General features: G+C 42.0%; 3 protein-coding genes across 3 annotated transcripts in view; 2 read left to right on the top strand and 1 right to left on the bottom strand.

The window, feature by feature from the left end:
• Positions 1-307: 307 nt before the first annotated feature.
• On the bottom strand, positions 308-19,339 carry PUS7L (pseudouridine synthase 7 like). Its single transcript, XM_060244941.1, has 8 exons — positions 18,426-19,339; positions 15,315-15,474; positions 9,655-9,850; positions 9,435-9,533; positions 6,254-6,335; positions 2,554-2,831; positions 2,369-2,422; positions 308-657 (listed from the first exon to the last, which is right to left on the bottom strand). Exons 1-8 carry the CDS (start codon positions 19,321-19,323, stop codon positions 331-333), a joined length of 2,094 nt encoding a protein of 697 aa, XP_060100924.1. The 5' UTR covers positions 19,324-19,339; the 3' UTR covers positions 308-330.
• Positions 19,340-26,685: 7,346 nt separating this feature from the next.
• Positions 26,686-47,109, top strand: IRAK4 (interleukin 1 receptor associated kinase 4). The gene is made up of 12 exons (XM_060244942.1): positions 26,686-26,887; positions 31,179-31,348; positions 32,429-32,574; positions 35,665-35,862; positions 37,447-37,607; positions 38,580-38,644; positions 40,421-40,535; positions 41,256-41,365; positions 42,163-42,346; positions 44,876-44,938; positions 46,297-46,455; positions 46,547-47,109. Exons 2-12 carry the CDS (start codon positions 31,188-31,190, stop codon positions 46,580-46,582), a joined length of 1,398 nt encoding a protein of 465 aa, XP_060100925.1. The 5' UTR covers positions 26,686-26,887; positions 31,179-31,187; the 3' UTR covers positions 46,583-47,109.
• Positions 47,110-56,760: 9,651 nt separating this feature from the next.
• Positions 56,761-71,721, top strand: part of TMEM117 (transmembrane protein 117) — a 418,706-nt gene continuing 403,745 nt past the window's right edge. Inside the window, exons 1-2 of the mRNA XM_060244943.1 lie at positions 56,761-57,030; positions 63,009-63,303. Of these exons, the coding sequence (XP_060100926.1) occupies positions 63,027-63,303 (277 nt within the window). The 5' untranslated portion in view covers positions 56,761-57,030; positions 63,009-63,026. The remainder of the gene's footprint in view (positions 57,031-63,008; positions 63,304-71,721) is intronic.

Consider the following 71,721-nt stretch of genomic DNA (forward strand, 5'->3'; position numbering starts at 1 on the left):
TATATATATATATATATATATTAGCTGTTTTAACTATATTTTTACCCCAAAATGATCATTCAAAGAAACTCCTTTTTCTCCTTCAGGTTTTTACAGGAAGAAGGAATGTAATCATTTGGTTCTCTTCATCCACTGCAAAATTCAGATGACTTCCAGTCTTCCAAACAGATGATACAAAACATAATTATTCTAACTCCAGAGGTGGCTTTCTAAGATATATTATGGGTCCAAATTCCAAAGCATTCCCTAGCAAGTGTCTCCCACAGGGACTGTGCCAGCTTTAATAAGTGCATCATATTCCTGCAAGTGGTGCTAAACATTTATTTGTTGTCAAATATCACATTTCATGATTTCCCCCAAGCAAACAGTGGCATAACATGATGGATCAAGCCAAAATGACATAGAAAGAAAAGTGACTGAATCCTCTAGGGGACTGTCTCCAATAACCTTTTCATTTTCATTGTCTTTCAAAAAACGATATAACAGGTTGTGAGGATATTTCAAGATGTGTCTGTAGCAACCAGGCACATTCAACTGTAATGCAGGAAGTCTAAACTTGCATGCCTGAAGTCCATCTCTGGCCAACCTTTTATGGTACCACTCTCCAACGCTGTTAGCAGGATACTGGATGCTGTAACCAGCCATTGGGAGAATGACCTTTGGGAAGACAAAGGCAACATATGTTGATTTTTTCCCCATGATAAGACATGATCCCAATTCAAAAGGTACTCCAGAACAGGGGTCCCCAACCCCCAGGCCGTGGCTCACTGCCGGGCTGTAGACTGTTAACAACTGGGCCACCGCTCCCTGTTCTCCGTCCCCCCCGCCACCGCCCCACATGCTCATTGCGCCGCCACTTTGCTCCCTCCCCCGCGCACAACGAGGCACCACGGCTGGCCCCCTCCCCTCCCTCCCCCAGCACCACATTCCGCTTCTTGAGGAGGCTTGGGGTGGGGAAGAAGCCTCCTTCAGCACACTATTGAAACAACTTACAATCAGCCCGAGCCCTGCTGAAGCTGCCCAAGCCTCGTCACAGTGCCCTACCGCTTTGGCAGAGCCCAGGCTGATTCTAAGTTATTTCAATAACGTGCTGAAGGAGGCTTCTCCCCCCACTCTCTTCCAGAAGTGAGGGAGGGGGTGAAACTCCTCCTCCAGCCTCCTCTTCAAACAGCCCAGTTCTTGCCGAAGCAGGTAGGGATGACTCCTCTGAGCCTCTTCGCTCCTCTGCTCGCGTGGGCAGGGGAGGAGGGGTGAAACACAGTGCGGCACTGGGAAGGGGGCGGGCTAGGGTTTCCAATCCCTAGGTGGAGGCGGGGGATCCCCCGGATTGGAGGCCTTCCCCCTCTTCAGGGTCATCAGAAAGCAGGAGGGGGGGGAAGGAAAATATCTGCTGGGAACTCTATTATTCCCTAGGGAGACTTATTCTCATAGGGAACAATGGAGAATTGATCTGAGGGTATCCGGGGCTCTGGAGGGGCTGTATTTTGAGGTAGTAGTGGCACCAAAATTCCAGCATAGCATCCAGTGCCTCTCCCCAAAACACCCCCCAAGTTTCAAAATGATTATACTACGGGGTCCAATTCTATGAGCCATAAAAGAAGGTACCCCTCTCCATTATTTCCTATGGACGGAAAGCAGTTAAAAAGGTGTGCGGTTCCTTTAAATGTGATGGCCAGAACTCCCTTTGGAGTTCAATTATGCTTGTCACACCCTTGCTCCTGGCTCCACCCCCAAAGCTCCTGGCTCCACCCCCAAAGTCCCCAGATATTTATTGAATTGGACTTGGCAACCCTAGGGTGGGCTGCGGTGGCAGCAGTGGCAGCATAACCGGTCCCTGGTGCCAAAAAGGTTGGGGACCACTGCTCTAGAAGATCAACATGAAACTGCCTGAGTACACAGGGAGAGTCAGCATGCTGGGGAGCTAAAATGGGACAGGAAAACTAGCCAAATGAACTCAAAAGGTTGTGCAAACCTTCAAAAGCATTAAGAATGTGCACATGGTGGACAGTGAGATAACCTCTGCTGGTCCTGCCCTGTCATTCACATATTCAGTTGAACTTCTGTAGAAAGTCTACAAGTGCACATGGGCATATACCCACTTGCATATAATGCAAGTGGGTATATGCCCATTTACAACTGTAAATCTGCACAGGTTCCTTCATGTGACTGAGAAAACACTTCTGAACATTTCTACAACTTGTGTATTTCCATGAAAAGAGATCTATTGATCAGGCCCTTATGTCTTTTTTACTATGAATGTTTTCCAGCAATACAACCATAAAACAAAATTATACTACTTAACCCAAAGCCTATGCTACCAACCCAGCATTCTTTTATTAACACAAAGTACATTTTTAACCAAACTTACTTGATTTATTGTATATTTATTGGCCATTTCTTCTGCAGATGTTACTACATGGACCTGGTATTTTTTAAAAAAAGAGATATCTAGATCAATATAGAAATGGGATTAAAAGGTCACTGTTAACTTTAAAATGCAATTGGAGTACATTTCTGTTCTGGCTGTTAGTGTTTTCTGAGCTCACATATTACCTTGGCAATCAGTGAAGAGTTTGCAGTGCTTTCTTCAGCAAAGATCAGATCACCATTTACAACTTTTGTTCCATATGTTTTAATCCGGTAGGAAGCAGCTTCATTCCAAATTTTACTGCAGTATGCTTGAACATAGAATATACGCATGGAATGAGGAATGCTGAGCCAACCTTGGCAGCACCCCTCTTGATTTATGCCATAGCGATTTAATGCACGAAGTAACATCTTCTCTCTTACTTTAAAGTCAGGCAACATTGCAAGGGTGCCCTTTGCATCCTCTGAAAGAGAAAAAAACTGAGTAAGAACAAAGGTACATGTTCTTGGATCCTGCTATTTCTTCTTTGCAAAAGAAGACGACTGCAGATTTATACCCCGCCCTTCTCTCTCAATCAGAGACTCAAAGCGGCGTACAAGCTCCCATATCAGGGGTGGCCAAGGGTAGCTCTCCAGATGTTTTTTGCCAACAATTCCCATCAGCCCCAGCCATTGGCCATGCTGGCTGGGGCTGATGGGAGTTGTAGGCAAAAAAACATCTGTAGAGCTACCGTTGGCCACCCCTGTCCTATATCTTCTCCCCCCACAACAGTCACCCTGTGAGGTGGGTGGGGCTGAGAGGGCTCTCACAGCAGCTGCCCTTTCAAGGACAACCTCTGCCAGAGCTATGGCTAACCCAAGGCCATTCCAGCAGCTGCAAGTGGAGGAGTGGGGAATCAAACCTGGTTCTCCCAGATAAGAGTTCGCACACTTAACCACTACACCAAAGAGGCTGGGAGGGCATCACCACCTAGGTCAGCACATGGGCATTTAATTCTTTCCTTGCCCACTGCTTTTTTTAGCTCACCTGTATAAAAAACAAACACTTTTGTTCCCAAGATTTTTCCTCTTAATTCCTCCAACTTCAAACTTGCTGGCAAATACAGCATTTTTTGAAAATACATTTTTGTCCCAAGTAACTAGAGCAAAAGCATCTCACTTTCTGAATGTAGAAGAGGCAGAAGAAATATTAGATGTGTCCATTAATTCCATACAAAGAAGACAAGATGTCATACCATAATGAGAAATCAGTTTCCTTTAAATATGTCTTTTTCTCAACGAAGTGCAGTGCTTTTATAAGACATTGAAATGGTGTTCTCAGAAATTCCTTTTCAAGATGCAATTTTTATCTCCAAAATCTATTAGATGTGCATTAAACTGAGTGGGTTGGATGCAGACTAAATCTGCAAGTTGCACCCATTTGTCCTTCCCAATGCAGATACCACTCATGTCATTCCTCAAGGTCCTCTAACCCCCAGGAGCAGCATTTTGTGTAGATCACAGATTGCAGTGGGAAGGAAGCAGGTAGAAAACTTTCATTCAGCCATTAGAAAATTTAGCCTGGAACCAAACCATTAGCCACACAGATATTCCCCAGGATGAGAAAGGTAATATTTAAGGGACAGAAAACACTCTTTCTATGAATACTGGCTGTGACAGAGAACCAAGTTCATTCCTTTTCATATCTGCCAATCCCCATTGTGCCCTAGTATTATGGAGAAAAAGGCACCAATGGCCAATCAGGGCTTTTGGATACCTGAAGGAATAAGGGAGGGGGAGGGACAGTAGAAATAAAGGCTATTTAATGGTTTTTTGATCAGATAGGGTTCAGAGGTTTCTTAGGCAAGTTAGGGATCTAGCTCTATTTCAAGTGTTTTCAAGAGGAAGGCAACTGTTTACTGAAATAGTCTGCAGTGGTCCAAACTGGCCTAAGATTCCCCTATGTAGTGTTCCTGGTATTATTGAAAACTATGTGCAAACTAAGGTCTGTTCTTTAAAAGTTGTAGTGTAATTCTAAAAGGTTAGAAAACCCATGGAAAACTTTTTTCATTCTTTTACAGTCATAACAGTAACCAGTGTTCTCTCTCCATTCTAAAACATTATGTATAATCTGCAATTTTTTTTCCATATCTCACTTTCATGTAAAGTTACATTCGTACAAAGTTGATCACAAATATCCATAGTGTACTTTCCCTTTCCAGTAAAATAAACCTGTTTATTGTAGTTTTAAAACCCTCTGTTTCCTTCTTGGGAAACTGAGTATTGATAAGGTTAACAGGGGGGGTTTATCAAGGAAGGACAGTGGGTGAGATCACAAGAGAAATTTGGCCTGACCTAGCCATGCCTCCCCTCCGGATTTAATGTGCATAATCACATGGGCACATCTGCCTCCAAGTCCCACCCATACTTACCTCATTTTAGGACAGGTTGGGACCAGATTAAATAGCTACTGGGAACTTCCCAGTAGCAAATTTCTAAAATGCAGGCAAGTCATATTTCCTGGCTATCTGAACTGCTGGGGCATGCAATGCAAGTGTCTTGGATGCACAGGAATAATATGAATGCTCCTCTCTTGCGTGTGCAGCCCATGCCTCTCCTGGCAGGAGGCAGGAGCTGTGTGACTGCTGAAGCTCGCCTAAAAGAGAACGGGCTTTATCAAAGCCAAGGTATTGGCTTGCCAAATTCCCAGTGTGATTCCACCCAGAGTGTGTGCCTCAGAAGCTTCGTCACAGTTTATCTTGGAGTGGCTAGGGGTAAGTAGTACCAAACACTGGTAGGCCAGTATATAAATATTTCTTTGGCTTGTTTCTCAGCTCTGCTTGTGGTGTGACAGGATAGCACAGGAACAGGAGGCAATCCTCAGTTAATCCTAAAATCAATACACGCTACCACTGAGAGAACTGTGCGCTTTGTAGGTTGGGCTGCTTCCCTCCAAAAATATATTAATGCTGGTTCGTACGAAAAAGCAACTCAGAACTCACTACAGTCGCTGAATTTAAGAGATGCTGGAAATGATCTAATGCTATAGTGCAGATGAGCTTGTTGCTCAGTTAGGTGATTGTTCCCTAGACTACCCAGGATGTTAGGGCACAAAAAGCAATTAAGTTATGTCAGTATGAGGAAGCGATTAATTACATTAGTAAAGCAGTTCATGCTCTACTGAGCTGCGGTTGTAAACAGCAAAGACAGGACCTCACATGGGAAAGAATACAGGTGAATATAAGAAACTGCTAAAGGGAACTGCATGACATTACGGCTTGTCAAAGGGAATAGTCAATGTGCAATTCTAATATTTGAATTTACAATAAATAACATCCAGCATCAACATAGCATTTAACAAGTTATTGGTAACCACAGCTGGCTAGCTTAACTATGGTTAAAATCCCAAGGGTTCAATTATCCCATGGTTTAGCTTGCCAAGTTAAGCTCTGTCACATAAGGCATGCATAGGAGACACCGAAGAAAAATGTGATCAGCAGTATAAAAAGCAAATACTGCAAATGTCCTCATGTTTTCATGTTCACAACAGCTCATTGCTCAGAGTGACACACGGCTAGTGTACCCAAAAAGTTTGGTCTCCTGTGCAACCAAATTCCTTTCTCCTTCAATACTACATTAAAAGGTAAAGGTAGTCTCCTGTGCAAGCACCAGTTTCTGACTCTGGGGTGACGTCACATCACAACATTTTCATGGCAGACTTTTTAGGGGTGGTTTGCCATTGCCTTACCTAGTCATCTATGCTTCCCCCCCAGCAAGCTGGGTACTCATTTTACCGACTTCAGACAGATGGAAGGCTGAGTCAACCTTGAGCCGGCTACCTGAACCCAGCTTCTGCTGGGATCAAACTCAGGTTGTGAGCAATACTACATTATGTGGACATATTTACCAGTCTGAAGAAAGTATTTCTTTGCCTTATTTACAGGATCGTCTGTGTCTTCCGGTGTGAAAAACAATCTTACAGCTTTGACCTGCGATTAAAGCAAATACAAATACCAAGTTACTCTATATATTCTTAAAGTGGCTGCCAATCTGGTAAAGGAAACTGTTAATGCTTGAAAGTGTCCCCTGCACATATTCACAAACATCCAGTTGTTATTATTACAAGCCTTAATACTGAGCCATAGTCCACACTCAGTGCAGCCTCATATGGAATCATTAGCTGTCTCACTGTCTCTGGGTGTAAAGAAAAATTTTGCAAGTATGTTGTTCTGAATTCATGGAATCTTTGTCTTAAAGTGAACCAAAGCATTCCTCTAGATTCTAGAAGCTGCTTCGTTCTTGTAAACCTTGAGTTTGCACTGACACTAGGAAGCAATCTCTGAATCCTCAGAACAAAAGTTTTAGTGTAGTAGTCTTCAGGACTGGGAGTATGTTGATTTGCTGAAGAAGGAATAAGAAAATGGTTCTCCTCCCTCCTTCTTTGATTATTTACCAAGGAATGAAGGAAGGGAGTGGATTCTGAACCAAACACTTTAGACTGAGAGCTCCTCCTGTATGTCATCCCCTACTTCTACACTCCCCTTGCTCAAGTTCCACTGTTACTTCTTCCTCTTTGTACCAAACAGTTTGTCTAATTCTGTGCTTCCTATTTTCTTCTTGTCTTACTCCTTCTCTCTCTTACCGGCAATAGAAGAGAGAACTACCATATTGTGAAAGCATGTCATTTGCATCAGGAGTGGCTGTGGCTCAGTGGTGGAGTCTCTGCTTTCCATGCAGAGCATCCTAGGTTCGATCCCTGGCATCTCCAGTTAAAGGATCTGGCAGTAGGTGATAAGAACATAAGAGAAGACATGTTGGATCAGGCCAATGGCCCATCCAGTCCAACACTCTGTGTCACACAGTGGCCAATATATGTGTGTGCGCATACACACACACACACATATATATATACTGTGGCTAATAGCCACTGATGAACCTCTGCTCCATATTTTTATCCAATCCCCTCTTAAAGCTGGCTATGCTTGTAGCTGCCACTACCGCCTGTGGCAGTGAATTCCACATGTTAATCATTCTTTGGGTGAAGAAGTACTTCCTTTTATCCGTTTTAACCTGACTGATCAGCAATTTCACTGAATGCCCACGAGTTCTTGTATTTTGAGAAAGGGAGAAAAGTACCGGTACTTCTTTCTCTACTTTCTCCATCCCATGCATAATATTGTAAACCTCTACGGTGTCACCCCGCAGTCAACGTTTCTCCAAGCTAAAGAGCCCCAAGCGTTTTATCCTTTCTTCATAGGGAAAGTGTTCCAAACCTTAAATCATTCTAGTTGCCCTTTTCTGCACTTTTTCCAATGCTATGATATCTTTTTTGAGGTGCGGTGATCAGAATTGCACACAGTATTCCAAATGAGACCGCATAATCGATTTATACAGGGGCATTATGATACTGACTGATTTGTTTTCAATTCCCTTCCTAATAATTCCCAGCATGGCGTTGGCCTTTTTTATTGCAATCGCACACTGTCTTGTCATTTTCAGTGAGTTATCTACCACAACTCCAAGATCTGTCTCTTGGTCAGTCTCTGCCAGTTCACAACCCATCAACTTGTATTTGTAGCTGGGATTCTTGGCCCCAATGTGCATTACTTTGCACTTGGCCACACTGAACCTCATCTGCCACATTGACGCCCACTCACCCAGCCTCAACAGATCCCTTTGGAATGCCTCACAATCCTCTCTGGTTCTCACCACCCTGAACAATTTAGTGTCAACTGCAAACTTGGACACTTCACTGCTTACTCCCAACTCCAAATCATTTATGAACAAGTTAAAGACCATGGGACCCAGTACTGAGCCCTGTGGCACCCCACTGCTTACCGTCCTCCACTGCGAAGACTGCCCATTTATACTCACTCTCTGCTTCCTATTAATTAGCCAGTTTTTGATCCACAAGAGGACCTGTCCTTTACTCCATGATTCTCGAGCTTACTAAGGAGCCCTTGATGAGGAACTTTATCAAAAGCTTTCTGGAAGTCAAGGTAAACAACATCTATTGGGTCCCCTTTGTCCACATGTATGTTCACCCCCTCAAAGAACTGTAACAGGTTAGTGAGGCAAGATCTTCCCTTACAGAACCCATGCTGAGTCTTCCTCAATAACTTGTGTTCATCAATGTGCCTACTCATTCTGTCCTCGATAATGGTTTCTAGCAACTTTCCCGGTATTAAAATCAGACTGACTGGCCTGTAATTTCCCGGATCTCCTCTGGAACCCTTTTTAAAGATGGGAGTGACATTTGCTACCTTCCAGTCCTCAGGAACGGAGGCAGATTTCAATGAAAGATTACATATTTTTGTCAGGAGATCCACAAGTTCAACTTTGAGTTCTTTGAGAACTCTTGGATGTATGCCATCCGGACCTGGTGACTTATGAGTTTTTAATTCGTCAATCAATTGTAGCACCTCCTCTCTTGTCACCTCAATCTGACTCAGGTCTTTCAACACCCCTTCCAAAATTAGTGGTTCTGGAGCAGGCAAACACTTCTCATCTTCCACAGTGAAGATGGAGGCAAAAAATGCATTCAGCTTCTCAGCCATTTCCCTATCCTCCTTCAGTAATCCTTTTACCCCTTGGTCATCCAAGGGCCCCACTGCCTCCCTGGCTGGTTTCCTGATTCTAATATATTTGAAGAATTTTTTATTGTTGGTCTTTATGTTTTTTGCAATATGCTCCTCATAGTCCCTTGATGATGTGAAAGACCTCTGCCTGAGACCTCTGCCTGAGACCGTGGCGAGCCACTGCCAGTCTAAGTAGATGATACTAGCTTTGACAGACCAATAGTCTGATTCAGTATAAGGCAGATTCATGTGTTCATTTATCATTAAAGCTTCTGAGGAAAAAGTTTTGAGGGGCAAAAAATTAAAAGCATTTGGATTTAAAATAATTTTGTCAGTTTCTTTGCTTAAGCTTCAGTGAATTGCCTATTTCTGAGACAACTGCTTTTCAAGTGGAACTATTGATAGGATTTTTGCTATAATAAATTGGGGCCAAACTGGAAAGGTATACAGTTGACTATTAAGCTACAGAGAAGAATAATTAGATATTATTTTATATAGGTTGAAAAATACCAGCTCTTCATTCAGCAAAGCCAATCCAATTTGATCAGTCTGAACATTCTGTCCTTGCCCAAATCTCTGAGGTCCATAGTAATTGATAAAACCATTTTTCTACAAATTAGAAAGAAAAGTTAAATGAAGTTTTGGAATACTCTGCATTTGTACACAATACACTGAAATGACTGGAAAGATAATCACCAGAGGTGGCATTTATTACACTTTTTTTTTTTACCTTGACATTCTCAATGGCTTCCACTATTCTCTCTTTCAGGCTTGCAGAACAGTCATTGCTGTGCTGTTTTAAATTTCTCACAATTATATTGAAGTGATTTCCTTGCAGCTGGCCAAGCTTAAGTGGCTGGCTTGCAGAGCGTACGTTAGCCACATAGATTCCTTTTTTCTCAATTGACCTTCCAAGTTCTTTTAGTCTGCACAAAAAGCCAACAACTGGAAATGTCATGTCCTGTTCTAGTGAGATAAATAGTTAAATATGGTATTTACATAATATTTTAATATATTTTCCCAAAACTATAAGATCTTTTCAGTCAGTATAACAAAAGGGATATAAACAGGAAATCTGCAATAGCTCCTTGCTTTAAAAAATAAGAATGAGGCTTGATGCAACATGGATCATGGGGAAAGCACTTACCTAAACATTCAACTTTAAATATTATACCCCACCATTTAAAACGAAGTTACCACATGCTTCTCCCCATCCCCCATGTAGTATTAGCTTTCCAGGGGTGGCTTAGTCCAGGCAGCTGACCACTGATATGGTAATGCTAGATGTGTTTGGAGTGGCAAACAGAAAAAGTTCATTTAAACATACTTAGGTCACAGTAGAGTATTTACAAGGGTAAGTCTTTTTCCTATGACATGCCACATATAAATCAAGCCGTGTTCCTCCCTCCTTCCCTGCTTTCCTCCTCCCTGTCACAGTATCAGTTTACTTCCCTCAGTGCAACAGGGAGTGATCCTTGGACTCAAGAAAGCATCTTTTCCATCTGTTTTGCAACAAACCAAATTTAGAGTCCAATGGCATCTTTAAGACCAACAAAATTTTATTCAGGGTGTGAGCTTTGATGCGCGTGCACTCTTCCGCAGATAGAATGAAATAGAAACATAAACAACAATCTTACATATAGAAGGTGGGCAGTATATTAGCATACAGAATAATGGAGATTTTTTGAAAAATGATGTTTTTATTTTAATTTTCCATCATTCTCAACATATTAAAGCAGTAAATCACAAATATCAAACAGCAATTAATCTCACATTTAAAACCCATCCCCAAATTGAAATTTGACCATAAACCTACCTAGGATCAGTATATATCTAATAATTATCCTGATAGCTAATTTAATAATTTGCTACAGTCCTTATGTTCTTATATTTAAATTACACCATAAAACTATAAATCACACTTAATTATGCTTGTATATATACATATATACAGCTAAGCAATGAAAAAGAGCCCCGTGGCGCAGAGTGGTAAAGCTGCAGTACTGCAGTTGGGGCCCTCTGCTCACGACCTGAGTTCGATCTCAGCGGAAGCTGGTTCACGTAGCCGACTCCAGGTTGACTCAGCCTTCCATCCTTCCGAGGTCGGTAAAATGAGTGTAGATGACTGGGGAAGGCAATGGCAAACCACCCCGTAAAAAGTCTGCTGTGAAAACGTTGTGAAAGCAACGTCACCCCAGAGTCGAAAACGACTGGTGCTTGCACAGGGGACTACCTTTATCTTTTTTAAGCAATGAAAATGACAAAGGGATCAATATTTCACAAATGTGATGTATTTAAACATCCATGGCTTTCTTCAACCAATCTCATCTCAAATTCAAATAACCAAATTACCAAAATCTGATATATTTCTAGTTATATGAAGATGTTTTTAATAAATGTTTAGTTATACGGCTATAATCTGTTAGGGTGCTCCACCCGTCTCCTCTCAAACATGACAACAGACTAAATTTATTGCTCTTTACAATTAAGAAACCTAATGACAGCCTTTCACCATCAAGGATACATCAACCTCCAACTGTGACATATTTATGTCCTTGTGATGTTGTCCCCCCACCCCCCAGTTGAACCCTAACAGATGGTAGCCATATAGTTAAGCTTATTATTCTTTTAATCTGTTAAAAACATCATCATTATTCTGTATGCCAATTTGCTGCCCACCTTCTAAATGCAAGATAGTTGTTTCTGTTTCTATTTCCATTTCATTCTGTCTGCGGAAGTGTGCATGCACATGAAAGCTCACACCCTGAATAAAACTTTATTGGTCTTAAAGGAGCCGCTGGACTCTGTTCTATTGTTTCAGACCAACACAGCTACCTACCTGGATCTGTTTTGCAATATGATATTTTTATGGGGGTAGAAGATACTGCTTATTCTATAGTTGTACATGTCGCATGCACTAAACTTATTTAAAATACAGCTGTGATAGTGTTTTCCCAGTATCACACAGACCCAAAAACAGAAACCAGGAAAGGAAAGAAGGGATACTTTAAAGGAATGTGACCAACGAAAAAATCCCACACAGACAGAAGGATGAGAAGAAAGCAAGCAAGAAGATGGATGCCATACAGAGAAATGGGAAAGAATGGAAGATGAAAAGCAAATGCAGTATAAGCAATCTGAATTAAAGCCATACAAATTCCTGACTGAGGAATTTGAATGCACACTCCAGGGTGAAGCTTGGCAGATTTCACTTGCTATATTCTGTCCTGAACCAAACCCCAAAATGGTGAGTCATCCGAAGTGAAGCATGTCTAAACCCCATTGATTTCATATCTATAGCTTTCCCAACAGAGTAAAGAGAGAGATGGATGACATACAAGGGTTGCAAAAACCTGCATGATATAACAGCAAAGTTGCCAGGAGAAATGTTCAATAGAACAGTATTGAAGAAAAAATAACTTACTAAGAAGAAGCACTAATTGGTCATGCACAGTAAAAGAGGCTGCATCCATAAAGAAAATAATTTACCAATGGCCTTGGCAGATTTAATCTGCATTAAAACTTAAATGATATAAGCATTTTTATCATGTAAGTCTAATTCTGCAGCCATTCTACTTAGCTTTCCTTAGCTGGCTTATGAGTAAGAACTGCAAAGTCAAATGAACACTTCAAGAACAGATATTTGAACCATTTACTGTGGCACAGAGTAGTAAAGCTGCAGTACTGCAGTCCAAGCTCTCTGCTCACAACTTGAGTTCGATCCTAGCGGAAGCTGAGTTCAGGTAGCCGGCTCAAGGTTGACTCAGCCTTCCATCCTTCCGAGGTCTGTAAAATGAGTACCCAGCTTGCTGGGGGGAAAGTGTAGATGACTGGGGAAGGCAATGGCAAACAACCCCTATAAAGCTGCCGTGAAAATGCCGTGAAAATGTTGTGATGCGACGTCACCCCAGAATTGGAAACGACTGGTGCTTGCACAGGGGACTACTTTTACCTTACTCTAATACACATCCAAGAAAAGAAACAGTACTGGGAATTTGTTTTTGTAAGGCTGACAAGGGCAGAGATATTATGGCTCAAAGAGTTGTGCTACAACTTTTCTGTATAATGAACAACAGATTTTCAGGGATCAGAGCTGGAGAATGCAAATGAAGAGTTGTGCTCGACTGACATCTCTAAAGGCAGCAACATAATACTACCTTGGTAAACTCCTACCTATAGGATAAATAGGAAAAGCAAACACATCTCCCAAGAAACAGTTAATCCGTAATTTGAAGAGATGGGAGACAATTTTCAACAAAAAATAAAAGTTAAGGTTTATGACTTCTGGTTTTGGTAAAATGGTCCCCTGGTGGGCTAGAGATGCCAAACTTGCAGCAAGTCTCCAGCTGACTGTCCTCTACCTGTCCACCATGTTTGGTGAAGGTTGGAGTTAGGCGGGCTGTGTTATGGCCCCCCAAGATGGGTGCCCCCAAGAAAGTGCAGGTTCAGGAGCCTGTCAAATAGACCCCCTGCAAGCTAGAGCCACCAAACTCACAGTGGATCTCCCAGGGATGCCCCTCTAAGTGCTTTCCAAGTTGTGTGCAAATTAGCTATGGGGAAGAGGGAGATTCTAGGGTGCAATGTGTAAAAGGGGAAGGGATATGCAGGGGTTTTTTTGTAGCAGGAACTCCTTTGCATATTACGCCACACACCCCTTATGTAGCCAATCCTCCAAGAGCTTACAGGGCTCTTAGTATGGGGCCTACTGTAAGCTCCAGGAGGATTGGCTACATGAGAGGTGTGGTCTAATATGCAAAGGAGTTCTTGCTTCAAAAAAGCCCTGGAATATGTTTTTTTTTAAAAAATCCACCAGCTAGAGCAGGGGTATCAAACTCATTTATCATGAGGGCCGGATCTGACATAAATGAGACCCTGTTGGGCCTAGCCATGTCAGGCCATGCTGTGTGTCTACTTATTTAAGATTAGGTAGCAGAAATATAAACTTTATAAAGGACACAGAAAAATGCAATTAAAGATTTTTTTTACAAAAAACTTAAAATAAAACATGCTTAAAATATTAGCACTGAAAGGTACTTTCTTTGTATCTTTCCCATAGGATCCAGGGAGCTGGGCAAAGGAAGCTCTGGCTCTTTCCTTCCTTCCCCAGGAGATGAGGTTGGGGAGGAGCAGCCAATAGAAGAGAGAGGCTTGGCTCAGGAGCTCTGCTGTGTGATGGGGAGCCTGGCAAAGCAAGCTTTCCTTCCCTCTTTCCTCCCCAAGGGAGGAGCCTCAGTTAATGGAGAAAATAGAGACTTTGCTCTGTAGCTGTTGTACAATTGAGCAAACCTTGCAAAGCAAACTGTTATGCAAACGGACGCAAGAGAGAGGGAGAAGGAAGCAGATGATGGCCAGTTGCTCAGGGGCATGATAGGAGCCCTCCAAGGGCCTGATTTGGCCCCTGGGCCACATGTTTGACACCCCCTGAGCCAGAGACATCAAACTGGCAGCAGACCTCCCCAGGATGCCCCTCTACTCACCCAGCAAGTTGTGTGCAGATTGGTTTTGGGGAAGGGGGAGATCCCAGGGTCCATGTGGAAAAGGGGGTATATTGTGTCAAATCCCCCCCCCCCCCAGCTAGAGCCATCAAACTAGCAGCGGACCTCCCCAAGATGCCCCTCTACTTACCCTCCAGGTTGTGCACAGATTGGCTTTGGGGAAGGTGAGATCCTAGGGTCCATGTGCAAAAGGGAAGGATTGTGTTTAATGGCCCCCTGCATTTAAACCTTAAATGATTTCAGTTCACTAGTTCAGTCTCTCCATGACTGCAGAAGGGCTGAAGAAGAACATCGCCTCTGGTTGCCTTGACAATTAATGACTCACTGGGTTGTCTGGCCCACAGACTGCCCTACTGGACTGCCAAAAATCAAAACATGGTCCGTAGGCAGTCCATTAAGAGAGGAAATGCATGACGGACTAGGCAAACAGACCATGAACCTACCCCGGTCCGTGCAAAAATTAGGCCCATGGTCTGGTCCATGCCCTTTTCTACTTGTCAATCCCTGTTATGGGTATGAACATAAACCTATGATCACCACTGTATGCTTTGGTGAAGAGAGAAAACAGTTTTAACAGAGCATTCTACTTCCATTCTAGGTCTTGTTTCTGTTTTTTTTATAAGCCCAGTATTAATTTATAGAAGTTTTACAAACAGAACAAATTAAAAAGGCTGGATGAAATTGTTATCTGCATCCTTTGTAATTGCGCCCCCCCCTTGCAGTACCGATCAATATAACATAAATCTCATACATAGGATGAAGCCATATCTCTGAGAAAGGTAGGATGTAAGACTGGAATTACAATATAACCTTTTGCTGATATTTTCTGCAAAAAGTTAGTGGTGCCAGTTTTAATAAATGGTGTTAACCTGCATTGTGACCTAGCCTTTAATACCTTTTAGGAGTTACCTTCTTCACCACCATAGCCTGGTACGTAATGGCCTTCTTGTCTTTAATGCCTGTGTAACTGAAGTCTGAAGGCAGCACGCCAAGTTCAGAAGATAAACAGCCAATTGCTTCAAGTGTTTCCATGTTCTCTTTTCGGAGAGTAAAAGCTGCAAATGATATTATGATAAACCCACTGCATCTTCTATGAATGCATCGATCTGAATTCATCAATGGCACTCCAAAGGTATGCACAGATGCACATAATACACATAATATGAGAAGGCTGGCTTTAATGGAGAGATAGACTGAGGAAATTTACTGATTAAACCAGCTTGTTTGACTTAGAAACAGCTAGTTTAGGTTGAAATACTCTGGTTTAAAGTGTTGGTCAATTTTGGTCACAGCTGCTTGGTGGTAGCCATAGCTGTTTCATGAGCTGATAATAAAATTCACCACATAAAAGTATTATTCATTTGTCTAAATATATTTGTAACCTGCCACTCTACAACAAAATTACAACATTACCACACTGTACCCTGCCACTCTACAAAATAAAAGTGGGTTATAACATTAAAATGCCTGTGTAACTGAAGTCTGAAGGCAGCACGCCAAGTTCAGAAGATAAACAGCCAATTGCTTCAAGTGTTTCCATGTTCTCTTTTCGGAGAGTAAAAGCTGCAAATGATATTATGATAAACCCACTGCATCTTCTATGAATGCATCGATCTGAATTCATCAATGGCACTCCAAAATAAATATATTTGTAACCTGCCACTCTACAACAAAATTACAACATTACCACACTGTACCCTGCCACTCTACAAAATAAAAGTGGGTTATAACATTAAAATTTCAATAACCAACTAAAATCCCTGAAATACCCACCCCCTAAAATCAACCCAATACAGGTATAATCCCAGCTTCATCCTAAACCAGGGGTGGGGAATGTCAGGCCTGAGGGCCGTTTATGGCCCTCAAGATCACCTGGTCTGGCCCTTGGGGATTGCTGGGCCAAGCCCCACCCCCCATGGGCATGGTGAAGGACTGCTGCTGGGATATGTGGGTGCCTTTAAAGGCCTGCTAGGAGAAGCTGAAGGGTGGGAGGGCTGGCAGGGGTGGGGTGTGGGAGCCAGCTACCACCAGTTCAATTCACACATGATTATCCCAGATGGTGTGGCCTAATATGCTAATGAATGTGTGACCTAATATGCTAATATTAGGGGATGTGGTCTAATATGCCTGGACCTAGGCTTTTGCCTAGGGCAGCAGGCCGGGGTGTGTGTGTGTATGTGTGCTGAATTAGGCTCTCCCCACGTGACTTCAGATAGAAAAACAATTATTTTCATTAATTTTGTTGGCCTGAATCGTTCTCCCTCGGTGGAGTACTGTTTTTTAAGTTGATAATTTTGTATGGCCCACGAATGATGTTATAAATATCCAAATGGCCCTTGGCAGAAAAAAGGTTCCCCACCCCTGTCTAAGCACTGAAATGCGTCTTTCTGAAAAAAGCTCCCATTAAATGGACTTAGAGGGGTGCAACTTAGTTAATATTCCACTGTTAGGGGATGGGGAAAATGGTATTTGGGTGGAATCAAGACGATCCCTGCTTTCGAGACCAACACTGCAAATAGATGAAGAGCATATTCTGGGGCTTGTGCCTTTCCTTTTCATACCCATAAACCCACCTTCAGTTTGTATGTTGGATTAATTACTTGAAGGCAGGTGGAACTCTACCTTTTTCCACTGTAGTAATTAAAACAAGGCATCCTCCATTACCATTATCCTATCTTCCATAACGCAAGGCTGGATTCTTGCTTGATTTCATCCAGTTCTTCTCATTAGTACAGCTCCTGTCTTGTATGGTTTTGTTAATGCAGGTACCATAATCTCCTAGCATAACCTTTTGGGATCACTCCTCCCTTTTTCACCAATGGAAAAGCTGTCTGGATTCAACCTTCAGTTTGGAAACCTGTCAATTATGCCAGGAACTCTGAGAGACCATAGGGCTCAGTGAATCACTTTCCCCTGGGACGCCCTGATTTACTGAGCTTTAATAGCACTACATTTCCTAACCTTTCAAAAGATTAAAAATGAAGAAATCAGTAAAAAGCATTACATAAAATTCCACAAAAAAAGTATACAGCACAATATATACTTGAACACCATGGTAATCTCTGGCCCTGTCCCAATCACTGTTTCCTTAACTGAAACCTTGAATTTAGCTTTTTTCAGAAAGACCCATTTCAATTTCAACATTACTTTCTCTTGGCTAACTTTTTAGAGAACTTTCAGTTACCAGAACTGGGATGAAACAATGTAACTGACATTAACCAGTCTGTGGTTTTCTTTGTGAAGATGATTTTATATTACACAAAGACAAGATGTAAAAAAGGCGATCCTGTTCCCCTCCGTTCCCCACTGCAGCTATCCATTCCACATAGCTATTAGTCCATGTAGATCCCCTATCCTCAGGAGTAAACTTTTGCAGAAAGGCCTCTGTATGGGAGAGGAAGGAATATCATGGACCATCAATGCTTTCCAATGTTTATTTGCAGTATCCAATTCAATTTTTCTCAGCTTTGAACAGAGTATTAATTAATCAGTAGCCCCTAAGAATCTACGCTTAGATGAGAATGGGTGCCTGGCACTTAAAATCCAGTTCAAATTGAAGTAATAATGTAAGTTTAAGCATATCAACTATATTAAGATTTTTGCTGTTGGGAGTTCACTTACAATATCTCCCTTAGTGTACTTTTGCAGTCTTTCACCATAAAATTTCTGGCTATGGACTTGTACTAGCACTACTTCAGAATTATTGACTAGGGACTGGATTTAGTGACTCCTATCTTAAAAACATAAGAACATAAGAGAAGCCATGTTGGATCAGGCCAATGGCCCATCCAGTCCAACACTCTGTGTCACACAGTGGCCAAAAAAAATTATATATATATACACATACACATATACAGTAAGTATATATACAGTAAGATTCTAAGTGTCGAATCTTTCTCTGCCAGACGTCCACCTGAGAAAGATTTCTCACTTAACAGAAGGAAGTTAGAAGGAGATTTATTATGAATACTCTTAACAGTTCCAAGAAAGTGTTTGTCACAGTTACCTGTATATATTTCTTGTTTCACTCTGCGATCAGCATTAGCCCTTTTTCGAAAACCAGATCTCTCACGAAACCTTACCACCACAACAACATTTTGCTGAGAGTCAGGGAATGATTTTGTTTCCACCAGCTTTCCAAATTTTTTACTGATAAAATGGTGAACTTTCTTACGATGTTCCTTATTCCCATCAGGTTTAAAAGCAAACTTTGAATCTTCTGTTCTGGCATCTAAAAATTTTAGAAAACCACATGCTTCCTCTTCAGACACTAAGTTGCAGAGTTCCTGGTAATCTTGATTTGCTTTCACCACAATTTCATCACATTTTGTAACAGTGATCAAAAAGGGATACTGCTGTCTTATGGCACAATGCAAGCTGGCACGAGTCTTCTTCTCCAGGACTGGACCAAGAGAGAACTCAGAGGGATGAGCTGCAGGCTCAGATTTAGAATTCCACGTCTCCTTGGTGTTACAAGCAAACAGCCTTAGCTGCTCACATACAGAGTCATCTAACAAGGAGTCGAGTGTAGTAACTTTGTCAAGCTGACGAACAAATATATTACTGTCTTCCAAATCTCCAACACCTCTAGTGGAAGGAGGAAAACATTTTGCTGTACACAAATCACTGCCATCTGGAATATCACAACATTGCTCTTCTATACACAGCTCTGGAGAGCTCAGTCGTGGTCTTTTACAGTCTTGCTGGCAGATCTTAAGTCGTTCTGACAAGGTATCTTTGCTCTTGAGATCTTTTGCAATTTCAGTAACTAGCTGCCCAGATGTATCAATTTCCGTTACTACAAAGTCACTTGGTGATTGTTTTATACTACCACAAAAGCCAACATGACCATTCTTGTAAGAGGAAGAGTGGAACATGAATGGTCTGCATAAGTCTTCTTCCATCTCAAGATTATACTACCTGGCAAAAGAGGAAAACATCAATGGAACAGTCAGATGATTGCCATATAGATACTGGGAATGGAAGCAGAATCTGAAATGTTAGATTTTGAGAAAATAACATTCTCATTTTAAACACATGAAGAAGTGTTATGTCAAATCAGACCACTGGTACAGCAAGTATGATCTATTCTCACAAGCATTGGTTTGTAGGGTGTCAGGGAGAGGAAAATATTTCCCAGCACCTGCTTCCTGAGACCCTTTAACTGGAGAGGAAGGAATTGAATCTGAAACCTTCTACATAATAATAATTAATTTTTATTTATACCCTGCCCTCCCCGCCGAGGCAGGCTCAGGGCGGCACAAGACATGTGCTATAATGATGAGCCATGAACCCTTCACTACAAAACCAGTGGGATTTAAAAACCTTTTGTTTGTTACTGGAATTTCAAGCAAAAATAGTTTTGCAGGCCAGTAGAATTTACACTCTTTTGCTTAGCATAAAAAGGTAAAGGTAGTCCCCTGTGCAAGCACCAGTTGTTTTCAACTCTGAGGTGACGTTGCTTTCACAACGTTTTCACAGCAGACTTTTTATGGGGTGGTTTGCCATTGCCTTCCCCAGTCATCTACACTTTCCCTCCAGCAAGCGACCTAATACTAAGTGAATAACTTGTGAAACTCATTGCTGCTAACTATTGGTTACCAATGAGGAAACAGACAAACCCATCGAGGACAGATCCCATCTATCATTATTAGTCATCACCACTAAGTGGAACAACTTTAGAGCAGTTTGCTGGATCCTGGACTAGGAGTACTGCCATAGGTCTCCTCTGTGCCATGCAGTGCCTATCATCTGCTTCAGTTGATACATCAGTTATGACCTCAAAAAGCATGGCCAAGTAACAGTGATCCATATTCTGACCACATCCAGGTTACCATAATGCACTTTACATGGGGCTGCCATTGAAAAGTATTCAGAAACTTCAGCTTGTCTGTGGTGGCTAGGCTACTGTCAAAAGCGGGATATAGGGATTATATCACCCCTGTGCAGACAGATCAGTGCTATCTACCCATCTGTTTTCTTGCACAACAATTCAGAGCATTGGTTTCAGGGTATTTTTGATTTAAATAAAATTGATTCACAATTTAAATTGGTTTGATTTAAATCACTAGTCAGTAAGACTAGATTTAAATCATGTTTTTTTACATAAAGACTCATTCTTGCTGGTATAATCTTAAATGTTCGCATTTTGCATGCATGAATGCCTTACCCATAGGTAGAGGAACTTCATTAAAATATTCCCAAACTGGGTCTCTTTTAGGGCCTGCTGCCATAATAGGTTTTCACCTCCAGGGAGAGAATAATATGATAAACCTAAGGCTATACACACAAAGAGCCCAAGACTTGATAAGTATTCTGCTCAAAAGGTTTCATTTTAATTTCTACTCCTTGCCCCTCCCTCCTCACACTTACCTCCATGTACAGACCTTTTCCAGGCCAAACAATCTTCTATTTGTCGAATTTCTTGAAACTTAGCACAAGAGGTAAGGGCTTAATTCTGAGTACATAGATTTGCAGAGGAACAATGGGAGTAAGGTATTTTTCTCAACTATATGTTTATAATTTTTTGTGTGTGAAAATGAGGCGTTATCTTTGCAGACACAAATTCATAGTTCTGAGAACTGCAAAAACATCAGTGGTAATATTTTCTAACAGAAAAATTGCCCAATATAATCTTACAGAAATCTCTGGGAAAGCATGACACTGTGAATGGATTAATGGAATTCATTTACTCCCGAAAAATAAATAAATAGACATTGCATGAATATACAGCGGGGTGGCCTGCACTCAGCTCATGAGTAGGCTTGCCAGTCCCCAGGTCCCAGCGGGGGTTCTCCCGCTTTCCCAGGCTCCTTCCTGCTCCCAGTCAGCTGGCTGGTGGGGGGAACCCCCGCCTCTACAGCCATCCTGTGCCTTTCCACCTCTGGAGGCTTCAGACTTCGCTTGGAAAGGCTTCCTCTTGGGATGTCTGTGTCTTTAAGGCTGAATGGGGGTGGGAGCAGTCAGAAGATCATGGCTGCTCCCAGTGGCTGTGAAGGCAGCCCAGACCCTCCATTGGTTGCACAATCTTTTCAGAGGTCGTTTACATAGGAAAGGTAAACTTGAACCTTTAGTTGCTCTGTGTTACTTTGAAGAAGTTGGAAGTTCAGCAACTCGCGAGTAGAGATGCCAATCCCCCACTTCAGAGTTTTCAGAAATGGGGGGGGGGAGAAATGTCCGATGGGCACTTCATTATTTCCTATGAAGATCGATTCTCATAGGGTATAATGGAGAACTGATCTGGGGGTATCTGGGGCTCTGGAGGGCCTGTTTTTTGAGGCAGAGGCACCAAATTTGCTGCATAGCATCTGGTGCCTCTCCTCAAAATCCCCTCCAAAATTCAAAGAGATTGGACTGGGGATCCAGTTCTGTGAGCCCCCCAAAAAGGTATAGCATCTGATAACTCCCCTCAAAATCCTCTCCAAGTGTCAAAAAGATTGGACCAGGGGTCTAATTCTATGAGCCTCGAAAGAGGGTGCCCCTAGCCTTCATTATTTCTAATGTAGGGAAGGCATTTAAAAGGTGTGCGGTTCCTTTAAATATGATGGCCAGAACTCCTTTTGGAGTTCAATTGTGCTTGTCACAACTTTGCTTATGGCTCCACCCCCAATGTCTCCTGGCTCCAACCCCAAAGTCCCCAGATATTTCTTGAATTGGACTTGGCAACCCTACTCATGAATCACATGCAGCTCTTTCACATATTTTTTGTGCCTCGGAAAGTGAAGGGGCCCTCTTTCTCCCTCTCAGCCTGCAGTCAGACCCTGCTTTCCCCTTGTCCAGAGCTGGCCCACCAGCCATGCGCGCCCACTCCCTTGCCTCTGCTCACCACAGCCACTCAGGGCTTGGTGGGCAGATTCCTTGTTCAGGCTGTGCTGTGGCAGCTTCTCAGCATGGGGAACACATTTAAAGTTAAGGTTGTTTTTTCTTTCCACCCCTCCCTTCCCCTTCCCTCGTCTATTTGCTTTCTTTCCACCTTTATTTTTTTTCTCTTTCTCCCCCTCTTAAGTTAAGTGTTCTCCAAGCCCTGCCCAACTGGTGAGCTGGCTTGGCTCAGAGAAGGCATTTTTTTCTTTAACCCCTACTCCAAATCAAGCTGGCCGGCATGGGGGGTGGAGCTTGGAGTACGCACTTGAAGTTAAAGGTGCTTTCTTTCCACCTCACCAACTCTTTGCTTTATTACCACTTCTTTTTCTCTTTCCCCCTTCCTTCCTTCCCATCTATTTGTTTTCTTTCTTTCTCAATTTCTCTTCTTTCCTTTTTTCCCCTCCTGTTTCTTCCCCCTCCCTCCCTATCTGCTCTGCTTCTCTCTTTCTCCCCCCCCCCTCTATTTGCTTTTTTCCACCTTTCCACATGTCTGCCCCACCTGAATCTATCTTCATGGCAGCCAGGATACCAGAAAGCCTGTCATCTCCTGTACTATCCAGCCTGCCAGTGAAGATCCTTGTCCCAAGCCCTGCTCTCTGCATCCCTTCCAGCAATGATTACTACAATTACTAAGGTGGTGACCAAAGCAAGGGCTTTTTCAGTGGTGGTACTGAGGTTGACTCAGTCTTCTATCCTTCCGAGGTCAGTAAAATGAGCGTCCAGCTTGTCGGGGGGAAGTGTAGATGACTGGGGAAGGCAATGTCAAACCACCCTGTAAAAAGTCTGCAGTGAAAATGTCATGATGCGACTGTAACCCCAGAGTTGGAAACAACTGGTGCTTGCACAGGGGACTACCGTTACCTTTACTGAGCATTCTGTTGCAGCTCCCATCTTGTGGCATGGCCTGCCTCAAGAAGACACAAAGGCACCCATATTTCTATCATTTTGTAGAATGCATAAAATAGAATTGTTCAGGCATTGCAATAAAACAGTATTGGTCAGGTTGGAAATTTTATAAAGGGCTGGAGTTAATGGCTATAAAATTTTAGGTCATTTCCATTGTATTACATTATACTGTTTAATTACATTGTTCTCTTATACAGTCCATATTTGCTGCATTGTTTATTATATTTTATTGTTTTAACACATTGTTCTCTAATATTGCAGTCTAGTTTTATTACAGTGTTGGTTTTATATGTTATACTGTTATTTTATTGTTTTTAATTGTGTACTCTACCTTGAGTCTCAATGAAAAAGGTGGATAATAAATGAAGTAACTAAATTAGGAGAGATCTGTCCTCCTAAACACCTTGCTTGCAATTCAACAACCTCCTCATGCAATTACAGTACTGATCTTATTTAAAGAGATACAAAACAAATTTTTCAATATAAGCCCTTAACCAGAATGTATTTAAATTCCATTTTAATTCAAATGAAAGAATCTTATTCAATGCTTATATAAAATTTAGTGAGTTAAAACACATTATAAGGAAATACCAGAAACACTCAACATTTTAACAGACGTGAAAGGTTTTTTGCTCAGGGAAGCTTCTGTCCAAAGACTCTTCTTTTAAAACAATGCAACCCAATTTCTAAACCAGCTGTCTTCCCCCTATGAGCCAGGTAGGGTTGCCAGGTTCAGTGTTGTCCCCAGGAAGGGGATTTGGGGAGTGTTCTGGGGTTCTAGGAAAAAAGCACAAAGGAATAAAGCCCAAAGAAAAAAACCCATGGACATAAATGCTCACAAGAAAAAAGCCTCCATGGAAACATGCCCCCATGGAAATAAACCCACATGGAAAGATGCCCACACAGAAAAAAGTTCATACTGAAAGAAGCCCTCATGGAAAAAAGCCCCCATGGAAAAATATGTAAAGCACCATAGATGTTTATAATTGTGGAATAGGGTTGCCATGGAATAGGGAATAGGGTTGCCAAGCCCAGAAATATCTGGGAACTTTGGTGGTGGAGCCAGAAGCAAGGTTGTGACAAGCACAATTGAACTCCAAAGGGAGTTCTGGCCATCACATCTAAAGGGACCACGTTCCTTTTAAATGCCTTCCCTCCATAGGAAATAATGAAGGCTAGGGGCACCTTCTTCTGGGGCTCATAGAATTGGACCCCCTGGTCCAATCTTTTTGAAACTTGGAGGATATTTGGGGAGAGGCACTGGATGCTATGCTGCAAATCTGGTGCATCTACCTCAAAACACAGCCCTCCCAGAGCCCAAGATACCAGTGGATTAATTCTCCATTATACCATTTTTCAATTAATTCCAATTATGTATATTGATTTCTTCCTTCCAGATACTTGCCAGAGTCAGTCCTGCTTAGCTTCTTAGATCTATGAGGCCTTAACTACTTCTGTTATTTAAGAAAGAGAAGCTATCATAGAGGAGGCAGTAATTTGCCTAACTCAAAAACCATACTTTTTGACATTCTTGAAAAATATAGGCAACTGATACTTCATGATTCTGGTGTGGAAAAATTCAGACAGAATTCTGGTTTTAGGTGATAGAGATCTTATGCTTGAATTAAACAAAGATACCATCTATGGAGATGGCACCTTTGATAAAGTACCAAATATGTTTTACCAACTGTACACATGGCATGCCAAGGTGGGTAATTCATATCCACCACGTATTCACATTTTACTTCAAAAAAAGAACATGGACACCTGTAATAGAAAGTCTGAAATAATGAAGCTATTGATTCCAGATAAACTGTTGTGGGGGCACAATGCTCTTAATTCCTTGTTCCATTTCAGTCATCCCAGTGTGTGGTCTCTAATCGATGGACTGCAGAGGAACCTGGAAACTAACATTGGCTAATGGACAGGGAGGTTGCCTAGAGGAAAAGAGGAAATATGAGGCACTACATTACATGGTTGCCACTTCTGTGCAACAATATGAGCAGGTGTAAGATAAACTTAGTTACTTAAAGAGATTGGCTAATTTGCAATGAAGCATTATATTTTTCTTCTTCTTGTTGTTAAATAAATGTTGCTTTTACTATTAGGGTTAGATAATCTTTAGTCGTGGTCACTGGGTGTACCACAATGTATTAACATTAAAAAGTCTGACAAATTGTAAATTAATAAAGTTAAAGTATTTAATTTTATTTAAATATATATTTCTATGTAGAGTTTGATTTCTGTTATTGTTTTTCCTTCTTAATAAAGTTCATTGATAACAAAATGGTCACTTCTTGCTGCATGCGAATATGACTTATTTTAATCCTAAAATAACTACAAAATATTATTAATGGTCATCTACAATTATAAACATCTATGGTGCTTTACATATTTTTCCATGGGGGCATCTTTCAGTATGGGCTTTTCCCTGTGTGGGCATTTTTCCATGTGGGCATGTTTCTAAGGGGGCTTTTTTCCTGTGAGCATTTATGTCCGTGGGGTTTTTTCGTTGGGATTTTTTCCTTTGTGCTTTTCTCCGGTTACCCACTCCAACAGAGTGACATCATTGCATCCCCACATAGCTCCCCCACCCGCCTTTTCTCCAATCATTTAAAGGAAAACATCCCTTTAAATGGCTGGGGGGAAAAGTGGGGGCTGACAGCTCCTGCCCTCCAAACAGGGTTGCCAGCTCTGTGTTGGAAAATACCTGGAGACTTTGGGGTGGATACCAGGAGACGGTGGAGTTTGGGGAGGGAAGAAGCCTCAGCATGGTACGCTGCTATTTTCTCCAGGGGAGCTGATCACTGTCAGCAGGAAATCAGTTGTAAAAGCAGGAGATCTCCAGGTCCCGTCTGGAGGCTGACAACCCTATGTGCAAGAGGTAAAATCGCCTCCTCCAAGGTAGGAACCGGCAGCACCGGTTTGGAAAGAGCAAGCACCGTGAGTTCCCTCCTTGCAAGAGGAAAAATTGCCTCTTGCAAGACAGGAGCCAGCAGCAACCACTCTTTTCAAGCGGGGGACGGGCCTCCCCCCCCCCGCCCTAAAAACCGGGGAAGGACCCCTGCCGGCACCTGGCGACTGGCATCCCTAGGCCGTAGAGGCAGGCAGCGAGCCCCTGCTTTGCACATTCACGCAGAAATAAATGATACGGCGTGCTGTGGGGCTCGGGCACTAAGCGCATTATAGAGATAACAGCACTATTCCCATTCACAACAAAGGGCAAGGGCTGTACCATCCAACACACAAGAAGCGTGGGAAAGCGGAAGTCGGACCATATCGCTTTCTCCCCATTAGAAGGGGAGGCGAAACTTGGAGGAACACGAGATAGAACAGCGGCGACGAAGCGTGAAAACAAAACTCCAATAAGAATATGCCTTATGGACCAGCCCCAAAGAGAGATCACGCTTAGGACACAGAGGGACAGTCGGGGTCTCTAACGGAAGGACACACAGGCAAAGCACGGCATGAAGTGCTTGGATACGCTGGCTTCTCACCTTGCGGGAACTTAGGCCTCGTTTTTCTTCCCGTTGCACTAAGCCCTAAGAGGGGATACGGACTGCGCATGTGTAGAACTCTTAAAGGGGAGGAGTAGAATTAAAGGGGATGAAAATGGGAAAGTCCCGAGTTTAAGCAATATGAGGATGTTGGCTGGTGGAAGGGGCTTCCCTTTTGCAGGCTTCGAGAGCGGCGCGGCGGGTGAGTTTCCCTTAGGAAGAGCTTTCCCTTTTCCTAGGCGGGGGTGTGTGGTGGTGGTTATAACTTTTACAAAAGTTTATGTCTTTTCCTGCAGATTTATTAACCTGAAGTAACTTCCACCGTTCGGCTGTGTCTTCACAACCACTCAGTAATCCGGATTAAGCGGAAGTCCAGTGGTATTTGAAAGACTGGCACAATTTATTCCAAACCAGCATAGTTTTCATTAGTCCGAGCAGAGTTCGTCAGATGCATCTAACTTCCTAGACTGGATACTGAAATTGATTCTGTTAGTCTTTAATGTGCCACTTGGATCCTTGCTCAATTTTGTTGTAACGGGGTTACCCCCCCCCCCCCACCCTCTGATACGGAGTCGGATTAGACTCCCTACGGTGCTAATACATATAAACAGCTATGTTTACTTTGAGTGGTGTAGGGTGGTTAGATGTTACTTGGGCTAGAGTAACCAAGCTTTGTTAAGTGACTTTTTTTGGTATGTCTTTACAGTGGGGTGGGGATAAATAGCTTTTGCTTTCTAAGAAAACTTTTATGTCTCAGTTAATTTAGTAAAAGTGGGCAGTGTTTTAGAACATAAGAGAAGCTATGTTGGATCAGGCCAATGGCCCATCCAGTCCAACACTCTGTGTCACACAATGCCCAAAAAAATTATATATATATATATACACACACACATATATACACACACTGTGGCTAATAGCCACTGACGGACCTCTGCTCCATATTTTTATCTAAACCCCTCTTGAAGCTGGCTATGCTTGTAGCCACCACCACCTCCTGCGACAGTGAATTCCACATGTTAATCATTCTTTCGGTGAAGAAGTATTTCCTTTTATTCGTTTTAATCCGACTGCTCAGCAATTTCATCGAATGCCCACGAGTTCTTGTATTGTGAGAAAGGGAGAAAAGTACTTCTTTCTCTACTTTCTCCATCCTATGCATAATCTTGTAAACCTCTATCATGTCACCCCGCAGTCGACGTTTCTCCAAGCTAAAGAGCCCTAAGCATTTCAACCTTTCTTCATAGGGAAAGTGTTCCAACCCTTTAATCATTCTAGCTGCCCTTTTCTGCATGTTTTCCAATGCTATAATATCCTTTTTGAGGTGCAGTGACCAGAATTGTACACGGTATTCCAAATGAGACCACACCATTGATTTATACAGGGGCATTATGATACTGGCTGATTTGTTTTCAATTCCCTTCCTAATAATTCCCAGCATGGCGTTGGCCTTTTTTATTGCAATCGCACACTGTCTTGACATTTTCAGTGAGTTATCTACCACGATCCCAAGATCTCTCTCTCGGTCAGTCTCTGCCAGTTCACACCCAATCAACTTGTATTTGTAGCTGAGATTTTTGGCCCCAATGTGCATTACTTTGTACTTGGCCACATTGAACCTCATCTGCCACGCTGACGCCCACTCACCCAGCCTCAACAGTTCCCTTTGGAGTACCTCACAATTCTCTCTGGTTCTCACCCTGAACAATTTAGTGTCATCTGCAAACTTGGCCACTTCAGTGCTTACTCCCAACTCCAAATCATTTATGAACAAGTTAAAGACCATGGGACCCTGTACTGAGCCCTGTCGCACCCCACTGCTTACCGTCCTCCACTGCGAAGACTGCCCATTTATACTCACTCTCTGCTTCCTATTAATTAGCCAGTTTTTGATGCACAAGAGGACCTGTCCTTTTACTCCATGACTTTCAAGCTTACTAAGGAGCCTTTGATGAGGAACTTTATCAAAAGCTTTCTGGAAGTCAAGGTAAACAACATCTATTGGGTCTCCTTTGTCCACATGTTTGTTCACCCCCTCAGAGAAATGTAACAGGTTAGTGAGGCAAGATCTTCCCTTACAGAACCCATGCTGAGAATAATAATAATAATAAATTTTATTTCTATCCCGCCCTCCCCACCTCGGCAGGCTCAGGGCGGCTAACAACATTTCATAAAAACATACAGTGGTTAAAAGCCTTTAAATTTAACAATATAAAACAGTAAACATTAACTGAACAGCATTAAAACAGTCCAGAATTCCTCAGTAACTCATGTTCATCAATGTTCCTACTCATTCTGTCCTTGATAATGGTTTCTACCAACTTTCCCGGTATTGAAGTCAGACTGACGGGCCTATAATTCCTGGATCTCCTCTGGAAACCTTTTTAAAGATGGGGGTGACATTTGCAACCTTCCAGTCCTCAGAAACGGAGGCAGATTTCAATGAAAGATTACATATTTTTGTCAGAAGATCCACAAGTTCAACTTTGAGTTCTTTCAGAACTCTTGGATGTATGCCATCCGGACCTGGTGACATTAGTTTTTAATTTGTCTATCAGTTGTAGGACCTCCTCTCTTGTCACCTCAATCTGACTCAGGTCTTTCAACATCCCTTCCAAAATAAGTGGTTCTGGAGCAGGCAAACACTTCTCATCTTCCACAGTGAAGAAGGAGGCAAAAAATGCATTCAGCTTCTCAGCCATTTTCCTATCCTCCAGTAATCCTTTTACCCCTTGGTCATCCAAGGGCCCCACTACCTCCCTGGCTGGTTTCCTGCTTCTGATATATGTGAAGAATTTTTTATTGTTTGTCTTTACGTTTTTTGCAATATGCTCCTCATAGTCCCCTTTTGCCTGCCTGATCACAGTCTTGCATTTGATTTGCCACAGCCTGTGTTCCCTTTTATTAATCTCACTTGGATTAGCTTTCCACCGCTTAAAGGAGTCCTTCTTACCTTTTACAGCTTCCATTACTTTGTTTGTTAACCATGCAGGCCTTTTCTTATACCTGTTTGTGCCTTTCCTAACTTGTATATATTTTATCTGAGCTTCTAGGACTGTAGTTTTAAATAGCCTCCAAGCTTCCCCAAGGGTTTTGACTGTATTTACCTTTCCTATCAGTTTCCTTTTCACATGCCTCCTCATCTCAGAAAATTTACCCCTTTTAAAGTTAAACGTGGTTGTGCTGGTCTTTTGGGGCAACTCTCTATTTATACAAATGGTGAAATCAATAACGTTATGGTCACTGCTCCCAAGCAGTGCGATCACTTTTACATCTCTCACCAAGTCTTGGGCATTACCTAGGACCACATCCAGGATCGCCCCACCCCTGGTAGGTTCTGTTACCATCTGCTTCATAGCACAGTCATTGAGAGCATCTAGAAACTCAATCTCTTTCTCTCGACCTGAACAGATATTGATCCAATCAATCTGCGGGTAGTTAAAATCACCTGTTACGATACAGTTTTTACGTTTAGCCGTTCTTTAATCCTTTCTTCATATTATAATCATCCTCTATCTTTTGATTTGGTGGGCAATAACAAACTCCCATAGTTAAATTTCCTTTTGGGCCCTTTATTTCAACCCAAAGCATTTCTACTGATTTTTAATGTGTTTTAATCTCTTAATTATATAAATTGTTATTGTATTTACAATTTGAATTTTATTGTTAGAATCTCTGTGTTGTAAGCCGCTCTGAGCCCGCTTCGGTGAGGTAGGGCGGGATATAAATGAAATGAAATGAAATGGAATCTAATTCTTTGACCTCAGTCTTACTGGACTGTATACCCTCTCTGACATACAGAGCCACCCCACCTCCAACCCTTCCCTCCCTATCCTTCCGATATAACTTATATCCAGGAATCACCGTTTCTCCTTATGTTCGCCAGTTAGTGGTTTATTTCTCTCAGATGTTTTATTTTCAAAATTATCTAACAGTGTGCTGAATTTTGGGAATCTGTAAACATTGGTGTTCTGGGAATATATGTTACAGTTAATAATGAAGAGTAGTGTGTTCTAAGCATCTAAATGTAACCTTGTGCCACTTGCTGGTTCAGCCTACTTAGCAATTCTGGTTTGTGCTTGTGGTATGAGTAGAATGAAACAGGAATTCTGGTTCAAAAGTATTTATTTCGAGATGGCTCAGTACAGGGGAATGATTTCCCTCTTAGTAACTCCAATTCAACAGCTACTGGGAGTGAGAAGCAATTGTTTTTTAAAAAAAAAAATTGAAAAAAGAGATGCTGTAGTGAATAAGAAAATAAACCAAATGATGGGGAAGGGAACCAGCAGTATTTTTTTTCTTTTTAAGGGCAAGATGAGTGCTTTTGTAAATAAGTACACACTGCTTAATCTTTGTTCAAAACATGCTCAAGCATAGAGGAATTATGAATTGCTGTCCCCTCCTTCAGAGACCTGTGAAAGTCTCACATAAAGGTAAAGCTATGACAAAAGGAGTGTTTGAACTGCTTGAAAACAGATTGTATTTACATTTTGTAGGACTCAAAGATGAACACTTCCATAACTCCTTCAACATATGTCCGCTGCCTTGGCTATGGCATGATGAGGCAACTGGCAGATTTCATTGATCCACAGGAAGGATGGAAGAAACTAGCAGTTGACATTAAAAATCCATCTGGTACAGACAGATACAACCAAATGCATATAAGGTAGCACTCACTATATTTTAATTGAATGATTGGGGAGTTGATACGTCTGTTTGATGACATGAAAATGCTTTTACATTAGTATTAAAACTTTGATAGCATTCACATTATTACTCTTCTGTATAGGATTTGTGTAATGGTGAATCTTTTTCAAAGACAGTCCTTTATTTTTTTCACATTTACTTTTAAAATCTTCTTTACTTTCTCATAGAAAATACAGTACAGTATTTCTTTCCTGTAAGTTTCATCTTTGCCAGGTACTTTCTCACATGGCATTATTTCTTCTTGTAGGCTGTAATTCCCTGCTTGCTTTCTTCATACTGTTAACACCTTACAGCTTCTCAACATGCCTTTGGCCTGGATCCTATTGTGCCATTCTTACATGCTACATTGCTTTTACTTATGTGTTTACTTATGATGGAATATAAATATGAACTTCTCAATACAGGTGTAATTTAAAAAAAAAACAGGGCAGGATGATTTTTGCGTTTCTCCTCTCCTGATGCAAGGAGAGCATGAGTCCATGAGAAAGTGGTTAAGTTGTCTTCCTCAAGCATGTCCCCACTTGCCCTGTTTAGAATCAGTCTTTTACATATCTTCTTGAGTGGTGGCATGCTTAAGTTGCTATGCAAGGGCAAACAAAAGTGTTGTGACTCTCATGTTTTATCTACATTCTCTTCTTCCTTCACCATCTAGTTGTGAAAAGGAGGTTGATTCCATTTACATAAGATATGAAGATCTGTTTAAAATTTCTTTTAGCACTTTATGGCAAGAGTTCCAGTGCAAATATTTTAAAGCTGTTTCACATTTGTAGTGAGTGAGAGAGGGAGGAAATATGCACATAGACACACTTTGGATCTTTTAACACTAGTTAGTTATCCCAAAATTGTGAGATGATTCTGAATATGTTCTGCTTGAAAGCAATAACATTCTAGAATATAGAATCTAGCAGAAAAATTACTGCTAAAAGGGATGTGTTATGAGAACCAGGAGAAGGATTTGGTTTTATTTTAAACCTTAAACATGATGAATATTATATGCTTCTTCATTGCCTCTGATTATAAATATGTTTGAGCTTTTTAGGAGATTTGAAGCATTAAAACAAGTGGGAAAGAGCCCCACCTGTGAATTGCTTTATGACTGGGGGACGCTAAACTGTACAGTTAGTGATCTGGTGGACCTGCTGATCAGAAATCATTTCTTAACTCCAGCCAGCCTTTTGCTTCCAGGTAACTTTGATCTGCACAGAATCTGTGGCTTGTATGAAATTTGAACTTGTGTTTTGTTTGAATGTCTTTGTATAGTAGTCATGAGAAACAAAAGCCTGATGAATAAGTTAAGTTTTGTTTTATTTTTGTATTTACATTAAATAAAAGATTAAGGGACGTTATGATGTAGTTCAGTGGGTAAGATGTAGCCATGGCACAAATTGACTTTGTGTTACAGAGATCTGCAGTGACACATTTTATTTGACAAAAATATGATAAACAACAATAGAACTTGACAGTGAATTCCTAACTCAGGAAACCTCCAAGGCAGGCACAGAAAGCACATGAAACTTTTATGTTGAATCAGACCCTCCTTGACTAGCAACAGCTCTCCAGGGATTCAGTTTGACACCCCTGGTTTAACTGATGTGAAAGATCTCAAACATGCGGCCCGTGGGCCAGATAAGGCCCCTGGAGGGCTCCTATTAGGCCTGTGAGCAACTCACTGTTGTCTGCTTCCTTCTCCGTCCCTTGTTCCCTTCTGCATCACAGCTTGCTTTGCCAGGCTTGCTCAATTGCACAGGAGCAACAGAGCAAAGTCTCTATTTTCTCCATTGGCTGACCAGCACATGAAGCAACTTATGTACAAAAACTCACAATGCCCAGCCATTTCATATTTTCCTCTGGGTCTTAGGCTCAAAGCATTACCATGAGATTTCTGTAATTAATATCAGTAAATCAAAAGTAGGTTAAAAAGTAATAAAAAGTAGGTTAATCAAAAGTAGATACAAACCTGAACAGCATACTCAAGATTGCTATAGCACAAACATTGTCTCCAGATTTTGATGCAATGATTCAGACCAAGAAGTGTCAGTTATTAGAGACTGTTAAATAAGCAAAATGTTGCAAGAGTGCTAATCTTTTAAGCATGTTTTAAGTTTTTTAAAAAATCTTTAATTGTGTTTGTGTCCTTCATAAAGTTTATATCTCCTCTACCTGGCATTACATTTTATGACACTCAAGGCCTGGCCTGACAAGGTCTCATTTGTCAGATCCGGCCCTCATAACAAATGAGTTTGACATCCCTGAGTTAAACCATGATCCTTTTCACTGGAGGGGCCAGGGATTGAACCTGAGATCCTCTGTGCAAAACAGATGCTCTGCTGCTGAACCTAGAAAGTGCTTACAAGTCTAACATGTCCTTCTTTGCCTGAAGCACCAGGTTCCCCTAAAATTCTCCAGCCACATATATGTTTTCACTGTCAAGACATCAAGGCAATTGTGAGCTGTTTTATCTAAACAGGCAAACAAAACCACTGCAATATCTTATTACAAGTGCAAATTAATTGACCAATTCCAATGTAAAAAAATTCATGAAGAATCACAGTTTGTTTGAAACATTCAAAAAGTCCCATCAAATTAAAGAGATACATTCCTTTGTTAATTTCACAGCAAAAACATTTATTCACAGATCTCATGCAGCTGTGTAATGTGACAAAGGACACATCTGGATCCAAGAAGACTGCTTCAAATCAGAAAATCTTCCTCAAGGTTGCCTTGTAATGAGGAGCCAATGCTCTTATCACTATTTCATGTGCTGAAAGCTGTTCACCAATATCATAGGCATGTAAGCTACTTTGTTACATTGGTCAATTTTGTTTTGCCGTGTAATAAGATATTACAATATTTTTGTTTGCTTTTTGACTCTGTACACTGTAAGTTCTGATTGTTTTAACATTACCTGAGCATGTGGCACGTACAGGGGACTGTATTTTATTTACCATGTTCTGAAGCAATATGTGTTAAAATATCAGAATGCCAGTTGGGCAGTAGATTCAGGCATGGACAATGGAAATATTTCTTTGCACAATAAATTATTAAAATATGGACTTTGCTGCCAGAGGATGTAGTGATAGCCACAGGCAGAATTGGCTTTAAAAGCAGATTAGATATATTCATGGATGATAGGTCTATCAGTGACTACTAGCCATGGTGACTATAAAGAACCTCCCCATTCAGAAGTAGTAAACCTTTGAATATCAGTGTCAGGAGGCAACAGCAAGAGAAGGCCTTTGCCTGTATGACATGTTGTTGACCCTCTGGAGTAATTGGCCAGCCACTGTGTGAGACAGGATGCCAAATCAGTTGGACCACTTGTCTTATGTACTTACACTGGGAACACACAGGGAAGCATCTGCCTAACTGTTATAGGAAACAGGGATGCTGGGGCTAGATAAATCTTTAGTCTGATCTAGCAGGATCTTATGTTTTTATCTGGTTGGAACATAAAAAATACATCATGTTTTTTTTCTGGTTGTAAATTTTCCTTACCAGACAGCTATCAAACAATTTTGCCTAGATGCATATTTCTAGTACTTTATGGCCCTGTTCAGACGCACAGTATAATCAGATGTCGCTGCTGTTTCCTTCCGGATTTAAAGTGGCTGATCAGACAGCAACATCTGCCTCCCGGTATTAACTCGTCGTAGCTCCCCCAATCCTTCTTGCAACCGGATTATTTTGTTACCTGCTCCTTTGCAGTGTTTTTTGAGTTCTCCGGTTTCATCTCGTAGTTTTCTCCATCTGGATAGTTCTGCTGCAATATTAACCAACTTCCGGATGTCTGAAGGCTGTCCCAGAACAAAAGGAGCCTCAGACATCTGGTTTACAGTCGCCATTTTTTTTTTACTACTTAGCGATGTGTGCATAACCACATAATGATTTAACCTATGCGCATAATGTGTGCATGCGCATAATAGTGGAGGAAAAAAAGAACCGCACGGTGCCATCATGTGGACGGCAGAAGACGGTTTCACCGTGGAGTCATTCGAATTGCAGTCTGATCGATAATACCCGGAACAAAGATATTTGGAACAGAACTGGGTCAGTTTAACCCGGACTCAACACGCTGTGTGAACAGGGCCTCTGATTCACTGGTATCAATGGTATGAGCCACATGCTTGAATTGCACCATTAAGTTGTGAAGATATATCCAGTTCACCATTACAGCATGATGTATTCCAAATATTTTATTTGTTAGTTTGGGATATGTGTGTTGCACAATATTTCCAACCCCAAACTCTTTGGGATTCCTTTTTATTTTATTAACAGACTCTGTAAGAATGACAGATGATGCCACAGTAACATTGCCTTTACCAGAAGCTGTGCCAACATATGACCTAGAAACTCCTTTAAAGAAAAAGCAAGTGACATCAGTAGCACCACTCTTGACTCCAGATAATGGGCACCTCACTGTGGCTTCTTGTAGCTTAGTGATGGAAGAGGACACTTTTCATTTGAATGACTCAGGTAAGAAGGTGGTACTTCCCATCATATCTAATTCTGAACTTGAACGTTAAGGTATGGATTGAAAAACTGACATGCTAGGATCAAGTACATATTTGGAAGACATTTGTACAAATCTGTGTCACTCCTCAGACTGGCAAAAAAACCCAAACAAGGAATTAAAAAAAAAAAGATAGAAGAACATTTACATACCAGGGGGAAAATGAGACCTCCAACACTATTTTGAAGGTCATTTGACAACCCTATAAATAGTCAAAATAAGTGAAAGAGACCAGAAGGTGCTGGTGATGGGGGGAGGGAGGTGGCAGCAGTGTTGCAGGTGAACTGGATGGAGATTGAGCGGGCTTGGAGGGTGGGTAGGCTGGCAAGCAAGTAGGCAGGAGAGGAAGGTGAGATAGGTGACATAGCTGGGTTAGTTGAGGAGGATGCAGTAGCAGGGGGAGGGAAAGCAAGGGAAGGGAGAGAAGAACTAGCTATAGGATGGGGGAGGGCAAAGGAAGAAAGAGAAGCAATGGAGAGGACAAAAAGGGAGTACAATTGCCCAGGAAGGATGGAAGAAGTAGAAGAAACCAGTAAGGGGGCAAAGCCTCTGGAAGACAGGCGAAACAAGTTGAAAGTGTGGGACTTTGGGACAATGTTTATGGACTTCTTGAGATTTAATTGGTTTCTCTTTTTCCATTGCTTCTTTGGACCAAAATAATATTCTGTATTTTTACTTGTTGGTAGATTGGGTGATCTGTGTACTAATACACAGGAGCTGACTTAGTTGCATTTTGCTTTCTTTTGATCATAATTGGGGAAAAATGCTAATCCAAGTTTTTGCCTTTGTCTCATGGTATGAACTTCAGCAGCTTGGGAAGCGAAGATCTAAAGTGAGGCAAGTCTCACAGATGCAAGATCCCCAGAGCCTGGGTAGATAATATGAGCCAAAGATTCCTTCTCTATCCCCTTTCCACCTCATCCATCTGCTCTGTTGATGTTGGGCAATGAGGGGGTAATGAATGGTAACTGAAAGGAGAGAAAATACTTGAAGTGTCTCCCCCCCCCCTTTTTTTTTTCTCCACTCCAATGAATTCTTGGGATTCTAATTAATTATCAAGCGTTCTGGGTACTACTCCTGAAATGAATTTGATAGGAAAGGGGGATAGTGGACTCTGCAAGTATTTTTGCCCATCTCAGCTACTTCATCTTTCCACCCCATCAACAAAAGGAAGGAGAGGAGAGGGAAAAGAGGAGGAATTCAGGGGTGTGCCTAGAACCCCATGACATTTCTGAAGATATTATCAGGTTTGGTTTTGTGTTCAGAGTTCTCAGAGAGCTCTGATTTCACCTGTAATAAAACAAGCTTTCTGACTTATTTAAAAAATCAAGTTTGTTTGAGCTGGAATCCAAGGTGCCTCCCCCAGCTCACCCATCTTTACTGCCATCTGTTGAAGACAAATCTCTAAGGCTGTTAATCATGGCTGGGATTTATCGTACTGGGACTGAATTCTTGGAAGTGGATTGCTATGTTTTCATTCAAAATAATTTTATAGATAATTAGAAGGAAATGGAGATGCCACATGAAAAGTTCCTATTTCGTTTCAGGATTAAAGAGTTTTTTGTTTTATGAGCTGCAAAGTGTTACAAATAACTTTGATGATCGAATGGTATCGGCTGGTGGTAACAAACTGGGCGAAGGAGGCTTTGGAATTGTATACAAAGGATGCATTAATGGCAGGACCGTGGCAGTGAAAAAACTTTCTGCTGTAGGTTGTCAGCAATTTTAATGTCTCCATTTATGTATTGTGTATATTGCTTTTATGTAATACTCTGTATCTTGCTCAGAACTGTAGAATTGAAGTCATGGAAGGGTTATGAGGATTAGCCCAATGCACTGAACTCCGTAACCAACCAAACCCAATCCAACAGAAGAATGTAGCCCACCTTAATCCAGAATAAGTTTCTCAAAAGCAGCTATTGGGACAAAGATACCCTATAACCTTAAAAAAGCAGAGGTTGTAAAATATTTACCATTCCCAAATGCCAGATTTTGAGTAGGCCTTATCTAATTCCCAGCAGCAAAGGCGGTTAGCTCTTTTGGCTATTGTAAGAAGGATGGTATAATCATGGGTTATTTGAACCCTCTGTTTAATTGATTCCTTTGCAGTTGAGGTTTCAAGGTTTGGCCCCTGCTCTTTAAAGAATTGCATAGAATTCAGCATTTCAGTCCAGCTTTCCTCAATATGGTGCTGAAAGACTTCTATGCAGAAGAATCTATCTGTGCAATTTACACAGCCCGTTTTAAGAACATAAGAGAAGCCCTATTGGATCAGGCCAATGGCCCATTCAGTCCAACACTCTGTGTCACACAGTGGCCAAAAAAAACAGGTGCCATCAGGAGCTCCATCAGTGGGGCCAGGACACTAGAAGCCCTCCCACTGTGCCCAAGCACCAAGAATACAGAGCATCACTGCCCCAGATGGAGAGTTCCAACCATACACTGTGGCTAATAGCTACTGATGGACCTCGGCTCCATATGTTTATCCAATCCCCTCTTGAAGCTGTCTATGCTTGCTTCCCCCCCCCCCCCTCCCCGGGAAGAACTGGATCAGGCAGCAACATTATTTGTGTACAATGTCTTCAAGTCATAGGCGTTGGTCTGGAACTGGTCTGTCCTCTCAGTTACCATACTTTAACTTCTGAGTCTGCAGTTAATTTTTTAAAAATTCCCTGTTTAGATGGCTGATGTAAGCTTTCAAGACCTGAAGAAGCAGTTTGAGCAAGAAATAAAGATCATGGCAAAGTAAGTAGTGAGATATGCTTAATACAGGGAGGTGTCTGTTGTGGGAGGAGAAGATATAGGAGATTGTAAACCGCTTTGAGTTTCTGATTCAGAGAGAAGGGTGGGGTATAAATCTGCAGTCTTCTTCTTCTAAAAGTGCAGTGGAAATCTTAGCTTTGAACATGTAAACTGTACAGGATTCTGATTGTTTCTCCCTTACTCAGTTTTATGGAACTACAGTATTCATATTTTTTGTTGTTGATCAGTCACACAGTCGATTCTGACTCAGTGACCCCATGGACCAAGTCACACCAGGCTCTCCTGTCTTCCACCATCTTCTGAAGTCTGCTCAAATTCATGTTAGTTACATTAGTAACACTGTTCAACTATCTCATCAAGGTCTTCTCCAGTGAGTGCTCCTTTCTCATTTGGTGGCCAAAGTATTTGAGCTGCAGCATCTGACCTTCCAGAGAACAGTCTCAGGGTTGATTTCCCTTAGGACTGACTGATTTGATCTTCTTCTTCTTCAAGGGACTCTGAAAAGAGTCTTCTCCAGCACTACAATTCATATGAGAAATCTAGAAATGGGGGACCTGCAAGGTGCATCATTTCCCCCTGTGTAACTCCCGTACTATTTCCCTTCTCTAGAGCTCCAGTAGCCTCTCCCCTTTTCCCTTCTGTCATCCCCACTCACCAGCCAATCTGCTTTTACCTATTCCCATCTTCAGTGTTCTTTCTCTTTCTGTAAAAAACCTGGCTCGGTTTAATGGTGGTTGTACTGGGCCTGTCCCCAACAAGTCCTCCTTCATCAGGGGATGGGATGTTTTCCAGGACTGTTTTGTCCTTCAGGTCCACCCCACTTCCCACCATGGCTCAGCTATATTGTTGTGGTTGCTTAACAGTCTCCAATATGGCCATCAACAACCCAAAGAAGCATATCCCTCTGCTGTTATTCAAAACAAATCAGATAAACCCTTTAAACATAGCTCTCTTGTGTGCCAATCTTTTTTTTTAAATATGCTTTAAAAACAGAAAATGGTAGTTTTGAAAGAGTTTCTATTGCCCCCTAGTGTCTTTGGGGTTATGCAGATATGCGTTCTCTCCTTGGGTTTTCCTTCTTGAAGTTCCACTGAAATTCAGTGAAATACTGCTGAAATGAAACCTTGGATGTGAGGATCCATTGAATCCCAGTTGGAATGAAGTATCACCATTCCTAATGTCCTAGTTAGAATTAGGAATAGTAGCAGTAACATCACTAGATTTCATGTAATACTGTTCAGGTGATTGTGTTGCTAATCTGTAGATTCTGATAAAGTACATATTGTTTTTGAATACTTATCTAAAATCCTGTTGCACAAAATCTACTTGCTGTTAGGTACATTAGCATCCCTCCACAAGCCATTTCTATGCTGAATTCTGTATTTTCTAAAAGGCAAGGTCACTTGATTCCAATACAACTTTGAAATAAAAGGCTTTGAGAGTCACAGTCTTAAGTGTTTCAACAGCTTGTCAGAGTAAATATCAATAGTTTTCCATTTATCAATTTATGCATAATTTTCTTGGGATAATTTATAAGGAGTCCTGTCTTTGTATACATTTATGAATTTTGTGTGCTGTGACTTACTCAGTTCTTAATGAAGGGGAAGTTCCCAATGGATGGAGTACAATTCATGTAAATACTGCTGGGTAATACTGTGATTTGATTCTTCAGATATCTTTCTGCCCTTATTATGTTAAGATATAAAATACTGAGAATCCCAGGAACCCCAGTTCTAATAAATTTTTCTATATTTTCAGATGTCAGCATGAGAACCTAGTAGAATTGATTGGTTTTTCAAGCGACTTGGACCAGCCTTGTCTAGTTTATGATTATATGCCAAATGGGTCACTACTTGACAGAATAGCTTGTCTGGTAAGTGAAACACTTAGTTACTACATGCATAAAAGACAGATATTTTCATGAAAAAAATTCAACCAATTTTGTCAACAAGGAATCCCAACGAGGGCTTCCTTGTTGAATCTGGGAACGTAATTTGAGCAGGGGTTATGGGCACCACCACATAATGGCAGCCATGAAGGCCAATTTCAAAGGTTGAGAGATCCTAAGCTAATCATTCTTCTGTGATTGAGGCAGCTGTTTCTGAACAGATAGTCTCTGGAGACAAAGAGGTCTCTTGGGGTTTCCTGAAGTATTTCCTGCTTCAGTAAAAAGGAGGAAATGCAAGATTGCTTGTTTATATTGGGGGGAAAGGTGTTACGGAGAATCCCACATCAGTGGGTGCTATATTGGGGATCACTAGTCTGTCTGTGATCTCAGCAAAGGAGCTGCAAGGATGTCCCTTTTGGGAGGTGGGTCACAACTCTGCATATGGAGTTATCGTTTATTAAAGTGAAAGAAATATACTTCATGGATAGGGGCATTGTGTCCACACTGGAGCCCATATGGAACTGTAGAGCACAAATATTGGTTCTTGTTTCCTAAGCCTACTTTAGGACTGCTATTATCTGTTTGTTTGCTGTTACTTCTCTATGCTGAATTTATGTATAGATTTTAGTATTTATTGTAAGCAGCCTTAGTGGAGAAAAAATAAAGTAGAATGGAAATACTTACATTCATTCTCCCGTTTATAAGGATGATACAGCACCGATTCCTTGGAGAACAAGGTGTAACATTGCTCAAGGTGCAGCCAGTGGCATTTACTACTTACATGAAAATAACCACATTCACAGAGATGTTAAAAGGTAATGCCTACAAAACTTAACAGTTTTTAAAAGTCAGATATTCCCAACTTTATTTCACCCATATTTTTTAAATTTCTCTTTTACCCTCTCCCCATTTTTCTGGTGCCATTGTGACATGTTCAGAGTTTCTCCCAAATCTAATTATTGAAGGAAAACACTGTAATAGAAGTTGGGGGGAGGGATTAAAAGGGTGGGAAAATTCTATGAAAAACAAGGTTACTAGTCAAAAGATATAATCAACTTAAGGTAATCAACTAAAACACCAGATATCCATTAAATTGTAATATACCTCAATGCTGTCTCAGTTCAGCTGACAATCATATATAATTTTGTGTATATGTATTAGTTTAAATTTTTACTTTGTAAATGTTCTTTCTTGTATTTATATAAAATTAAGTCATACTACTGAATGAAATCTTATTGTAATATTAACTTTTAATTCAATAAAGAATTTTTTATCTGGGGAAAAAAGAGTTACAGGAGAAAGTTCATTTCTGAAAACTGTAGAACTATCCTCTTTAATTTGTTTGTATCAGTGACAAATATGTCTTAGTTACAGAGGGTGGCAGTGTTAGTTTGCAGTAGAACAGCTGGATTCAAAGCACCTTAGAGACCAACAAGATATTGGGGGCATAAGCTTTCAAAAGTCAGAGTTCCCTTCTTTGGATACTTGTAAAATAACTTCCACTTCAGTCAGTTAAGCAAAAAGAAAAAATGTTGCTGCTGCTTTTTTGACTGGTTAGTGAATCAGCTGTTCTGCAGTGAATATATTCTGGATTTCTTTCTCTTTTTTTCAGTGCAAATATCTTACTGACCAAGGAGCTGGTACCCAAACTTTCTGACTTTGGACTTGCAAGGGCATCAGTAAGGTTCACGCATACAGTTGTAACAGACAGAATAGTAGGGACGGCTGCGTATATGGCACCAGAAGCTTTGCGTGGAGAAATAAGCCCTAAAATGGACATTTTCAGCTTTGGTGTGGTGAGTAGGAATTAACTGCAACTGCTATTACGGTACTTCAATATTGAGAATAAGGAAAAGAAAAATCTGTTTTTAAAGTCAGCTTTGAAGAGTTCCCTTTTTAAAAAAAGTACTAGTTGTATTAACTTCTGAAAAATGTTTCATATTCCTCGATACTGAAGAAAATATTGAGAAACAAGTATGAATAATCTTATTTATGGTTTCCAATTAAATTTACCAGCTGAGTCAAAGTCCCTAAGGAGGAAGTGCCACTGGACATTGCAGAGGAGGAAGGGGAAGAGTATTGCCTTTGAAACACCTGCACTTGGCTCCATTTCTTACTAGGTGTTCAAAATTAAGTTAATCTGATTCTCAGGTCACTTGTTTTCTGTTGTTCCAGAACACTCAGCTAGTGATTGCAGTTGCCACAGCAGAAGACATTGTGTAGCTAGCTCTTTTCCTCCCATGCACCTTATGGTGCCACCAAAACTATTGGTGCCACTGCTAGATAACTAGATGCCTGTGAGTTTCACATATTAGACGTACTGTTCACGTTTTTAAAGCCAGATACTTTAACATTGGCAATAACATGGAACTGGTTACAAAGGTGCTACCGTAACATCATTTTCCACTTTGGTGGAAAAGGATTGGATTTTGGCTGGCTCCCCCATTGTATTTTATACCTCTGCTTCATCCCCTTTGCTGAAAAGGCACCTGGAGCTTAGTGGACTGCGGATGGGGGATGTATTATTCCACAAATTGCTTGTGCAGCTCTGGGTCTAATAACCAAATACATGAGTATGACCAAATATTCTTAAAACTAAACTGAAGAGTTGTAGAAGTCTCTCTTCCTCAAAGTTGTAAATATGGTATTATAAATGAAAAATAGAATGAAGAATTTTAGTACATAGAGGACAAGAAGCATAGAAGAAAAGGATGCCAAAAATGGGCAAAGCCATAAACACCTCAGGGATATGAGTATGAATGTGGATTGTTAAGATGCCATTATTTAGGAAAATCTATTGGAAGTACAAAGTTGGTCAGAGATGTCTATCATAGTGTACAACCTGTTATAATATAGGGCAACTCCTAGTTTCTTACTGGGCCAGGTATAATAAGTAGTGTGAATGTACTTCATTTTTTCACATGCGTCCTGTCTGCCTTTTGAGGAGCAGCTTGGATTGACACATCAGGCTTATTCTGGTTTTGTCCTCAATAGCCCTGTGAGGTAGGCTCAGCTTGTCCAGGGTCTCTCACTGAACTTCCTACTGAAGAGTATATCTAAACCTTGATATCCTTGGGTCAGACGTAACACTAAATCTTGCTGGTTCTTTTTTTCCATCACATCCAGTTTAATGTGTTATATATTTTTAAAAACAGGATAAGGAATAGGTGACAATTTTTCGATACTCCTAAACCATTTCAAGTAGTAAAGATGTTTCCTTTTAGTTGTAGTCAGCATTTAGAGTATAAGATATGTAGTTTTAGTTATGCATGTGGTCTTCGGGTTCTAGCAAGCTTTGCTGTGTGTGCACATGCCCAAGGACCAGCTGATGGAAGTTTAGCCTGCACCTTCTGTAAGTTTCAATTTTTTATTAAAAATCTCCTTGTAAACAAACCTGGATCCAGTGTATCGGTTTCTCAGAATTCCTGCAAACCTGAGGACTCTTGGCCAGGGATTATCAAACTGTGTTGAGATACCATTACTTGAGAAGCACAAAAATGCAGTCTCTTGTGGGAGTAGCAAAAGGAAATGCAGATGTACCTTCCATTCAGTACTTCCTGACAGGTTCACAGAATGTTATTATAAGAGAAACTCGGTACTGCAGTGTTGCTGAACACCAAAGACAATGGAGACCCGCCAAGACTGGGTTACATTTAGAATACATTTACCCCAGTACTTAATTTCTTTAAAAAGCACATAAACAACAAAAACTTCCAGTCTTCAGTCTCAATGAATATTCTAAGAACTAAACTGGTTATGACATGGAAAATTTGTGATAAGGATCTCTTGGTTTTTATAGTGCTCAGAGAGTGATTTCGGTCTGGGGAAGGGGTACCTAACCCATCCCCTTCTGTTTCCCCAATATAAAGTGTGAACCTGTTTCATACACTTGCTTATTTTTGCCTCACCAGTTTCTGCACAGCGTCTTTGACCCTTGTTCCTGTTTTAAATAATAAAGCTAGGATTTCCTGCAGAACCATTACTTTGGGCCCTAATTTGAAAAAACTAGCTTCCTTAATCTGATAAATTATTCAGTTGTGCTGTGAATACAGTTTCCATAAGCTTGGGTGAAAAAGTCTTATAACCAAGAGTGAAGCTATGGCATAAATAGTATTTGGCTTTGCTTCTAAAAATCTGGGCTTTTATTATTTTGAGGAAAACGTAATGTATATTTAATTTGATTTTAAGCTGGGAAAAGTGAGAAAGGGGAGAATGTCAGCATACAAACTTAAAATGCATTTTTTAGTGTACAGTCTGTTGCTGTAGATTCTCACCTTTGTACTTTGCCTGACCTTTTCCCTTTTTTTGCATTGTTTTGCCTCTAGGTGTTACTTGAAATGATAACAGGGCTTAAACCCATGGATGAAAACCGGGATCCACAGTTACTGGTATTGTAGAATTGTTATAGATGTTTATCAAATTTCACAGCAAGCCAACATCTAGTTGTTCAAGAATAGGCAATGTTTGGAACTCCATTGCATTAGAGGGGTTGACTAGAGGGGATGAGAACAAAAAGATAGAAGCTGGTCTTTTGCTAGGAACTTTCCATTGTGTTGGAAAATTCCTAGCAAAAATTCTTGCTGGAAGGACTTAAGTGCTCGTTTCATGGTTAAGTTCAGTGGGTACTGTTAGGCAAAAAAATGTTTCTAGGTGCCTTATCCATATTTATTTAATACTGGCTTCATCATCTTCTGGTATTTTTAAAATTCTCTTTGGAGTGTGTTGGTTGAATAAATTAGTGGATGTAACTCATGGTCACAGATTTAAAGGGGCTTTTTAAGGATCAGTTCAGTGGTATGGGAACTACTGGCTTCTACATATGTTACTTTTGTTTGTGACAGCAGAAGTTGTATGGAAAAGCCAGAGTTTCTCCTTCCTTCTGGCACTGAGACTGTGGCCATGGGAAGGTGCCATAGTATGAACTCATCTCCTGTGATCTCTGACTTTACATAGGGGAATAACTTCTTACACACTGCTAAAGATTAAGAAGAGACCCTTATGATGGAATCCTGAACAATTACACCTGTCTAAGTCCATTTATTTCAGTGAACTTAGGCAAGTATAACTCTTTTCAGGATTCCAAATGTTAGTGAGAGATTACTCAGAAATTACTCTTCTGAAAGAATGCTTCAGACACTTATGTTGATAGTTAAATAAAATGTTGAAGTGCAAGCAAAATGCTTTAAAGCATTCTAAATTTATTATGAAAAATAGTTTCCCATTAAGATGTTAATTTGAAATTTGTGGGATAGGTTTTGAGCACATGCAAGTAGAAAGGACCGGACTTAAATCATATATATATATATATGAAGCAAGTATGTTTCTTTCTATAATATGCCACTTTCAAAAAACACCCTTGGTGTCTGGGCTTGATGATACCTTCTTCCACATATATATTTTTGGAAGGAGAGGGAAAGAAGACAAGACAAACTGGAATATCTGAATATGCTGGCCTGGTCACTAACTTGGAATAGTGAAAAATAAGGGTTAAAAGAGGGAACCTGACCATAATTTGCTGAATATCCTAGCAGGTTGCCCTGTCTCCCTAGACAGCTCTAGACATCAAAAGCTGTTACAATTGTATAATGCTGCAATAGTGGAAAGCATGTGGGATTAGCTACTCCATAATGCTATCCACTTACAATTCTGATGCAATTCCCTTTTCCTTTTGTTGTCACCCTCTCATGGGTGTTTGGCAGATTATATCCTTTCAAATCACTGTAATGCCATTGCTGCTTCCTCACAGCTGAGTATCAAAGAGGAAATAGAAGATGAAGAAATCACTATTGAAGATTACATTGATGAGAAGATAAGTGATTGGAACCTCACATCAGTGGAACAGATGTATTCAGTTGCTTGCCTGTGCCTGAATGAAAAGAAGAGCCGGAGGCCGGATATTAAGATGGTACCAGAATTTTCCCCTGCCATACGGCTTTGAGTTACAAAAAAGGAATGCATCTTGTGAGTATTAAGTTGTACTTCTGCTTCTTTTGCAGGTCAAGCAACACTTAGAAGAAATACTGGTTGACTAAGGCTCTTCTGTGTCATCCTGAACTGGTTTTCATTATTGACTATATCCTGTGGGGCTGCTGTAATTCATTTTTAATGAACATATGTCCTAACATCTGTGTATGTATTCAAAGGAGCACAGTGCACCATCCTTTTTTTGAAGATTTCAGGTAGTTTACATTCTGCACACTATGTACAATTCTTTTAATATCTGTATAACAGTCAAAAGTCTCTTGAGTTCTGCACTATCAGTAATATTATTTTAAGGACATTTGTGCAAAAGATTGTCAGACAATGAAATCCTAAGCAGGGTTGCAACCCCCTAAGCCCATTCTAATCAAGAGGATGAAAAGGGTATAACTCTGTTTATGATTGCATTATCAGGTTTTCTGACGCATCTATTGTATGTTGTAAAGAGAAACTAAGTACACTTTATGTAGGCTTCTTATAACTTATTTGACAAATGGTTTATTCCTCCTTTTTTCTTATTCAGATTGGCACAAACGAAACGTACCTTTATATGATTAAATCACCAAAAATGTGCTTGTTCACCACAGTGCTTCATTCACTGGTCAAATTAAGAGTGTTGGACTAGGATCTGAGAGATTCCAGGATCACATGTCCACTTTACCGAGTGACCTTGGGCTGGTCACACACACTTAGCCTAACCTACCTCACAGAGTTGGTATGAGGGTGAAATGGAGAAGAGAATAATGTAAGCCACTTTGTTTCCTAATGGGGGAGAAAGATGAAGTATAAATGAGGTAAATAAATTTTCACACAGGATAGGTTTCCCATCTTAGGGCTTTGGGGACTTGGAATGGTAACCAATGGGGATTTTTCGGTGTGTGTATAGGAGGACTACCATGTAAGTGAGATTCTGTGTCAAAGCAACCAAGTGCAGTGAGTGCCCCAAACTCCTCTGAATTGTATCAAAACAAAGGGTTCTTGCTGACAGATGGTTTTGGCTTCTGTGTTTCTTCCAAAGCATAATTGGCTTCCCATCTTAAAAGACTTCATAGCTGATATTTGAATCTGGGAACATGGAAAGCTAACATTGCTATTATGAATCTTTTAACTGCTACCTTTATTCTGTATTTTAAAATTTGTATAAGGTTTTAACAATCAGCCATTGAGTGTAAAAGTCTATATCACTTGTGTGAATTCCTGTATGAGCTCAGAAGACAAGTACCCCTAGATATATTGGTGTGAATGGAGCCTGTTGAACCTGAATACATGCTGAAGTAACCTGGACATAAGGTGAAAACTCCTCTTTCCAGTCTCTCACTCCTTTGCTGAAGGAGAGCTTACCTAGGTTCAACACCCTTAAAGGAACATCCCTAATTAGGGCAGAGAGCCACACAATGGCAATTCAGAGAGTTTTGCTGACATGGCAGAGTGCCTCTATACCTTTAGAGTAGCTATGCATCCCATTAAAGTGAAAATTGGAGTTTGAGAGGTATAGTATAACTATCTGGGATGTGGAATTAAGCTCATAGCAGTCAATCCAAGTATGTGAACCCTATGTGTGGTTGAGAGAGAAAGAAGAGCTGACTGTAGCCACACATCCATGTTGCTTGAAGTATTGTTGTGATTCACAGTGTAGGAATCTAAGCAAAGGTGGAAAGATCTATGTGATTTCACAGCAGAAGGGAGCTTAAGCTGTACAAACATGGGGTTTGGAGACACTCAATAGTTTACTTCAAGGGATTACTGTAGTCCAAGGGGGGGGGAGAATCTTTCTTTGCAGCCTTCTGTGAAGTGTAACCTCGGGAGACAAAAGAGAGAGGCCTGTGTGGCTCAGAGACAGGGAAATACTTCAAAAATGGTAGAAGAAAAGAGAAGTACCCCAACCAGGAGGGTTTTATGGCAGTTTTCATCTGATCTGTTATTTTAGTAGCCAACAGTCCTTTTAGATCAGTGTGAAGCAGAAATACCTAATATAGGCTAACATGACACGGTTCTTTTTGTAGCTCAAAGCATATTGAAACTAGGTGAAGACTTGCCAAGTACTTTTACAAGGTAAGTTTGACATTTAGACCATTTTAAAAAGTCAGGCTTCCAAACAGTTGCCTTCAGAGTATCTTTATTTTAATAGATACTAGAAATGCATTAGGACACACATCAACTGCTTGCTCGTGAATAGTGTCAGAACTGTTCGTTGCCGCAGCTTCTGATGATATTGGATGATGATGATATTGGATTTATATCCCGCCCTCCACTCCAAAGAGTCTCAGAGCGGCTCACAATCTCCTTTACCTTCCTCCCCCACAACAGACACCCTGTGAGGTGGGTGGGGCTGGAGAGGGCTCTCACAGCAGCTGCCCTTTCAAGGACAACTTCTGCCAGAGCTATGGCTGACCCAAGGCCATTCCAGCAGGTGCAAGTGGAGGAGTGGGGAATCAAACCCGGTTCTCCCAGATAAGAGTCCACACACTTAACCACTACACCAAACTGGCTTCTGTAGTGTTTATAAAATAAGTGTGATTTGGGGGGGAAGTACTGTGATTTCATAGACATTGTTTCATTTCTTGTATTGTGCTAATGCACAGTGCTTCCTTGATTTGCAATACTTAGCCTTTCTGTAGAACATAATTTATGAAAAACTTTTGTTCTGAGAAGAAATAAAATTACTAGTATCAAGTGAACTTGGATTCAGAGCCAAATTGGGGAGCTAAATGAACAAACTTCCAAGCATTTCTTCCTTTAAAAAGAACCCTGATTCAGATCTAAACTGGGGCACAGAAGGGGAGATGGTTAAGCAACCCATCCCCCCACGTCCTATTGCTTGGGAATCTAGATCTGAATTAGAGTCTCAAGTGGCTAATTTTTAAGGAAATAAATTGGGAGCTAGTTCACAAATCTTTCAGTGTCGCACCTATCTTGCCCAGCCTAATCTGGACATTTACATGATAAAACGTTTCAGATCACTAGGTGAATTAGTACATACAAGTAAGGTATTAATGTGAAGACTGCAGGATGCCTGGCAAAGATGGAGAAATATGGAAGCCTCTAGGTTACAATGCCATGGTCTTCTCTTTACATCTATGTCTTGAGCAGGGTTGGGGTCCCCTGTAGGTCTCTGTAGATTCTGGGTTTTGCTTGCACTTTTTTTGTCCATAGATTCTGTTCTCTTCCCTTCTCTTCTAGCAATCATGATCTGTTTACACTTTTTCTTTCAGCAGTTCTCTAATTTTTAAGCTTAGATTCAGACAATTTCCTTTTCCCCTTCCAGCTCTGATTTTAGGTGGACTATACCTTCTTAAAGATAGAAGACAGAAGTCCCCCATGTTGCATCAGAAGCCCCACAAGCTAAAGAACACAACTAAAAGAACATCCCACATATCCTGTCCTAGAGTTGGTACCCTGAGATAAGCAAAATTATGTGGCTATTTCATGCCACAGCTTAAAAAACAAATCACATGTGGGAAGACATTTATACAAAGATGGAAGCAAGCAGGTCTCTAGGTTACCTGAAGACAGGTAGACACAAGACCGGCGTTAAGGGTTCTGCCGCTAAAGGCAGACCCCGCCCCCCCCCCACATCCAGCTCACTTTGTGCTTTTTTTGCGTGCATGCCATGATGACATCACTAAAAGTGATGTCATCATGAGGGGGACTCGGGAACGGGGCGGAGTGCACGAGAGTGCTGCTGCCCTGCCACTTTCCCCCTGTACTACAAGGAAGCCTCCAAAGAGCGTAGTTTCTAAAACGAAGCCGGCAGCTTTCGGATTGAAAGCGGCCGGATGCCTTTAAAACACCGTGCTTTTCGGAGAGTGCAGTGTTTTGAGGGCACCCGACCGCTTTCACACCGAAAGCAGATGGGTGCCTTTGAAACATTGAGCTCTCCAAAGAGCGCTGTGTTTTAAAGACGCCCAACTGCCTTCAAGCGAAGACGGACAGGCGCCTTTAAAACATTGTGGTGGGCGAGGGCAGGGAGGTGGTGAGTGAGCGCGGGGAGGTGGCAGCGGGCACGAGGAGGCTATAGGCGGGCGCGAGGAGGATGCTGCAGGCATGAGGAGGCAGTGGGCGCAGGGAGAGGGGGCGCCTCATGGCGCCCGCGGCAGCCGCCTACTTGGCCGACTCTCATGTGCCAGGCCTGGGTAGACAACAAATCAACTAAAATAGTTCATTTGTTGTCTACCTGTCTTGCAGGCTGTTGTCCAGGTGAGACACAGTAATCAAAACTGACTTCAAGCTGTGTAACATATTTTTACAGAAATTATGGATACGTTCTGTAGTTAAAAGTTCAGACAAGAAACAATACAAGCTTACAGTTTTAGTCATGGAGATGGTAAAATCTAAAGTAGTAGATAAGTGTAGTGGAAACATATTTTTTTTTCCTTCTGGAATGCTTTCAGTTCATTATGAGGACTGGGCTGTTTTTTTTTCCCCCCACCTCCTATCTGAATGGTAACGAAAATATAGTTGCAGATGTGCTAAGTCGTAGAGCATGAAAAGGGATATATAAAATTAACTCAATATGCACAGGGAACACAGAAACAAAACCTATGGCAATTAGCCAACCTTTCTCTACACTGGACTGTGCAGCCTACTTTGGCTAGTTACCTAAGCCTACTTATTCGATGCTCTCATAGTCAGGCCCACAACACCGGCAGATGTCTTCATGTCCCGTCTTCCTTGTTATCATCAGCGCTGAATGCATATCCTGATCATCCTGGATCTTGATGAATGTTGGTGGGCACCTAGCCTGAATATATTCTGACTGGCTAATTGGCTGCCCAATCACTGCTGTGATCTAATCAGAGAGCTTTCACCTAACTCTGGATTCAGATGTTGAACTGTCAAAGCTAGATGAAAAGGATTTACTTCTCAACTTGGTCTGACTTTACAGGTGTGACAAATTATCTCTAGATTTAATTTGGTAATTGCCTATTACTCATGTTATACATTAGTGCAAATCCTGGTAACATTTACAGACAAAGACACTGAGTGACATAAACACTTACATACATTACAATTTCTTGACAGACTTCTTCATAAAGGAAGTCAGGAGTTAACTCATCTCCCATCATCTATTTCAATCTGGAGGGTGAGGAAAAGAGGGACAACCAAATCTTGAGAATATATATTTACCCACTTAATGTTTTTTTTAAATATATGATCCTTTGTTTTATAATTTTTATAAACTGGGTTTTGCATTGTTTATGATATCACATACTTATACTTTTAAAAATTTATATCGTTTTCCAATTTTGTAATTCTGTTATGGAATATCTAATTGTATATCTTATAATTGTATATATATTGTTGCAGCTGTTTATATATTTTATAATTCACCTTGAGTCTCAGAAAGAAAGGCAGGATATAATTAAATACATACCATTCCCTCTGCCTTGCCACTTACCTGTCACTGATATGTTATTTAAAAGATATACAGATGAATTGCTGATACCTTGTCTATAGCCCAAGATCATGTATACTTTTGAGAAATGCTTTAAAAAGGTGAGTTAGAATCACAGAGTTGGAAGGGACCTCTAGGGTCATCTAGTCCAACCCCTGCACAATGCAGAAAACTCACAAACACCTCCCCCTAAATTCACAGGATCTTCATTGCTATCAGATGGCCATCTAGCCTCTGTTTAAAAACCTCCAAGAAAAGAGAGCCCACCACCTCCCGAGGAAGCCTGTTCCACTGAGGAATCGCTCTAACGGTCAAGAAGTTCTTCCTAATGTTGAGACAGAAACTCTTTTGATTTAATTTCAACCCATTGGTTCTGGTCCTGCCTTTTGGGGCCACAGAAAACAATCCCACACCATCCTCTATATGACAGCTCTTCAAGTACTTGAAGATGGTGATCATATCACTTCTCAGCTGCCTCCTCTCCAGACTAAATATTCCCAGCTCCTTCAACCTTTCCTCATAGGACTTCGTCTCCAGACCCCTCACCATCTTTGTCGCCCTCCTCTGGACCCATTCCAGCTTGTCTATATCCTTCTTAAAATGTGGTGCCCAAAACTGAACACAATACTCCAGGTGAGGTCTTACCAGAGCAGAGTAAAGCAATACCATCACATCACGTGATCTGGACACTATACTTCTGTTGATACAGCCCAAAATTGCATTTGCCTTTTTAGCCACCGCATCACACTGTTGACTCATGTTCAGCATATGATCCATGAAGAACCCTAGATCCTTTTCGCACATACTACTGCTAAGACAAGTCTCCCCCATCCTATAACCATGCATTGGATTTTTCCTACCTAAATGCAGAACTTTACATTTCTCCCTGTTAACATTCATTTTATTGATTTTAGCCCAGTTTTCCATCCTGTCAGGGTCATCTGTATCCTGTTTCTGTTGTCTTCTGTGTTTGCAAACCCTCCCAATTTAGTGTCCTCTGCAAATTTAATAAGCATTCCCTCTATTCCTTCATCCAAATCATTGATAAAGATGTTGAACAAAATAGCTCCCAGGACAGATCTTTGAGGCACTCCACTAGTCACTCCTCTCCAAGAGGATGAGGAACTATTCACAAGCACTCTGGGTGCGATATGTCAACCAGTTATAGATCCACCTAATGGTAACAGGATCCAAACCACATTTTACCAACTTGTCAACAAGGATAGTATCTGGAATCATATCAAAAGCCTTACTGAAATCAAGATAAACGATGTCTACAGCATTCCCCTGATCCAGCAAGGTAGTCCCTTTCTCAAAGAGATCAGGTTAGTCTGACATTACTTGTTCTTAAGAAACCCATGCTGGCTCTTAGTAATCACATCCATTCTTTCTGAATGTTCCAGGACCGACTGTTTGATGATTTGTTCTAAAACTTTTCCAGGTATAGACGTCAAGCTGACGGATCGGTTGTTACCCGGATCATCTTTTTTCCCCTTCTTGAAGATGGGGACAACATTTGCCCGCCTCCAATCTTCTGGCAACTCTCCTGTCCTCCAAGAATTCTCAAAAATAATAGCCAGAGGCTCAGAAATTACATCCGCAAGCTCTTTTAGAACCCTTGGATGCAAGTTCTCTCCATTACCCTGATGAGGAAAGCCACTTTGTTACCTGCAATGTGATTCCTAGATGCACAGGAGTTTCTCAGAGTCTGCAGAAGGACAAGCAATCCCTAGACAATAAAACAGAAATAATCAACTATTGAAGAGCTGCATCTAATCAAATATTGAAGAGCTGGTCTAAATCTAACACTGTTTCCTCAGAAGAAACACCCCCCCACACACACACACAAGGGAAATCAATGGGTGTTTGTGTAGGAGCCTCACACAAGGAGAGGGAAACTGTAGCTGGAACTAATCAAGACTGGAAAATTGTTGTAATCCCTCATTGTTCACAAAGCATTGCAAATGCAACCCTCACTTTATTTTTAACATTTCTATTCCACCTTTCCATTCAAATAGGGTCCCCAAGGTGACAAACATCAAAACATTTCAAATAAAGAACACATAAGGTAATTCAAGTTAAAAAAACAGAAACACACATGACAGGGTGGAGAAGCGATAACAGTTACTAAGAGTATGCCAAACAAAAGTCTTCATCTAGTGTCAGAAGATGGTAACAATAGAGGGAGGACAAAAATTGTTTGGGGAGGGAATTCTGAAGCTTTGGTCTCATCGGTCTCCAGGACATGGTTCCAGAAATCCATGTCCTTAGTCTGCTTGTCTGCAGCAAACCGTTTGTGGGCTTTCTTGTGCATCATCTTTAGAAGAGGCTTCCTTCTGGGACGACAGGTCTGCAGACCAATTTGATGCGCCGTATGGTCTGAGCATTGACAGGCTGACCCCCCATCCCTTCAACCTCTGTAGCAATGTCATGGTCTGGGGCTGCATGAGTTTAGACATTAATGGCTGTGTGTTGCATAATTTTGAGGGGACAGCACATTTACACTGTTATACAAGCTGTAGACACACTACTTTATATTGTAGCCAAGTGTCATTTCTTCAGTGTTGTCACATGAAAAGATATACTTAAATATTTACAAAACGTGAGGGGGTGTACTCACTTTTGTGACATACTGTAGCTTTGTCAATACAAGCATCTCTGAACCTGGTAGCAAACTGGGAGCCAGTGCAGATGGAACAAGACAGGAGCGATCTGGTCCCTATGACCTACTCAAGACAACACTGGCCACAGCATTTTGTACCAACTGTAAAATCCACACAGTCTTCAAAGGCAGCCACATGAAGAACACATTGCAGTAATTTAAATTAAATATTACCAGGACAGGTCCAGGAGCACCCACAACTGTGAACCCGCTTCTTAAGGGGGAGGGCAACCCCATCCAGAACAGGAGCTATCACAGTTCAGACCTTCCAACCACCTATAGCACCATTTTTTCAGGATTACATTTCAGGTTGTTAGCCCTTAAAGGTAATCCCCTGTGCAAGCACCAGTCATTTCCAGCTCTGGGGTGATATTGCATCATGGACGTTTTCATGGCAGACTTTTCATGGGATGGTTTGCCATTGCCTTCCCCAGTCATCACCAAACTGCTTCCTGGAACCCATGGCTGGCACGTGGGAGTAGGCCAGGTAGGCAGCTGCCTAAGGTGCTACCTGGCCTGTGGGGGTGCTGCTGGGTGCCCCCTCCCTGTCCTGCTGTTCTTGGCTTCCCAAGTCACAGACCCAGGAAGCTGAGAACGGTGGGACAGTGCCCTGGCATGTGCTTTCCTCCAAGGGAAGGTGGGCTCGGAGAACACACCCCACCTGGCCACTTTGGAAGGTGAAAACAGCTGGGCGGAGCATTGGTGTGGCTTCTCTGAGCCTGCCTTCCTTGCAAGAAGAGAGAAGAACGCACCCCACCCAGCTGTTCTTGCCTTGAAGGTGAGAGCAGCCAGGCAGGGTGTCGGCTTGGCTCACCCGCAGCCCCCGCTAAGCCTTCTTGGGTCTGCCTGAGAAGGCTGAGCAGGGGCTGTGCCTGCACAGTGTGCTCTTGGAAGCACTCTTGAGACTGCACTTCTTGGAGCGCCTTCAAGAGCACACTGTGCAGGCACAGCTCTCCTGGAGCCCACCCAGCCCTGCTCTGCTGCGTCTGCCCTCCCCACAGGTGGGGGTGGGGCAGGCACAGGTGGAGGGGGCACAGGGCAGGTGCTGGCCTGGTGCGTCCGAGGCCCTAGAGCCAGCCTTGTGAACCTGTCCAGTTTCCACATATTCCCTGGGATCCACTAGAAATACAGAACAGAGCTGAATGTCATCTGTCTGTTGGTGGCATCTCAGCCCAAATCTCTGGATGATCTCTCCTAGTGGCTTTACAGAGCTGTTGAAAAGCATAGGAGACAAGATGGAACTTTGCAGACAGAGCAGAACAGCAAGGGACAAGGCAGTAGTTCCCTAGAACAGGGGTCCCCAACACCCGGTCCATGGACTGGTACCAGTCCATGGCCTGTTAGCAACTGGGCCGTGGAGTGAGGCAGAGACCTTTGCCTACTCCTCATTTAAAGACCCCAAGGGGGTGGGGCAAGGATGGGGTGTGGGGGGAGACAGCCTGGGGCAGCAAAACACCCACCACCCCCACCAGTCTGTGGAAAAATTGTCTTCTGCAAAACCGGTCCTTGGTGCAGAAAAGGTTGGGGGTCACTGCCCTAGAAGCACACTTGGAAATTTACCATCAAGGTAGGTGGGACTGAAAGGCAAAACAGTGCCTTTCAAAGGCAGTACAGGAGACTACTTTGACCGATGGTATCAAAAGCCACCAAAAGGCTGAGGAGAATTAACATTGTCACATCCCCAGTCCGTGGCCTGGTACAGGGTGACCAAAGCCATTTCGGTCCCAAAACTGAACCAGACTGAAAAGGATACCAAACAATTTGCAAATGCCACGCTCACTTTATAAAGAGTAACAAGAAGCCTGCGATTCCTGCTCTGGGGACATTACAGTCTAAGCAGAGGGATTTCTGAGTAAACATGCCTGGAGTCGGGCTGCACGGGGAGGGAAGAAAGCGAACATTGGCGGCGGGGGAGATGTGCTGCTAATAAATTCTTCAGGACTGCCCCGTCCCCAAAACATGGGAAGGACAAAGGGCTCATATCGGCACTCGTAACGGATTCAAGCTACCATTGCCTGGCGCCCGCAAATGCCCCTTTCCCTAGAGCAGTGGAACGAGACTCCTCCAAGATTCCTCGGCTGCTCCTGTGCTGGTTTCTTTCGCTGGGGCCTGGAAAGAAACCGAACCGGCGGCGGCGGCGGCATCACCGTTTTCCCGCAGGAGCTCCGATTCCAGTCGCAACCGGCCGGCCTTGTCACAGCCGGTGAGCCCTCGATTGCAACCGGGGCGGCCGCGGTTGATGACAGCTTGGAAAACCCTCTAAGGTCAGCGCAGCCCCGGCAGCCGGGAAGAGGGCGTGGGCGGCTCGTGGAAGTTCGCTCGGCGCTATTTATAGCAGGCGGCAGAAACAGAAGCCGGGCTTGGCCGCGTTGTGCCCAAGCTTCGCTGGGATAGTCGGGAAGAGGGCGCCGTCGTCGCACAGCGAAACGTGGCTGCTGCTTGCGGTGAGTAAAGTGAGTCGTCTTTGCAAAGAATATCCTCCAATCCACCACCCCCCCCCGCCACACACACACACCACCACCAACAACAACAACAACTCACGCGTGGCGTTGGCGTGTGAGACGACGTTCGGCCCCCTAGCTTCAGCAGCAACCTGCAGTCGGGCTTCCACACCAGGGAGAGATGTCTCTTATTGCTTAAAGGCAGGGCTCAACATTTAAAATGGGACCACTGGAGCTTCCGTTGACTCGACTAGCAGTAAAACGTGTGAGATTGGTACGATTAGCTGGTGCCTAGGGAAAAGGGAACTCAGCACATGCTCTCTTCTTAGTTAAATTGGTCTTCCGTGGGGTCATTCCTCGGCGAGGGGTAGAAAACGGTTAGAAAGGTTATACCTCTCCATCTTCCAAGGGCAGCATCTTCAGTGTCAGCTTGCATTTCTGTCACCCTTGGGGGGGAGGTTGAGAGTGGGAAATATTTATCAGTTATCCTTTGAAAGGAGAAAGGCTCCCTTCTTTATAAACATGCAAGTGGGAATGAGAAACAATTCTGTCCTGAGTACTTTTGCGTATCCTTTGTCATGTTCTTCTAAAAAAGACATTATTGTTTAGCAGAAAAAACCATTCTCAATTTGTAGTTTTCATAAATGGACTTAGATGTTTTTAGGCTACATCTATATGATGGAGTGATTATTTCTGCATACTTACTTGTTACTTTGGTTCAGATATATCTCATAACTGAGAAGCTATCCTATCCTGAAAAGCATCTCCAGCCCTGTAAAGTCTTATTGCTAATCCTAGATGCTGATGGCCCTGTTGTGAGGAGTTTTGTTTTGCTAAAATTAGGTGCAGGAGTTGGTGAGTTTGGGTTCAAATTGAGACTTGTATTTCTTCAATGCCTTAATGGTTAAAATATTTGTTTCACTTAATGGATAGTTCCATCACATAATGGGTACCCCAGCTCTGTCATGTCATCTCTTTAAATATTTTTTGTAGATAAGTCTATCTGTATTTATGGAGCAGGAGAAATTCAATTGTACATGCAGTTCAGCATGATGATGACTAGGAAATGTAAGTCTGTGCATACTCTTCCTACTAGTTGTAGCTGTGGGAGCTAAGAAGGCAAGCTTGTTTCCAATCTGACCTCTGCCAGAAGCTTGGCAAATAGACAAACCAAACCCTGTTAACTTCCCCACCCGCAGCTGTAATAATGCTGTAAAATAAGAAAGGTGGAGGGCTTTTTTTGTCTGCCTTTGCTGTTTTTATCCCACATTTTTTTCAGGAAGCTTGGAACTGTGTACATGGTTCTCCCTAACTTTACTTTGTTCTCACAATAATTCTGTGAGATAGGCTAGAGAACAGATATTGTAATGTAATATCAGATGTGCAAGAATTCATAATCAGAAATAAGCAATGTAACTGTCAGACACAGGAACTAGAAAAAGTTGGCTTTATCTGTATTATCTTGTAACCTAGCCTGCAATGAAAATCTTTTTTAAAAACTATACACATATTAAAGGCATTGCTTATCTTTGTGAATGCAAGTGCAAGCTACAGGCGGTATGTGCTTTTGCATGCCCTGTGGAAAAGTAGTAAATTCCGTAGGGCACAGATGTTCTCTGGCAGAGAGTTTCACCACCCCAAAAGGCCTTAGTCGAGGAGTTCTAATACAGTTTAACTGAGGCACCAATCTTTACTTGTACACCGACAACAGTTCCATTTGTTCTAATAGCTGGTAACACTGGGCTTGAGAACTGCTTTTGACGAAAATGGCTTTAGAAGACAGATCTGAAACACAGGCAATTTAATATCTGGATGCCCGTCCTGTTTTTCAAAAGAAGAGATCTCCAACAAAAAGGTTATTTTCACCTCCTGGAGAGGAGGAGGCTGAGAGGTGATATGATCACCATCTTCAAGTACTTGAAGGGCTGTCATATAGAGGATGGGGTGGAATTGTTTTCTGTGGCCCCAGAAGGTAGGACCAGAACCAATGGGTTGAAATTAAATCAGAAGAGTTTTCGGCTCAACATTAGGAAGAACTTCCTGACCGTTAGAGCGATTCCTCAGTGGAACAGGCTTCCTCGGAAGGTGGTGGGCTCTTCTTCCTTGGAGGTTTTTAAACAGAGGCTAGATGGCCATCTGTCAGCAATGAAGATCCTGTGAATTTAGGGGGAGGTGTTTGTGAGTTTCCTGCATTGTGCAGGGGGTTGGACTAGATGACCCTGGAGGCCCTTTCCAACTCTATGATTTCTCTCACTGTGGGTTTCAGGAAAGGTTATTTGGACTGTGACAAGTCTCTTACTTGTGATCCAATAAGAGAGCCTCAAACCTCTGCTGCTATTTATTTCTTGAAGTGTATGGAGTTTGTATTCAAGTGGAGTCTCTTCTTCTTATTGTTACCACATATACTTATGACTACTTTTGCTTAGTCATGAATGGTTGTCTCTTCCAGCAGTTACCTCAGAGACTGGTCCTCTCAATGCCGTTCTCTGTCCCTGACTGAAAGAATGAGGTGAACCATTGCAGGGCTACCCCACAAATAGGGTTGCCAATCCCCAGGTGAGGGCAGGGGATCTCCTGGTTTGGAGACCCTCCCCCCACTTCAGGGTCAGCAGAAAGTGTGTGTGGGGGGGAGAGAAATGTTTGCTGGGCACTCTGCTATTTCCTATGGAGACTGATTCCCATAGGGTATAATGGAGAATTGATCTGCGGGTATCTGGGGCTTAGAGGGGGGGTGGGAATGCTGTTTTTTGAGATAGAGGCACCAAATTTGCTGCATAGCATCTAGTGCCTCTCCTCAAAATACCTTCCAAGTTTCAAAAAGATTGGACCGGGGGTCCAATTCTATGAGCCCCCCAAAAAGGTGCCCATATCAATTATTTCCAAATGGAGGGAAGGCATTTAAAAGTGTGCGGTCTCTTTAAATGTGATGGCCAGAACTCCCCTTGGAATTCAGTTATACTTGTCACAGTCTTGCTCCTGGCTCTACCCCCAATGTTTCCTGGCTCCACCCCCAAAGTCCTCAAGTATTATAAGCCTTGGGAACGGCAAGGCCCAGCTGACTGCCACCTGAAGCAGGCAGAACCCCCCTCCCCCCACTGTTCAAGACTGATGGAGGACCAAAAAAAAAGCTCTTTTAATGCAACTGTTTCACCTTCTCTTGTCCAGGTCTCGGGCATGGATGTGTAAGCCAAAATGCCCTCAAAACGAGGTTGGGGAATTGTCAGGTGGGCACCTGGCTTAATAGGATCTTTTATCTGTGTATACAGGATTCCACGTCCAGAAATTAATGCTTAAATCTATCAAGGACTTCAGTTAAGTAAAACAATTAAAATTTATTCTAGAAAATATAGGCATACATACAAGGCAATGTGCTCATGAAACATACATACAGTCCTAGGAAAAATAGAGAGAGAGAGATAGGGACAACACATGGGTAGACAAACAGGGTGATAATTACCGATCGTAGTCTTCAAGAAGGCTCCAATGGCGACGTAAGAGGACGGGGGAAATGGACCCAAAACTGATCAGGAATCGGGGATGGATCTAGACAGCGGAACTAGGGTACTGCTAGATGCACACATGAGTGGAGTTGGGTCACAGGTTAAATAGACTACCTTAGACCCTCAGAGGATGGGAGGTACAGGGGTGGAAAAAGGGGAGGCTCTGCAGTGACCATAAGGGCTGGACTTCTGCAGTAGCCAATAGCAAGTTAATTGGTGGCCCCTAATTGGATGCCCATAACTGACCAATGAACAAGCTTGGGTCCTAGTTACCTGGTTGGACCTTCAGGTAACAATGGACCAAGATGGGGATGCTCCAAGATGACTGTTGGGGAGAAGAATGGGGGAAATCACTGGGTGGAGGGGTGTTTAGGACTATTAAACTTATCTAAAAAGGTGAGAATAGATGGCCAAATTACTATCTAAGGTAACACCCAGTTTACACAAAGGAACTTGGCTCTGGCTGGAGATGGTCTTTCTCTTCTTCAGTGTTGTTCTTGACACCAGTCATTGTCCTTAGTTCCGTTGGACAATGGCTTAGGCGTTCTGGCAGGGTCCACGCCTAAGCTTGATGGCCTCGTGGATGGGTGACAACTGCTGAGTACGTGAGCCTCCCGCTTCGCTGAAATGGAGTCTTGGCACTGCTGGAAGATAGGTGGTGTTAGCCTCCCAAAGTGGATTCTATGGTCAAGGCTGAAAACCGCATGGCCTGGATAGCTCCTAGTGGCACACTTTCTTCCGCTCTAATGATAGAGATGGTGTTCGCTCAAAGTGACTGGAAACCATTCGTTCTCCTTGCTAGCGCTCCTCAGGAAACATGGAGTGCTGCTTTAGCGTTGTGGCTGTTAGTACTCGTAAGTCCTTCCCAGTCTGGTAGCCAAACCCACGTTCTCCTAGCAGATGTGTGTGAGTTCCTCTCCAGGCACTCTGGCAACCAGGTGGGTGACTATGATGTTCTGAATTTCAGGAGTATTTTCTTACAGATGCCAGGTCCACTTCTTGTGCCATGATGTAATCTTGCAGTGTAGAGGTCTTAATATTGATAGACTTGGCATTACACAGCAGCAATGTTGAAGGGGGGGGGGTGTAGGTTTCTAGTCATCACATCCACATATGTCAGGATGGGACAAAGGTTGGAAGGGGACCAAGCATGACTGTATCTCCATCTCCTTCCATTTCCATACCTCCTCCACCGCCATACCTCCCCCTGCCCCAGATCAGTGGGATCCCCAGCCTGGAACTGGCCCTATCAATGGTGGGTATGTTCAATATCTGTTAAGGCCTTTATGGTATAGCTACTGAAATGTTTATCATTCTGTTAACAATGGGTCAAAAGACGACATATGAAGTTTTCTTCTATGAAATCAGACCACTGATCAATCTCTATTGTCTGCTATGTCCAGGAGTAAGTCAGATTACTGAATTTCCTGTAGATGGAAATACTAGACTTCATGGATGAAAACTATGTGCTCTGAGCTATGGCCCTTCAGTTCTTAAATGTCTCTCTCTCTCTCTCTCTGTGAAAAGTAGATTTTACATGTGTGTGAAAGTGCAGCAAGCGACAGTGTAATCTATTGATTTTTTTTGCAGAGGAAGCTTTTTGTCTCCTAGAACATTAAATTTTTACTGAATACAGTCCCTCTTGGATGCTTTTAGTACTTGCTGCAAAATAGAGTGGTAGATAGTTTACGTATACATATTCCCTGCTAGTAGAAAATATGAACAGGATGAGAAGATGGCTAGGCGAGAATCTTTCCTACTCATGTGCAATTTTCCACTTGCAGTTTGAAGTGTTACATTCCACTTTAATACTTCATTCTGCCCGATGTATAGATGCATCCTGAGTATTTTGATTGAAGAGTCAGTATCTAGGTTTGTAAATAACTAGTTAGGAACCTTGAAATTGTTTTCATGTGTTTTGCGGTAGTTTGGTATACAGTGCGTGGAACATCTATCTCCATGAGGGGGGTGACTTCTGAATGGAAAAAAGAGAGATGATAATTAGCCAGTGATCAAGATACTCTGAAGGTATTCTGTCAAATCTGACTGTTAAGACTGATTTTAACATTTGGAGACAGATTTAAAGACAGAGCTGAGATTGGAAAGAACATATCAACTCAGCCTTGGCATGTTCCCCCCTCCATGTCACATGTGCAAAAACATTGAAGCTAATCAGAGGCCCCAGGTCCAGAAAGAAAGGCAATTTAGTGTGCAGTAAAATCCCTTCCAGGTCTATAGGTATCCAGTTATCTCCCAGGCAGTTTTCAGAAGCTTCCAGTTTATTGAATATTAAGAGCGTTTTCATACATACAGCTTTAAATTGTCTTGGCATCACCCTCTCTCAGTTCTGAGAATGCCTAACCATTGTTAAGACAGAAGTTTGGATTTATTTATTTATTTATTTATATCCCACTTCTACAGCCAAAGAAAATTTTGTCAAGGCTTGACCTACAGTGTGCATGTTTTTGCTTCTGTGTGCAGGGGCTGAGCTGTTGGAGAATGGCCAAGGACTTCCGCTACTACTTTCAGCATCCATGGTCCCGTTTAATTGTGGCCTACCTGGTGATCTTCTTTAACTTCTTAATATTTGCTGAGGATCCAGTCTCTCATAGCAGAATAGAAGCCAATGTCATTGTTGTTGGCAACTGCTTTTCGTTTGTAACAAATAAATACCCGGAGGGAGGAGGCTGGAGGTTTTTAAAAGTCTTCCTGTGGCTACTGGCTATCCTTACAGGAATGATAGCTGGCAAGTTCCTCTTCCATCAGCGACTGTTTGGTAAGTAATGTGCTGAAATTTTTTTCCATCAGAAATGTAATCATTTTACATTTTGACAATCAAAATGCTAATAATAGTGACTGAATAAGATGTGGTGTTCAATAACAGGTAGTTCTTTATTTTTCTTGAAGTCGTTATGATCTCTGGTCTTCTTGGAAACATCAGTTTTTAACCCTTAAGAAGAAAGGAAGACAGGATTCACTTTAGACACACATTATAGTTGATTTCCCAGTTGATGTTGAAGATTCCTTTTTATGAAACACAACATATGTTCGCTATAGTAAGTGTAAATTTCTAGAATGGCTTATAGGCATTCTATTGTTCACATTTTTATCTCACCCTTCTTCCAAGGTGTCTGGTGGTGTACATGATTTTTCTGAGACAATGACTGGAACCATTCCTGCATTCTGTTCTCACATCAACCCTGAGAGAGGATGACTGGGCCACAGCCATCCAGTGGGCTTTATTGAAAAGTACAAGATTTGGACCCATATCTCACCGGCCCTTGTCCAGTGCTCTCACCACACCACTTTAGATTTATTATGAGCTTGCATAATCAAAGGCATTGCAGCTAAGGGTACAACAAAGGCTCTGTGTAGCCAATGAGTTGGATCTTAGAGCTGTTCATGTAGAAGCATTTCATGCAATAGGGTCTTCCTGACTCTGCTGGGTGTGGGAGATCCTCAGGGACTAGGATTGCCAGTCATTGGCAGGAAACCAGCAGGAGAGGGAGGGTACAGGGATGGGGGACATTTTAGCCTGTTTCTGTGTCTTCTTCAAAGTAGCATATCTCTTCCGTCAACTGGATGTCTTATTGGAACCAATGCTCAATTATTTCCCAATTGCAGCTACTGTCATGCTACAGAGAAGCTAATGACAGAATTGTAGCTGCAATTGGGAAAGAATTTCCAATAAGAAATCTAATTGATGTTTGTTTATTTATATATGTATTTATTTATTTATCGATTGATTGATTGGTGAACTAGACGTTATCTTAAATGCTAAATAAGTTGTTCTACAAAGTTATATATACCATAGTACTTTATGCACAGTAGAATTTTGTTATGTGTGGAATTAATCTACTTGATACTACTTCATCCAACAAGGTTCTGTATAACTTGGAATTTTTAAAATAAACTTATATGTTAATAAAGAAAGAAAGAAATCTAACTGATGGAAGAAATATGCAACTTTGAAGAAGACACAAACAGGCTTAAATGGCTAGGATGCATGTGGTCACATGACCATCATTAATTGAATTTTCATAGACTTTTGTCACATTTTGGATAAGAAAACCACTGGAATTTGAACTGAATAAAACATTTTGTGAACTATATTTAAAAATTTAATAAGACACAAATCAACACATACTGAGTTTTAAAGTAGTTTATTAATAGGCATTATTAGAAGAACCGATGCAAGATATTAGAATATATATTATAGCATGGTGTTTTCTTTGTTTATAAGATCAAAGGCCATGCAGACTGTATAGCTTCTGACGCAATCCTTTGAGTTGCTCTGCTCTGAGGAGCCAAAGATGTTGATGCTAGCTGGTGCTTCCTTGCCTCTGAAACAAGCTTTCATTTTCAAGATAGAAGACTGCTGGGGGTCCAACCACATTTTAATATTAGGGTTAGCAACATTCCATGGGACAATTTTCTTCTTAGTCTGTCTTTAGTCAATCAAAATGAAGCTGCATGTATTTGTAGCCATCCCTAGCTTCCTCCGCTTTGTTTCTCCCACTGTCCGAGCAGGCTTGAAAGTTCCTCAGGGCAGGAACCTCTCTTTACTCTATCAACTGTTATGTACATTAATAGCATTCTATGAGTAATTAGTAATATTAGCTATAATGTGGAAAATATATGCTAGCTACTGTTGAGGAATTGATGGGGGTGGGAATAATGAGAAATGCCCTCCACTCAAAAACTGCTTTACCAGGTTTAAGCACTTAAAAGCTCAGACAGGCCACTTTCCCCATATCTGTTTTCTTCTTTGCCTTTAAGTCAGAGATGTTAAACTCATTTGTTATGAGTGTTGGATCTAACACAAATGTCACTCTGTTGGACTTGAAAATGTGTGCCATAAAACGTAACAGCAGTTATAGGAGATATAAGCTTTATAAAAGGACACGGGCAAACCCAATTAACAATATTATTTTTAAACTCAAAATACACATATGCTTAAAATGTTCTTACGGTATTTCCTAAAAGTATCTCCCTGCTGCCCTCCCTCCCACTTCCACCACCCACTATGCATTAGCACTGGGACAGTGTACATAGACATAATACACAACCTCTGTTATAATAATAATAATAATAATAATAATAATAATAATAAATTTTATTTCTATCCCGCCCTCCCCACCTCGGCAGGCTCAGGGCGGTTAACAACATTTCATAAAAACATATAATGGTTAAAACTTTTACATTTAACAATATAAAACAGTAACATTAACTTAATAACATTAAAACAATCCAGTAAGTGCAGTTATTCAGCGGTGTGGTCTTAACCGCATTGGCGGGTGCTTAATTGCCGATCTTCTTAACAGTCCAGGTATGCAAGTTTAAAAAGGGCGGTCTTGCAGGCCCTGCGGAACTGGTCAAGGTTCCGCAGGGCCCGCACCTCCTCGGGGAGTCGGTTCCATAGGGTAGGGGCCGCGACTGAAAATGCCCGTACCCTAGTATTCTGATATTTAGTCTCCCTCGGCCCGGGGATGGTCATTAGATTTTTCCCAACTGATCTCAGTGCCCTCTGGGGTTCATACGGGGAGAGACGGTCCCTCAGGTAGGTAGGTCCTCGGCCATATAAGGCTTTAAAGGTAATGACCAACACTTTGTACTGGACCCGGTATATGATCGGCAGCCAGTGCAGTTCACGTAGCCTCGGCTGTATATGTTCCCGTTTTGGGAGTCCCAACAACAGCCTGGCCGCCGCGTTCTGCACTAACTGCAGTCTTCGAGTCCGGCACAAAGGTAGCCCCAAGTAGAGGGCATTACAGTAGTCCAATCTTGAGGTGACCGTTGCATGGATCACTGTTGCGAGGTCCCGGCGCTCAAGGAAAGGGGCCAACTGCCTTGCCCGCTTCAGATGGAAGAATGCTGACTTGGCAGTGGCTGCTATCTGGGCCTCCATCGATAGTGAAGGCTCCAGTAAAACACCCAGGCTCTTTACCTGGCGCGCTGCTTTCAATGGCGCGCCATCGAAGACCGGGAGAGCTATTTCCCTTCCCAGAGCGCCGCGACCCACGCAAAGGACCTCTGTCTTCGCTGGGTTCAGCTTCAGCCCACTCAGCCTGAGCTATGTCGCAACAGCCTGTAAGGCCCGGTTATCTGGCAATAACAGTTGCTTGCGGGCTGGAGAAGAGCCCTGGACGGGCTACTCCTGGCCCATGTGGCTGTATTTTTGACACCCCTTTTTAAAGTGATTGTCAACTGCTCTTGATACCTGAGCATGCTCATTTCTTGTCAAGCTGGTTTGTCTTCTTTTTCTTTCCTGCTCCTTTGAAGAGGAGCAGCTCTTTTTTAAAAGTAATGTTTCAACATGCCTAGAGAATCTCCCAAAGGTCCAAAACCCCTGATGTTTCACTGTCTTTGTGATGGGTTCTCTGCCATGAGTTTTTTTCTTTTGATTAGCTGAAAGTAATTCTGCATATGCAGCAAGTTGGGAGTGTGCAGAAAGCCCTGCCTTGGCTATGGTGAGCTGTTCATGTGACTTCTGTTACTGGCACGAACCATCCACATTGTAATAATTGTTTTGCTGCTTCCAATAATAATCTGGCTTCGCACAACATTATTACTGAGTTCCTAGTGTTTGAAGATTGCCCATTTTTCTTCTTCCTGGCTTCCATTTTTTATTTGAACTGCCAAGTACTGCAGTTTTCTCCCTTCTACTCCCTTTGACACACAAATGTTAGAATTTCAGTAGCTCATTTAGCTGTGACAATGCAAATCATTACCTTTTTTTGCTGAAGCACTATCTTGTATCCCTGGGAAGCAAGCTTATAAAAACTAGCCAGCAAAAGTGAACAAAAGCCGCAAGGTTTTTTAAAAAAAACTTGATTGATTAGTCATCACAATTCTTTCCTGGGCCAAGAAATGCTTGCAGTTCCTTTACTGTTAACATCTTGCAGTTATGTAGAAGGTCAAATTGTGAATTACAACAATTAAATAAAGTTCAGGACTTTGCCAGTAAAGCAATAGTTAAATAGACAGCTGGTCAATGGTGTGCTTTTAACATTAAAAATAAACATATTTGGTTTTGATAAATATTTATAGAAACAGTGGTAGGATAGTTACAGTGCAGTCCTAAACTTGAGTTAGATCCTTTAAGGTCCACTGGCTTAAATGCTCTCAGAATGGTCTGAGACTGTTAAGATTGCATTGTTCGGTTGCTGAGTCTATTTTGCGAACTCTTAGGGAGCGGTCATAAGCAGGTCTACCTTTGTATTCAGAGTCCTTACATCACTAGTGATGCTGTGCTGTCAGTGAAGACAAGGAAACTCTTAAATCTTCTGACTGAATTCCATTTAGTATTCATCTACTGTTTTTATATGGTGTAGATACTGCTGATTATGCAACTCAGTCCTTGAGGCCAGATCTTTGGGGACCCCATAGTTCTCTTATAAGTGATCTGAAGGGGTTGCTTAATAAAATATTGGATAGCAGATTTCTTGTTAGACATTTGTATGCTTTAATTTTAATTTACAGAATCAGCTTAATAGGAGGGAACCAAACACCTGTATTCCATTCCCTAACTTTTGTATTCCTTCAAATCCTTTGTACAAATAATATAAATATTAATTAGGGTTGCCAGGAGCTTTCCTCCTGCCGGTGGGGAAAGTTGAGGGGGGGGGCATTCTGGAAGTGGGCAGGAATGTTGGCAATTCACTGACATCACTCCCGGAAGTGATTCTGGGCAATGCTCTACTTTTGGGGCAAAACCCTATTGTAAAAATGGCTACAAACCATAGAGTTTTGCCCCCAAAGTATAGCATCGTTGCTGATGTGATGACATCAGTTCTGGAACTGACGTCAGTGCATCGCCAATGTTGCATGGAGACGTCTGTTTGGGGGGTGGAGTTTCCCCTGCTGGCCAGCTGGCTAGTGGCAACCTGGAGCCCACAAAGCGGGGAATCCCCCACCCCTGGGAAGCTTAATATGAATATATTTTAAAAATATTTAATTATGCTCTTGAAGGGTTTGAAATGGGGGCTGCTTGGTAACAACTTGTACTACATGAATATTTTAAAACTAAAATTGTGCTTCACTGTGCTCCTTTTGTATAGGGGTTTTCAAATGGGAAACCTGGGGGGGTTGATAAGTCTAGGAACATCATGGCAGGCAGAAGTTTGTTGGGAAAACTGTAGTCAAAGATATGTAAGGTAAGTTGTGCTATCAGAAATGGGGAATGAGGAATTTATTTTATGTTACTTTGTTTATGTGACTTCATTTGTACGCCACCTTTATTTGCAGTGGTGGTCCAAAGCATCTGGCATTGTTCTCTCCTTTATTTTATCCTGACAACAACCTTGTGAAGTATTTATTTATTTATTTACCTTCCGTTTATATCCAGCCTTATTCCAAAAGCAGACTCAGGGCAGCTAATAGTCATAATAAAACCAGCAATCTCAGTTACAAGTTTAAAAAAAAAACATAAAAAATATGATTTAAAAACAAGATATTAGGTGCTATACAGAGAGTGCGTGCCTGGTCTAAGTTCACACAATATGCTTCTGTGGAAGACGGAGGCTTGGAACATGGGTCTCTCAGATCCTAGTCCAACCACTAAATCACAGTAGAAGCCTGAAGATATTCTAAATCAGTGGGTAGATGGTAAAGTGTACGCCTAGGCTGACAGGGGACACCTAATGTCATGAATGCCGACAGGGTCATTCTCTGTGTTTCTAAAGGCTGCTAATTTTCCATTTATGCTTTGAACAGGGCTACAATTTATGGACACACCCAATCAGAAATCGTCTGCCTGTTGGTTCAAACATGCTTCTTTGTTCTGGCCTTCTGAAAGATAAATGGAACATGCAAATGATACTCAAGTTTTAAAAACAACAACATGCTGCTGCTTGTTGTCTTAAGTGACTTGGTCCTACAATACCATTAGTGTCTTTGGGTGAGAGCCAGAAGTTTTATGTTGTCTTGAAGGACAGAGAGCAGCTGCAGTGGAGCTTTGACTCCTCTGCTGAAAGTTTCAAAGATGGTTACAGAACTAGTCCTCTAATGTAGGGCATCTTGCAGAAAGAGTCCCAGAGTAGCAGTTTTCAATTGTCTTGTCTTTGGGATATTAGTTTTGAGACTTACATACGGACATCTGATACTGGATTTCAACTGATTTTTGGACTTTAAAAAAGAAAATATGATTGCATTCTCAGCTTCATTCATAATTTTGGGATAATCTTTATAATTGAAGAATTTACTCACAAAGTATCCATGGAGACTCCAACCCTAAAAGCGTATAAGTCTCCTACACATGATCCCTTTCTAGCACTAGGTATAATGCTAGTAGTAAATGAATGGTCAACTGTGTCGGCACATCTGAGTAAATGCAATACAGTGTTTAGTAACAGTAGCGGTTCAGATGGCTGTGGTGTGGAAAAATGCTATATCACTTGTGATAAAGATAAAAAATTTTCACTGATGCAATGAAGTCATAAGGAACTCCATCTGTAACTAGAGTTTTCATAACTACTGGGCTTATTCTTACCAGATATGCTGAGAACTTCAAAATGAACATGATCGACACTTAAAATTCCTGTGACTGAGTAGTTCTTTTTTACAAGTGGAGCCCCTTACTGGATTGATTTGATGTGTGTGTTTGAAGTTTAAATCAAACACAATGTTGGTCAGCTTTGTGCCTGCATAGTAGCTGCTTCTGACAGTCAGTTGCTTCTTCTGCTATAAGGTCAGGGCCTTGTGAAGGCCAGCAACTGGAATAATTGTAGGGCAAGAGTCATGTGGTTGCCTGGAGGGCAGTAGGCTTTCTCCCTAAAAATAACTAGAACTCCTAAGAGACAGTTCAGGAAGTGATATGCCCGAATTATTCCTGATCAAAAGAGTTTGCCTGCCTTTTATGTTTACAAATACTGGGTCATGGAGACTTGATAAGCCAAGAATACAATGAAAAAAGCCATGCAACCCCACCAAATCTTGTTAGTCAACCAAATTTTAACAACAGTAATGTGGCAGAAGGGGGAGGGGTTTTCATAAGAAAACTACCGTTACATGAGGCAGTATGAGAATGTGTGTGTATAAATTTTGATCAAATAGTTCACTTGTCATTGCCATTAACTGTCACCAGTTGAGGGACGTAGGAAGGTGCCTTGCAACTGTAAGTCATAAACTATGAACTGTTAATGTTTTCTGCTCTTCTGCTGTTGTGGAGAGTGAGTCTTGAGGATAGAGGGTGTCAGTCTGAGGAGGAGGGATGTGATCCCTTAGAAGGAATCCCTTCCTTGGACAATGGACTAATATCCTTTCATACCAAGGGTACCCCTGGGAGGAGGTGAGCTTCTGGTAGTGGGTGATTTGATCATTAGGAATATAGAGAGTGGGGTCTGTGACAGGCATTTTGATTACAAGGTGAACCAAAAGGGAACAGGGCTGCTAGTGATTAACATCCAAAAGGTGGCAGAGCAGCTTTTAAATTAATCCCAGGAGAAAGCTGACAGGAGCTGGGGAGCCTCTGGTTTGGGATAAGTCAGTCCAAAAGGATGATTGTGTAAATGTTCAGGGTAATATTGATAAAAAGTACTTGGGAGTGAGGACACGATGGTGACTGAGGGGCCAAGGGAGGTGAGGGTTACTGTAGAGGGAAACACATTTTAGGTGTTTATATGCCAATGCTAGTAGTCTCCAAGCCAAGATGGGGAGCTGCTTGGGATTCAATGACAATTTTAATATAGTAGGTAACTCAGAAATGTGTAATGGGGAAAATCTATGGGATACAGTAATTCCTGGGTATTAGCTAGGGTGGCCAGACCGTCCCGGTCTCCCGGGACTTTCACGGTTCTGGCCCCCAATTCACGGCTCCCGGGCTGGGTATACCGGGACCATTAAGAGGTCCCGGTTTAGCCAGCCAGAGAGCCGGGGGCCGCGCGCCCGCGCGGGGAAGGCGGCGAGTGAGGGAGGGAGCGACCCTGCGCGTGCGCAGATCGCCCTGCGCATGCGCAGGGACGCTCCCTCCCTCACTCGCCGCCTTTCCCGCCCGCGCACGGGGCCCGGCGGTGGCGGCGGAGGCCCGGGAGGGCGTCGGAAAGGCCCGCGGTGGTCGCTGGAGGGCCTCCAGCGACCCCCGCGGGCCTTTCCGACGCTTCCCGGGGCTCAAAACCCCCACCCCCCGTCCTCCTCCCCCGGGAGGGCGTCGGAAAGGCCCGCGGGGGTCGCTGGAGGCCCTCCAGCGACCCCCGCG

Source organism: Heteronotia binoei, chromosome 8 (assembly GCF_032191835.1).
Source record: "Heteronotia binoei isolate CCM8104 ecotype False Entrance Well chromosome 8, APGP_CSIRO_Hbin_v1, whole genome shotgun sequence".
Lineage (NCBI taxonomy): Eukaryota > Metazoa > Chordata > Lepidosauria > Squamata > Gekkonidae > Heteronotia > Heteronotia binoei.

What these genes read in the sequence shown, in the direction of transcription:
- PUS7L (XM_060244941.1), bottom strand. Translation starts at nt 19,323, where the DNA reads ATGGAAGAAGACTTATGCAGACCATTCATGTTCCACTCTTCCTCTTAC. An exon ending in GAAATACTTTCTTCAGACTG is followed by an intron (nt 2,832 to 6,253) that starts GTAAATATGTCC and finishes TTTCTCTTTCAG; the next exon opens with AGGATGCAAAGGGCACCCTT. An exon ending in ATAAATATACAATAAATCAA is followed by an intron (nt 658 to 2,368) that starts GTAAGTTTGGTT and finishes GTCTTCCCAAAG; the next exon opens with GTCATTCTCCCAATGGCTGG.
- IRAK4 (XM_060244942.1), top strand. Translation starts at nt 31,188, where the DNA reads ATGAACACTTCCATAACTCCTTCAACATATGTCCGCTGCCTTGGCTAT. An exon ending in CAGTGAAAAAACTTTCTGCT is followed by an intron (nt 37,608 to 38,579) that starts GTAGGTTGTCAG and finishes TTCCCTGTTTAG; the next exon opens with ATGGCTGATGTAAGCTTTCA. An exon ending in ATTCACAGAGATGTTAAAAG is followed by an intron (nt 41,366 to 42,162) that starts GTAATGCCTACA and finishes TCTTTTTTTCAG; the next exon opens with TGCAAATATCTTACTGACCA.